Raw genomic sequence first — 60,948 nt, 5'->3', positions numbered from 1 at the left:
GCTACCTTACTGACGAGTAAGTGTGGGCGGAAACTAGGTACTGTCATTGCTACCACACATTTGAGTACGTCGTGGGCGGGTTTTGGTCACTATTCGTGCTGCCACGTTGTGTTTGTTCTGTACCTTGATTTGATATGTGGTTATCTTGGAGTTCTTTTGGTGGTTGTTTTTGGTTCCTTATGATGGTTCGTTAGGAGGGATGCTTATTATTGTTGTTTTCTGTTCCTTTGTCTAACCTTGGGTTCTGTGTGTAAGTTTGACTTGTCGTGTGGCCATGTCGTCACTTTTCTTTTGAGGGGTTGTCCTATCATGAGCACATGGGTGCGAATGACATGGGGTTGTACCTTGTCTTTCAGTTTTGGGATTGCTTTCATAGCATGTTGTGTGAGATACTCGGAGATGTACTCTGTAGTTATCATGGTTTCGCCTTTTTGTTTTGTTGGGGCTGGATTTCGGGGACGAAATCCCTCTAAGGTGGGAAGGTTGTAATAACCCGGTCATTTTTCTTCCTTTTTTTTTCTCAGATTTTTACGGATATTTTTTTTCCGTTGTCTTTTCCTTTTTGTGTTCGGTTTTTCATCACTTGATGTCGTCTCGAGTGCTCTGGAATGATTTTCGAGACTCTTTTCCTTGGATTGACAACCTCCTTTGGTGATTGTGTCATTTCCATATTTTATTTTTCTGAACACTATTCATATTTTGTCTTTTTCTCGTTTATCCTTTTTCCTGGAACAACCTCACTTTTTGTGCTCGGATTTGATTCCGGTTTTGCATGCATTCATGATATTTGATTTCCATGATAGTTGTATTTTTATTTTTCTAGAAAAGCAGGTTAATTGCTTACTTCTTTCATAAAGGGACATTAATGCATACTTTAGTGTAATTATCTTTAACTTGTGGGGTTTTAGTGTAATTAAATAAAGTAATTATTTTTCATCTTGGGGACTATTTTGCAATTAAATTTGGAAGATATTTTCAAAAAGGACCTTTTTGTAATTTTTGAAAAGTGTGACAAGTGTCCCACTCTCATTGGTCCACTTGTTAACATTTGTGTGAAAACACTTTAATGCATTAGATGATGACATTTGGAGGGTGAGGATTCACCCATTTGTTGGCCTAGGATTGGTGCACTTGTTGGCTTGGATGGTTGACAAGTGTAGGTGTGGGATTAAGCCTAGGAAGGAGGCATGGATTGGTGACAAGTGTAGGTTCACAATTTAGTCTTGCAAATATCTTTGGGCCACTTTGGGATTATGGTTTTAAAGGAGGGTTTTTTTGCAATTAACTACAGATGTGTGTGTTGACCATGGTGTAAGAGCACATAGTGAGTGGAGGATTTCTATTTCCTCCATTCACACTTAACCACATTATTTCATTCTCTTCCTTACAAGAAAACCTTAATCTCGATGGATGGAGCTTGAAGCCTTAGGCATTGACCTTAATCTTTGAGGCCCTTCCACTTACTTTAGACCATAAAGTTTGGAATACTTTTTGTTCCCCTCATCATCCTCTTCAAAACCCTTGAAGGATCCAGCCTAACTCCTAATTTTGCTTTGGTATCTAGAGATTCAATTCTCTAGTGAGGTATTGATCTATTATTTTGAAGTATTTTTATATCATTATTGAGTGTTTTACATGCATAGAAGAGTAGGACTTGTATTTTGCCCTTAAACTGTTTAAACTTGAAATTAATCTTGTCAAATTAAATATAGAATATGAAAATATACTCAATTATCTTTCATTTAGTTTTGGTTTCATGTAATTTGAATTTCAAATGAATTAGTTATGAATTTTTGAAGTTGCAAGCTAGTTGCTGGAAATTTAAAGCTTTTCCTTTTCGGTCTAGAAATGAATTTTTATATGGAGCTGTGGTGCTTCAATTGCCTTGAAATTTTTACTGGAACTTCCTCCATGGGTTTTACACTGCTAAATTTTTTTTCACGATTTTAAAGCATTTCTAAATTTTTTTAAAAATCCAAAACTATCTACTGTCCATGTTTTTATTGCAGCTGGAAAACATATTTTTAGATAATTTATTTCACTAACCTTTTGACATTTGATCATGGCTTAAATTTCCAGTTTTACACTCTCATATGTTTACTTCCAAAATAAATTAGGTTTGTCCAATTTGGATGTCAAATGAATTTTTCATGAATTTTCAAAGTTGGAAGCTACAGGCTGAAATGTGTTTTCTGGGCAGAATTTGTTTCAAAGTTGTGGGTCAAAACTGTTTCAATTGGGAAAATATTTTGTTAAACTAAATTTATATTATCAAATTACAGTGTTTAAGCTTTCATTGGGCTTTGGATTCATTCAATTTGGGTTAGAATTGAATTTTTTATGAATTTTACAAGTTGAAAGTAGCAAGCTGAAAAATCTGTTTTGGGGACCGAAAATTTGGGGCGATTTCATTTCGGTGGTAATTGGGATTTTCATTCCAATTGAGGTAGGGAATGTTCTAGGATTATTTGTGTGTTGTATTTTGTGTTTGCCATGATTATACAACATATATGTATGCCTTGTATCAAATTTAGAAAGTTAGTAATTTTTATTTATTTGTATAAGATTTAAAATTTATGATGATATGTAACTTTGATTTGAATTGTAACATGCTAGGAAATTATGCTTAGATATGTTAGTTAACATATATTAAATTTGGATCATTTGAGTAAGAATTATAACTTTTATTTAATATTTATCTTTAGTGAAAGTTTAATTCACATGGTTGTATCAAGCATTAAATCAAGTTGTAATGTGGTATTTAAATAGGTCTTGGCATGTTCTCTAATATAGATTAAATTGAGGGCATTTGGAATTGTTTAAAAATCTAGAGGAAATTAATTAATTAGCTTGATTAATTTTGTTTTAAGTGTTTTAATCACTTAACTTGTCATTTGATATTGTATATATGATGACCATGACATGTCTTTCAATATATATTAAATTGAGGTTATTTGGATTCACTCGGAATTTAGAGAATTTAACTATTTATGTTTAATTAAATTCTACTTTATTACTCCATGAATTTAATTGCATTTTGGAAGTTGTTTCTATATTTAAATCATGGATTTGGATTTGATGTATGTTCACTTGATTACTTTTAAGCATTGGATAACATAGTTGTTACTTTTATATTCATGAGAATTTGTTTTTCCTTATTGAATATATTGTTACTATGTGTAAGGAATTGCACACTTTGTATTTGACATCTTACATGCCATAGTAGTTGTGAATTTTGAGCATGTATTGTATAAGTTTCCAAAATTTGGATTGTGCTTGGTAAATAGTTGATATCTTGTATATACATGTTGATATATATACGTTGTTGCACAATTTGTTGATTTTGGAAACTTGGGGATGTCGTTGTTTGGCTACGGCTATGACTTGGTTCTAGTACGGGAGATTGTCCCTCTATATAGTCTAGTGCGCACATAGAGAGGTTACCCATGGGTTAGTAACCCTAAAGTAACTATGTTGTCGGTCTGATCCGGCGTGACGTCCGAGTATCCACTTTGTTTGATTTCGTATTTCATTTCAAGTTGATAACTAGATGATATCGTAACTTGTTGTTCCTTATTTGATTTCCTATTTTGAGCTTAAGATGTAGCTTTGTGAAAGCATGCTTCATGCTTTGTATTGGAAGTTCCATTGTTGGTTAAATTGCATCGATATCATAATTTGTGTTTTGATGTTCAAATGTAGTTTAGGAATGACCTTATAGATTCATTTTGAACATAGACGTTAGGTGGCATGACCCACACTTGTTGTTTTCGTATTTTGGATTTCAAGTTAAAGACTTTGAGAATCTATATCTTGTTGTCTTGTACAACATGTTTCCATGTTGTTTGAATTGCATGAACAATGTGATTATGATAGAAATGATCTAGGTAACTTAGGATGCTCCTTGAGTCTCATCTTGACATAGACGTTAGGTGGCATGAGCCCCTTTAACATGTTTCACAATAAGGTGATAAAATTGTAAAATACTAGGTCGATGCATGCTCATCTCCTACGAGTAGCTTTATGTTACTCACCCCTATGATACTGGGGCATATTTCAGGTACATGACTCTGGATTTGAAGATTCCATTGCTCTTTGGATGGCTTACAGTTTCTAAGTTTCTATTTTATGCAAGTGTTAGCATAAGATGCCTCTTTGTAGCCCTTTTTGTTTAAACTTGTATTCGTTGATTCGTATATGTAAAGTGTACGTAGGTGTACTATTTTCAATGTATTTAACATGTATGAGATGAGGCCAGAGGCCAATGACATGTATCTCGTTTTCTATGCACTTTTGTTTTCAAAGTTTATTATGAAAATATTGGAAAATGTTAAGTCATTACTTCATAACTTTCGCATCGGGTGTTGGAATTTCATATCTTTTTTGCCCGGACCAGAATCAGACGATTCTTGAGTCTAATTTTGTTCATTTTTCGTTGTCCTTCCAATGGTGTGCACGGTGGCACCCTTTTCAGTGAGAAATGACCATTTTGCCCTTACTTCATCTCTTTTCGGGTTAGGCATTCTTGTTTCATTTGCTTGGCTCATTTGAGTTCCGTAGCTTCATGGAGAGTCATTTTGGTGCCTTAGGGATGACGTACATCTCTTGAGGTCATTTGGCTTCTTTCGCTTCCGCATTTCGGGTCCGTTATCGGGTCAACTTCCGGTTCATCACTAACGCACCGGGTTGAAAAATTCGGGTCGTTACAGCCACTATTCACGAAACGTTTTGACATCGTATAAACTAAAATATTTTTTACCAAGCACGTTTTTTTCATTATTCACTACTTCAGTACACATCAAAAACAGAAATACCAAAACAAAATGCATACCAACTCGTCCCTAAGAGCATATGTAGCCTGCTCGTGGAACCTAATTTCCGCGAGCAAAATTGGCAACAATCATTATTCCTAGAACGTTAGCGTTTTGGACGCGACGCTCTATTTTTTTTTTAAAAAAATCTGGCAACAATCCCAAAAATGGGTTATTTTGAGCTTCTTTTATATTAAAAAAATTAAATAAAATTTATTAAATAAAAAATATATTATTTTAGGCATTGTTTCATAATGGATAATGTATTATTGGAAATTATTATATTAATCCTAACTTTTTTAATAATTTGTAAAGATATTATTCGATTGAAAAATATCCTATCATTTTTAATCTTAAAAATTATTACATAATAAAAACTGTAATAGTTAATATACCAGTTAGAAATATAACCGTCAGGGATATAACTGATGAAATTATAGACAATAGACAAAGGTTAAAAATGTAAATATCAAATTTTCTTTTGGAGAGTAAAAATTTGAAGAGCCAGATAGAATGCTTGTTTACTGTCATTTTTTTAAAATATTGAAGTGACGTTTGTGAAGAGTGAAAAATCCAGTGCGCATGCTCTATGTAAGTTGTAACTAAATAGGGGAAGACTATTTCTTGCACGTTTTGTATGTAGTTAAACGGCTCGCTATGTGGACACATTTGTATGGGTTGACTGTTGAGGTGACTTTTTCCGTCCTTATGTGGTGGACACGAAGTTTTAACCAATTTTTCATAGCAAATGGGCAAAAGTGTTTTCCTCATTTGAGCAACAAATAATGTGTGGCTGGCCTTCGAACTAATTGGCAAAAAAAACGTCTTATCTCTCTACGTCATGCAAAAGAATGCAAAAACAATGCCTCTCTCTCTCTCTCTCTCTCTCTCTCTCATCTTCTCCCAAACAAAATGCTCTCCCCAAGCTTCCCTCTATCCGCTCCCTTTTCTTCAACCATAACCACAAATCCAAACCCCAAAACCTTTAGTTTTCATGCTGAAACTCTACGAAAGCCGAGTAATATTTCACTTACATGCAGAGCTTCCACTTCATCTTCATCATCTTCGATCACAGACTTCGATCTCTATGATCTTCTGGGCATTGACAGCTCTTCCGATCAGTCGAAGATAAAGACGGCGTACAGAGCGCTGCAGAAGCGGTGCCACCCGGACATAGCTGGACCGGCAGGCCATGACATGGCTATCATACTCAACGATGCTTATGCCGTTCTCTCTGAACCCAATTCAAGATTGGCGTATGATAAGGTCAGTCCGTTACTAGTTTGATGTGTTATATGTGTGTGTGTTTGTGTGAATATAGTTTATTTACAAGCTCTGTATTTGAATGATTTGATGTTTTGGATACGTCATACATGTATCATTTGCATCAGTGGCCTCATATGATTATATGGAGATTTAATTAGTGGGTCTCCAAGTGATCTACAAATTATAATTGTTAATTAATATTAGATATCTTATGATAAAATTATATATATACACATTGATGTAGAACGAATTATCGAGGACTATGAGAATCGTTTATACTGTTTAAAGGTCAAACGGGCAGGGTAACAAAATTTTCGAAGCATTTTCAATGATCCCATTTCAAATTGCGTAGAACCATTTGCAATCAGAATAGGGCCTCACCAGCTTTTTAAGTGAAATTCTTTGTGTTTTTTTTTAATCGTTTGGGGCTTCATTTTGAATTTTTTTTTTTTAAAGGTTATAGGAAGCTAGCTGAACTTTTGGGGATGGTTGAATTTTGCTATTAATTTTTTTTTTTAGTGATTAGGTTTTATCTCCTATTTTTCGTAATTTTTAGAGAGTGCTTCGGGCTGTTTTCTGGATTTCTTATGCAGTTTTGCTGTTAATTATTATTATTATTTTTCCTATTATTATAAATACATGTATCGCAACCATATTTAGAGCATCACGTGTTTGCCACTTGCATTCAATTGATTTAGTTTTGTAATGTTATGGCCCGAATTTGGTGTCGGTTCACGTTGCGATCCGTCTATGACCCGACAATCCATGAAAATTTAATTTTTAACTGGGTCGTTGACCCTAATTAGTCTCTTGTACCCCGACGTACACTTTGGAGTGGCCTAAGTGAGAGACTCTAAAATTCATAGAGAAACACAGTGGAACTGAAAACTTGTAATTTTTGATTTTACACATAGTGAAAATTCTCGTCGTATCTCAACCGTGAATGTAAACTGCTGCCGAATTACGTATAAATATTTATATTCTTTGTTTGATGTGTTTACTTTTCTATCTTGATTCTTGAATCTCCTTTGTCACACACATGGACTTACTGTAAATAATTGTATGGTGAAGGAACACGCAAAAATGGCAGAATTACTAGGCTATACAGGCAAACCGATATATTCGGTGTGGTTTGGTTCGGAGAATGAAGAGAGAGCTGTTTTTGTGGATGAAGTCAAATGTGTTGGCTGCTTAAAATGTGCCTTATTTGCCGAAAAGACTTTTGCTGTTGAATCGGTTTACGGTAGAGCACGGGTGGTTGCTCAATGGGCTGATCCTGAAGATAAAATTCAAGAGGCCATTGAAACATGTCCAGTCGATTGCATCTCGTAAGAATCTCTCTCATTTCTTAGCATGACATGTATATATATACACATATATGTATAGGAGCACATTTAGATTGTTGGTTCGAGTTTCACTGAAGATGACTCGGATGAGACTTGGCTTTAAATGATTCGAGTGATTTGTGGATTAGAGTTCAAAGTGACCGGCAGATGAGTTGAATCTTTTCATTACTAAGAAAAATAAAAGAAAAAAAAAGTTATGCCAAGAAAATATTTTGAGTTTACAAATCAGATAAAAACAATTAAACAGAAAAGAAAACAAAGAAAGAAGAAGGGTAGGTTTATTTGCAATTCAACAAAATGGCAGTGTATTTATGGCTACTGAAAGTAACATGGTGGTTTTTGCTAATCATTTAGAATTTTTTTTTTTGGTGGACTGAATTTAGGGTTGTAGAGAGGTCCAACCTGGCAGCCTTGGAATTCCTAATGTCGAAGCAGCCACGTGGCAATGTCAGAGTTGGTGCAGGAAATGCTGTCGGTACACGTGTCTCTAATATATTTGTCGATGTGGAGAAATTTCAGTCTAGATTTCAAGATGTCATGGACAAAGGTTCCATAAAACAATCCAAGGTAATTTGATTGCTGAAGGTTTTATATAAAAAATATTGGCTGAAAACCTTCATTATCATCATTCTTGCCTTTTTCCTAACAGAATGGGATCGACCATATAAATTTTTTCTTTTTCTATTCAAATTTGTGTTTCTTCTGCTGTCAAATACCATTTTAACTGCGAAACATGTAACTTTAGGAATCAGACGACGGAAGAGAATCAAGAATTTCAGCTTTTCAAGCAATCAGAGCGATCTCAAATTGGTTGTACTGGCAATCACCCTCTTCTGCAGGAGGAGCTTCCACACAAACTCCCCAAAATCTGATACACATTGCCCGAAAATCCACTGAACCAGACATCAAAAAACTTCGTGATGCTGTGGCTGCTAGAAAACAAGCCAGGCAGAATGTGAAACGCATTTCTGGGATCTCATCAAGTTATCTGAATGAGGAGTACTGGACTCCATCGACTCTCATTCTTCCCGAGCCTACCAATGACAATGCTGGTTCTCGAGCTCATGCCTCAGAGTCTTCCCCTCCAAAGGAACCGAATCAAGCAAACAACAACAAAGAATTTATAGCACGGAAGAGAACCCCGAGCAGCCCCTTCACGTGGGCTGTTCCTATGGGGGCAGCCACAATCGCGGCAGTTTTAGCACGCCTGCAGATTGAAGAGGCAAGTACTGGTGGATTGGAAGAGCACATAGGCGGATCATTCGCGTTGGGCATTGTCAATAGCTCCTGGTTACCGGTCATTTTAGCAGGTGTTACTTGGTATCTCATTGGTATGTATACAGTAGAATTAGTAGAATCCATTCGAAGCAAGCTAGGAGAGCGCAAAGAATAGGGAAGACACTTCATATATAAAGATCAATGCATATACTGTAATATAAAGTCATTGTGCAAACATAAGATTTCATAAATTGAATTACGTAGCAGATTGAATATCAGCATATACAAGAACCATCCTTTTTTCTAAGTTCTGAAAACAAAAATGTGTTTGAATGACAATGGAAGCATGCAATCAAAGGATTTCTGGCGTAAGGGAACAAAACAGAGATTTAAATATGTCTAATAGAACCTGTTTATTTCTATATGGATGTATTGTTTTACTTGGTGTACTGTTAGTACATCTACAACATCTATCAATTGATCATCTAAGCTAAAGAACAACTTCTGATATGAAGACTGCATACATTTATCAGTTTCATATCATAAAAAAGCAATAATTTTTATAAACCTACAGAGCATTTATTTGTGAATTCCAGGTTGGTGGCTTCGAAAACTTACTGAAACTTGAAAGCAGCTTCCCCTCCCTCCAAAAAGAGAACAACATAACTTTTAATCCCAATTCTCTGGCATTATCACATTCAAACATAACCAACAACCTAATTTTTAATACAAAACTCGTCCCACTCCGACTAGAGTTAAAAATATATAAATCATTTTGCTCACAAGAATTACAGTAAACTTGTACGCAACATATAAATACTGCATGAAATTCCAATGGTTTCTAATGTTGAACAGATATGAGACAAGAGCAAAGTATGTCACCTAGTATAAGATATGCGCCAAATAATCAAGGATAGAGTTTCTCGGTTGCATCAGGCTCCCATTTTGTGATTCTACATATGTTTTCCAGTGTCAGAACCACCACTCACATCCATATATCCTGTGCAAAAGCATCCATAGATGTCACAAGTCAGGAATTTCAAAAATAATAATACTTAAAATTATTGAGACAATTATTATATTTCTCTATTTTGGGAGGGGGCCATGAATTACCAATAAGAATTGAACTTGAACATGAACATGAACACACACCCACCCCTACAAATATCTCCGTCACAGGTGCAATGACTCAACGTGGCCTTGGCTCACTAACTGAATGAAAAAACGTCATTAGATTCTCAGAGAGGAAATTAGACAGAGACCTAAAATTTGGCATATTTTTCCAGTGTTTATTGCTTTTGCTACTTGAAATTAGATAGAGAAAAACATAAACTTTTCATCTCAATTCTCTCATGCTCACAATAAACACTGGAAAAATATGCCAAATTTTAGGTCTCTGTCTAATTGAAATTAGATAGAGAAAAACATAAACTCTTCATCTCAATTCTCAATTCTCTCATGCTCACAGTTGGGGCGGAGTAAAAAAACAGATGCTCACACTTGTTAGGCTGGGTTTCTACCACAGAACCAAACAATGATTGCAAAAAGAAGCCAAATTCATATAAGCTAGTGGCCACATTGTAGTTGAGTAATCACCAAAATGATGCTATCAGAAGTCTGCATGTGTTTCAGTAGAAATACAATATAGAAGAAAGAGAAGAGAAATATATAAAAGGTTTGAATGAGATTTATAATATACAAAGGCTTGAATGATATCAATCACTCATTCGTAGTATTTATAGATAAAATAAGAGCACATGTTCATATTACAAGAAAAGAAATTAAATCAAATATATGCTAATATGGTAGGTCATTCCATAAATCGTGGCTATCATATATGCTAACAGTTTCGAAAATTGCTAGTCAATTGCCTAGTTCATCATAGTATTAAATAGCTGAACTTGTCAAAGTTCACGACATGCTCTAGTCCATGTGAGCTCCAACATGATTCTAGTTTTTATTTCTTCCTGCGTGCACAAGTACTGCAACTAATAAAGCATTGAGGAATCCTGGTATTCCATACAATTTTTACAATGAAATAAATGGAGTATGGAAAATGCATAAAATTGGATGCAATAAGAAATTCAGGCAACACCTGAGTACTCTTACAGCACAGATGAAACACCCTATTGGTGTTCAAGGAATTGATGCTGAAGCACCACATACAGTAATTCAGTTCAAAGCCAAAGATGTCGCAATCTGGATCTATTGGCCTGACAAGACCCAAAGTGAATAGATTCTTTTCCTGTAGATCAAGAAGTCTGTTATTGATAACCACATTGTAGGCAGAACATATCTAGATCTACAAACATATGTAGAATTTAATCAAACAAATAAAAGTAATTTAATAACTTATGCAAAGTAGAATTACATGTGCTTGTGTGGTTCATTAAGATATGAATTCACAAGAACAATGAATTATGTCCAAGGAATGTCAAAAACAATGAAAGGGTGGTACGCTAATAGATTCAACAACCTTCAAAAAGGTTGGAGCTTCAGCAGTTGGAGAATCCATTTGGAACTTGGAAACCAAGAAGGAAAAAGAAAAAATAAAATAAAATAAAATAAAATTAAAGGGCATTTCATTTCCCAACTTGTTTGGTTGCATTGTAAACCGTGTGGAAAAAAAAATACGCAAGAGAAAAACAAGATGGAAAAAATAACAACTTTTTGTTATTCTATGAAGTGTAGAACAAATACCTTAATGGAATTCAGGGTTTTCTGTGCAAATAAAAAGAGAAGAATGCAAAATGACCATGAATGTAACTCTAGATTTAAGATGACTTCCCCATCGAGTTTAATGCAGCCCGGTTCAGCTACGAAATAAAGGCTTCTATAGTCCTGAGCATTGTGCTCGAAGAAATCAGTAAGCCTGAAAGCGTCAGTTGGGAATCTTAATATGAATATATAATCTAAATAGTAGTGGCAATGAAAGGGGAGCAACCTTTACTAGTTCTCCTTGCCTACTATATATATATATATAAAAGGAAATTTAAAATTTTGTGGCCCTTTCAAATTGGAGGCGGTGGTCGCCTATGCCCAGGGCCGGCCCTGTTGTGTGTTTTGGTTTATATATGTGTGTATCCATATATTGCAGAATAGTAGAGGTAGAGTGATGCTTGGTAGGAGAGACGAGAGGAGGTGTCAGTGGTGGTTGTGTGGGTAGGTATTTGAGATGAAGTGATTATTTTGGACATTTTATGTTAGTTAGAATGAGTATGTTGGGTAATTTTAGTTTTTGAAAGAGTCAACTAATAAGTGAATTGATATTTAAGTCATTTTATTAATTGTTACGTTATTAAGGGGAAACTTTTACATTATTGGGTGTATTAAAAGAAGAAAACTTTAAGAAATTTCATTGTTAAAAAATAGGGCAATGAATGCCTTTATGATAAACTGAGGAGTGCCATTGACACAAGAAAGAAAGGGTCAATCTGTAATTCTCCATCCATCGGAAACATTATCTGATTGATAAAACAACCAAAACCCTTCATTTCTCTTTCCTTTTGCTTGAATTGCTTCCCAAACCTCCTACGCTACTCTTCACTTCCCCTTCTCCCCTCTGCACATCAGTCAATTCAATGGCTACCTCTTCTTCCTACGAGAAATTTGAAATCAGGAAACGAAACCCAGATCCCAAAACCTCTATCCTCTTAGTAATCGACATGCAGAACTACTTTTCCTCAATGGCTGAGCCCATCCTACCGGCCATCGGAACCACCATCGATCTCTGTCGCAACGCCTCCGTCCCCGTGATCTTCACGCGCCACTGCCACAAGTCCGCCGCCGACTACGGGATGCTGGGCGAGTGGTGGAACGACGACCTCGTCCTGGACGGCACCGTCGAGGCGGAGCTGATTCCGGAGGTGGGTCGGAGAGCCACTGGCGACGGCGAGGTGATGGAGAAGAACACATACAGCGCGTTCAGGGGCACGCGCCTCGAGGAGCGTCTGCGGGAGATGGGAATTGAGGAAGTGATCGTAAGTGGGGTGATGACGAACCTGTGCTGTGAGACGACGGCGAGGGAGGCGTTCGTAAGAGGGTTTAGGGTTTTCTTCTCCACGGACGCGACGGCCACGTCGTTGCCGGAGTTGCATGAGGCCACCTTGAAGAATATGGCTTATGGGTTCGCTTATTTGGTTGATTGCAAGAGGCTTCAAGAGGCCTTTTCCATGAAGAAATAGAGTCTCACTGTCATCTGGTTTGTTTTTTTGTTTTTAATTAATGTTTGAATGTTAAATTTTATGAAATTTGTGTATAGGGAATGTTTGAAATATGAATGAAAGGTTTGTTTAACATAGGGATTTGGGAACAAATGACAGAGATGGCAAATAGTAGGGACCTTTATGTTCAAGTTTTTTCTTGTGTGTTTTGGGTGTGCGATCAGTTAAACATACACAGGCAACAATCTAAGCGATATTTGTGTGCAAAAGATGCAGAAGAAGACTTTAGCAACAACCCTTTCAAGCAAAGAAGAAGCAGAAAACAGAAATCAACATAATGGAAAGCAAAAAACACTGGTGTTTCCATCATGGATCTTCCTTCCTTCATCATTGTGGCTATTCTTTCAAGGCTTCCAATCAGGACCCTCCTACAGTGCAGGTGTGTTTTCAATAATGTTCGGCTGGCAAGATCGGCCTTCATCAATATTGTGTTTCGTGTGCATAATGGTTTCTACTTGCTTGAACTTGGACATGACCATGACTATAACTACACTCACCAGCCTCACGGACCAATGTGGTTCAAAAACCCACTCAAACTTGGACATGACAGTAAGTACGCTCATCAACCAATGTGGCTCCCACATGCCAATGCGATTGAACCTCACAGACCAATGTGTTTTAGAATGACATTTTACATCCCTCACAGAGAGCTAGAATTAGTGGGTTCTTGTAATGGTTTGCTCTGTTTCTCTGATTACTACCAAACTATTGACCATGTTTACATAGTCAACCCAATTTTTGGAGAATATGTTGCCCTTCCAAAACCTGAGTATAAAGTTATTCGTGTGGCTTATGGGTTTGGATTTGGATGCAGTTCGGGTACAGGCCAGTATAAGGTCCTAATGATAATAAGTAAAACGGTTGAGGTTTGTACTCTTACATCTGGTACATGGAGAAAACTGGGAGATGCTCCATTCCAACTTTTGGTAAATCAGTGTGGGGTTTCTCTGAATGGGGCTGTTCATTGGATTGTCCTTTGTTCAGAATGTATATATTCTTTTGATATCGAGGATGAACAATTTCACCCAATTCCACTGCCTCCAAATTTTGAAAATGGAAAATGTTATGTCAGATTGGGAGTGTTAGGGAACTGTCTCTGTGTATATGACAATTCCTGGCATCATCTTGATATATGGTCATTGAAAGATTATGGAGTTGCTACGTCTTGAACTAAAGATTGCATTTTGAAAAACACAATTCCGTCTGGGCTGGATAATGGACCACTTTGCCTAATCACAATTTGGAAAGATGGAGAGATCTTGATGTCATGTCGGGGTACTCTGATTTCTTATAATCCAAAACAAAGGAATTTTACTCAACTCAGGGTTTATGGTATTGGATCAGGGTTCAAAGCAGTTACTTTTGTCTCTGAACTTTCATTCACTGAAGGATTTTCCACTGGCAGAATGTTTGAGGATTTTGAATGTCAATTCATACTAGTCTCGTACCACTTACAGTTCCACCAGTATGCTGTAATACTCCCTTGAATGCCTTATTAGTTATCATTTCTTTGCACTTATACCTGAATAAAATGTGTTTGATTATTATAAACTAGACTCCTCTTATAATGAAGTTTTAAATGTCAGATGTATATACAGGTTTTTTCTTGTTCTCAAAATGGTTTAATTTTTCTCTGTAAATTTTTTCTTTTTTCATTTTTTTGAAACTAAGGATTTCAAACTGGGTGAGAAACATTTTTTTTGTTATCCTGTAATTTTGTAACAACATGTTAATATTTAACTTTGCCTTAATAAGTTTATATTGAATTGACATTATTTTGTTGTGTAGACAAGTAATATGTACTTATGCTTATTATGAATTAGATTTTTCTTTGATTTAATTTTCTCATGATTTTGTCCAAGAAAATTTGTTGCTTGGGAAAATATCTTGTGACACATGCCTTGTTTCTTCTTTAAGTTCGACTCCTCACCATCAGTATGATTACTTAATGGGACAATATGTTGAGTTGCTATTAGGATTTTAGAATTGAGATGAATCCTTTATGTTTTTCTTATTATTTATAGATTAGTATATATTTACTTTTCAATACAACTGTTTAGAATAAGGGTGTTCAAGGTTTCACTACATGACTTTCTTACAGTTTTGTTGAATTGTATTGGTGGCTCTGTTACGAATTAGACTTGATTTGTATTCAATTTTATTTGCACTGACAAAATGATTGACTCTTCGCTTTTCATTAAATTTTGTCATTTTGTTTTTCAATTGGTAAATTAACTCACAAATGTCTCCCTTGGGCTAGAACCCTCAGCCCCACCTTTGGGAGGGGAACATACAACTTCATCCCTAGCTTTAAATCCATAACTCACACATTTTACTTTACATTCATAAGTTTATATTGAATTGCTCCTTAGCTATGCTTTACTGATTGACATTGCTTATACTGTAATTGAGTAAAATATATATATATATATATGCAAAAATTGAGGGAAATTGTGTGTGTGTGTGTGTGTGTGTGTGTATATATATATATATAAGAAGTGCGTACCCTAAGATATAGGCCAAGACAAAAGGCCCAAAACAAAGCAAAAGAGCTATAACCAACCGTCAAAGACAGCCAAATCCACAAGAAAATACAAGGCACCCATCCCCACATTTGAAATCATCTCCTTCCATATTCAATTGAGTAAAATGTATTTATGCTATTATATATAAAAGACATAAGAATAATATAGTGCATGCATTATATATTATCTAAATAGTATCTTTCTAAGAGTTTTTCTGGCAATCTTTTGATAAATTTCATAATTCATATTTCATACTAGTTATGTATAGAACATATATGGTTGATCATCTACATCCCTATAACGAGTTTAACATTAGCTAGTTACTCAACAAAGATTGGATCGGACGACTAGAGCACAGACTTAAGTGTTGGGAGAATTAGATCTTGTGAGGAGCAAATCTGATCATGGAGCGGACTGATGGCCTGGAAACTGGAGTGACGAGTTTGGCTACGGTCTGCATTTGGAGATGACTAGGGGTTCTAGGGTTTTGGAATGGTTAACTTGGGTGTTGTTTGGTAAAAGTGAAAATTAAGTATTAAAAATTTTAAAAGCTGAATTTTAAGTGCTGAAAATTTAAATCCTAATTACAAATTAAGATTTTTTTTTTTTTAATTGTAAATGTTCAGTCATAAGTGAAGTTTCAATCACTTAAAATTTTACCCTGTTTTAAGTGGTACCCTTGTTACATTATTAAACGTAATTAATTTTATGTTGAATCTATTCATAATTAGATACTGAATGGATTATCAAACGACACCTTAGTTGTGACCTATTTCCCTCACATATGGTGGATTTGATCTAATGAAACTAGGTCCAATAATATTTCCCATGAGGTTTGCATTTAAAAATCTCTGCGTTCATATACTTATCAAAAAAAAATTCTCTGCGTCCATATTGCTTTTTATTTTACTGCATTTCTATTGTGGATATATTATAATTTGCATGATGAGTTGGTTATTTTAATCATTATTTTGTTAAGTTAGTTAATTTTTGACTTGTCATTAATAAAGGTAATATTCAAAATTTTGTTAAGGTTAGTTAATCTAGCTAACTTGCTTTCCGCTTCAATACATCAGAGCTTAGGGTTATTGTCCTATTCTTTTCAAAACTATGATATCGTTCTCTTTTTGTAACAAAACGGAAAAATGCAACTTTTGCACTCTATATATTTTTCTCCTCGTCTTGTTAATTTTCATCTCTACTTCTTGTTTATTGTCTTTGTAGTACTACTATGAAACTTGCTAATTTTTGTATTTTAGTTTTTTTTTTTTTTTTTTTTCTTTCTTTCTTAGTTGGTAATTTTTTGTACTTTTGCGTCTTGATGAATTTGCTCCACAACTTATACTAGTTCTATTTTTGAATCATGACTAGCTTTCTTTACAACTATTGCGAGACTTTCCATCTTATCCTATGCTCTCATGATCTGATTGCACCAAGAAGGAATGAAGAAAATTAGTCACTGATACAGGGAAGCAAATTTCTGCGCAGTTGATCTTGGAAAGGAAGGATGTTCCTTAATGTCATGTTTAGTCTTGTTTTGTACCCTTCCTAGTTGTATCAATCCTTAATGTTATGCTTAGTCTTGTTTTGTACCCTTGCTAGTTGTATCAATCCGTATGTACGTTTGTGGATTCCTGAAGGGTCTTGTCACCCATATGTTTTTTCGTTTACTTTTAAATATCCCTCTTGACCAAAAATAGAAATTTCTATATTTATAGATAAGACACTATCTAGATGCATGGGTAGCAAAAAGGGTGAGAAATTTCTGTGCTTTTTCGTTTACTTTTAAATATCCCTCTTGACCAAGAAGTGTTGTTGTCTCAAGTGTGTTGTAATGCAGTGTGATTCTTAAGATTGTTATAATGCTTGCTTTAAATTGATTGTGTGGCTTTTTGAGACTAGCATGGGGTACTGCTATTTCCAGTTTTTAACTTTTTGTATATCTGTGTATATTATTGTTTGACAATATCACTTATTTATGTTTTGCCGTATGCCTTGGTGATTATGGAAAAAAGGGCAACATTGTTTGCGCAGATAATTTAACTATATTATGTTTGGGAGTGTCGAATTGGCGCTTTGGATTTGAAATTGGAAGAAATTTAGTTCAAATTTTATACTAAATTTCATACTGGTTTTTATAAATTGATTTTGGAACGTATGTTAGTTAGGCAAGACATTACACCCGGGTTATTCCCATCTTATAATCTGTAAGGCTGTAATTTCATCGATTTGAAGTGTATTTCCCACCACCCATTGAAGAGAAAAAAAAGAGTGTAGATTCTTTCGTTTTTTTAGTACTGAAAGCTAGTTTTAATCCTTAATCTTCTTACATCATGAGAAGAAAAAAAGACAATGGAAGAATGTTAGATATTTTTAATTGCAGTAAGGGAGGCTTCATTCTGAGAATATAGACTCTGCATGTGATCTTTAATGGCTTTATACCTTGGTCTTTGTTAATTAATTCAGTGATTTTTATTTATTTATTTATTATTCTTATCCTATGTGGCCGTGCACTTCCTCTGACACTTATTTTTCTATTTACATAGAATTCATAGAAGTGATGCATAGGTACAACATAACGACTTAATTGATTTCACATTTATTCAACTGAAGGTTTGACTTGATTCTCTTCTGTGCACTTGGCGTTGTCAAGCAACAATTAGGATAAAAGATCACTACAATTGAGGACCTGAATAGCATTGGACAGATGCATCCTTAAAAGCTTGGCAATGGCATTAGGGGCCTCATTGCCATGTCGAATGATATGGCTAATCTGCAACAGTCTTGGATGCATATGAGGAATCGCATTCGAAATGGACATGTGAATTTTTTTCAGAAACTGACCATAATACTACTTTACGAAAGCAATTGGCTTCAGCTTCAAGAGCACTAGATGCCTGAAATTGATGGACAATAATCGCTTTAACACTGCCTCCTATATGGTCTGTGAACACAGCGCCACCACCAGTAATCTTCCATTCCTTAAAAAACAAAGCATCCATATTGCATTTGATAAACCCCGATGGAGGAGAGTGCCAAAATGAAAATGATGGAATAGGGGATGTCGCTCTGATGAAGCTACGTGTCGTTTCATGATTGCATCCTTATCTACGTATCACCCTTTCATGGAAAATGAAAATGATGGAATAGGAGATGTCGCTCTGATGAAGCTACGTGTCGTTTCATGATTGCATCCTTATCTACGTATCACCCTTTCATGGAAAACGGCAACCCTTTCATTGGAATTGGCCATGGCGGCAACCTTTCCAACTGGAAATGGCCGATAGCTATGGTGTAAACATTACCTTCCAAATTTTATGTGTTTAATATTCTCTGAAGAATAATAAGGCATATAAAATTTTAAATAATGAGTGAGAATTTGGCATGATACTTCCATTGGGTGATGAATAGGACACCTAGAAATTTTTAGCTATTATCTAGGCCGGAAGTTATAATTTTGAGGGCTTAATACCTTTCATCCAATTTGTTGCCCTCCGGGTCTGAATGTTTATGAGGATAAATTAGTACATCATCTGGTCAAATACACATATGATTGGCCATCTTTTGCCCCCCAAACACCATTAGAAGTGGATTTCGGTCTGCTAGAAGGTTATTCCTCCATCGAGGTTTTTTTGGAGGGGATTGTCCTTCAAACGCCACTGGAAAGGCCATAGGTGGCATTGGTGGTGTGGTTGCAAATTGTTGAATGCTTACAAATGGAACATTTAGTTGGACATGAGATGGAGACTGCTGGACTATTGTTGGGGAAGGATACAACACCTGTGGTGAAAGTGGTTGAATCACTAATTTATATGAGCATATGAAGATGCAAGAAATTCACTCCTCTTTCTCTCTCTAGAATTCTTACACTTCAACCAAAAAATAAACTCTCAAAAAAAAAAAAAAAATTCTCTTATCCACTCATAATGGTCTATTTATAGACCATTGCAAATACTCTAACCAACTTATTACATAGGGCTCCTATTCAAGGGCTTTCTTCCTTTTGGGCCTGACTTTCCAATGGGCTTGGTCCTCTTCAGTGGATCCTCCAAGCTTGGCCCATTCCGTGGTGCTTTTGTATGGGCCATACTTCAATTGTTCACCCCGATCCCACGCCAGCGAGCCATAACCAGCCCATACCACTTATTGCATCCTCAACTGCCCCCATAATTACTCCCTATTGATTAGGGGGTAATTATTAGAGGCTGCTAATCATGACCTGACGGCTCGAGAAGATCGCATGGGAGAATGGACGGTTAGATTTGGGGGTCGGCGCTTCGAGATTCAAAAAACTACTCGCTTTCCTGACTCCTCGGCCCTCGGGCCCACCTTGTCTTTATAAGCCCCATAGATGTTCCATCGACTTTCTTTACCGTTTCCATCTCACTTTTTTGTTGCTTGAATCTTCTCCGGCGATTTCTTACAAAAGCTCCTCTTTCCAGCGACCTTGCAGTACTTTTTGACGTTCTTACTCTCTGAGGTTAGTTTTATTTGCCTTTTTCTTTCGGAAGACCTCTTTCTCTTCCTTAAATCCTCATTCATTCTCATCATGATTGTAGATCTAGATGTTCTTCACATGAGACTTCACCTTCCTGATGATATACAAATTAGAAATTGCCCTAGAGAGGTGAATATTAGAACCGGTGCCGGCCTTCTTCCCGGCGAGGTTCTGTTTTCACACCTTCATCTTAACCTCTTTAGGTTCCCTTTGCATCCCTTCTTTTGCTACGTTTTTAATAAACTGAAACTTTCCCCTTTACAAGTAAACCCAAATTTCCTTAGGATTTTAACTATCATGCTGCTTCTGATCCGTGACAGAGGTCTAGATCTGGACCTCGTAGATCTTCTCCTTTGTTACAAGGTTAGCAAAATCAGAACTGATGAACCATTTTACCACTTTTACCCCATCGAGAAGAGGTCCATCTGCACAGATAAGATCAAATCCGAGAAGGGTTGGAGGAAAAATATAATTGGGGTTAGGGGAGCCTGGTTTTCTCCAGTTGCAGAGGATTTCCCTATCCCGAGCGCCTTTAGAGAGTGCTCTGTCTCTTCTTATAAAAAATACAAAACCCATAAGAGTTACTGTCCTTGCGAGATTTGCATTCCTCGTTTTTGTACTTTCTTATGCCGTTCCTTAGGCATTCCTTATGATGATTTGAGCTACGGTGTGTGCAGGTATAGGGATAACTACCTGAAGCAGTACGTTTTGACCGACATTCCCTCCTGCTCGGACCTCCTCACTTCAGACAACCTTCTTGCTCTCTCAGCCTTCGGCAAGACAATGAGTCAACTTCAGATCCCTTCCTTTGGCGAGAGGAAAACTGCCCCCAAGCCCGTTGTTGCCCCTGCAACAACTTCTTCTCCAGCTTCAGTATCTTCCTCCGCCACCATTTCTGATACCACTCCTTCCATCGATCCGGTCGTGACGGCTATTGACCCGATCTCCAACACAACGACCGCTAGTCCGAACATGACCCCCTCTGTTAGCAACCTTCCCAGTTCTACTACTGCTTCCATACGGGAAAAGACAAGAGGAAAAAAACATTAGCCTGATAGTGCCCTCAGCCTCAATGATGTTCCCTTGTCACAGAGGGTTAGGCCTTCTAGGCCGAATGTGTCCGTATTACCTCTAGCCAGGCCTCCTCAGACTAGGCCCCCTACCCTTTCTGGGCATGCCTCTGCCTCAGGAATGACACCATGGAACCCTCGCTTCATTCGAACAGACGGATCGTCTGTCAAACCGAACGAGACCATGTTCAAGGATGGTCAGACCGCTATGGCATACTACAGGAGCATGTGAACTCCTAAGGATATTGAGGTAGCCAAGGGTCTATCTCAGAAGGAAGTGTTTAGCCGATTTCCCTTATCTGCCATGGAGGTAACTTCTGCCTCTTAGTCAATGAATCTTTATACAGTCTTTACACTTGATTTCTTCTAACCATCTGCTCGACTTAACCAGTTGTCATGTATATCTCTACAGACCCTGTACGGGATGATGGCTATGTAAAAGCAGGTTGAACTTGTGAACGCCAAGGTTCGCACACTCTCTGACAGCCTTGGTGCAGCTGAGGATGCGGCAAGTGGCATGGGCCGGATATGGGTCGCGGAAACAATATCGGGTCGAATGACTGAAGTAGGATCCATGCCAAACCACCCCGGAATAGGCCGAACGTGGGGGGTCTACCGAGGAAGGTCAAGCCCATTGCAAGACCCAGCCCAGAAGGAAGAGAGCTTTCGGATATAAGCCCAATATAATTAGTTAACTGCAAAAGAGGTCATGGCCTATAAATAGACTATGACGGGTAGAAAGTAAGAGGAGGCTAGAGAGAGAGAGAGAGAGAGAAAGAGAGATGAAACGGAATCTTGTATCTTCAAAGAGAAAGAGAGATGAAACAGAATCTTGTATCTTCAATTGGCGCCGTCTGTGGGAAACGAGGACGAAGATCAATTCGAGCCCGATCAGTACCATATTAGTTCAATCGAGTTTGTGAATATGCAGTGCGACTTCTGGAAGTTGAATCCAGATCAGTGAGATTGTAGTTTGTTCCGAGAGAATTCTTGTTTATTGTGGATTCTGAGGCATTTGCTTTGGAAGGACGCAATTGTGATTTACTCAGTTACAGTCGGATCTGACGAGTTTGAAGCTAGAAAAGTTCAGATCTAGCAAACAGCGATCACAATTCGGTAAAGTTAAGCCCAGATCTAGCGGAGTTTGCATCGGTAACGCTTAGATCTGTCTCGAAGTTCATAATTCATGCCTTTGCTTCGATCCGGAATCATGATAGGGGGTGACAACTCTAATACGGTTGAGAACGTCCAGTAAGTGAAACTTGATGGGTTGATGAACATGATCGAAGCTATCCGGAGAGAAAATGCAGATATAAGGAATGAAATACAGCGTCAAGAAGCTCCAGTAATTCCACGACCACTTCCGGTAGGAGAAGAATGTGCACGTACCGATGCAGCACATCACGGTGAAGAGGTTGAAAACAATCTAGTAGATCCTCACCGCGAGGAAATTCGGCGAGACGGTTTGCCGCCAAATCTTCGTCGTATGGATGATCGTGAAGGATCGATTCACATGGATCCACGGCGTGAGCAGATCAGGCGAAACGAAGCAATGACTTTTGATCCACATCAAGAAACGCTCAGCCGAGGTGAAGCAACAGAGTTGATTCGTCAGAAAACTATGCCTCCATGGCGCAAGGACTTCGTTGAGGATAGATCATTCGATCCGACCTATCAGCCTTCTATGACGACGTTTGACTATCACAACTCAGAGAGGAGATCAGTAGACCAGAGAGCAGTCGCGGGTTTCCAGAGGGAAAATGAAGCCCTCCGTTCAGCAGCTTGAACGGTGGATTCACCGTTCACCGATGAGATTCTGAATGCTCCGAGTCCGAGGAAATTTTCCATGCCCGTTTTTATTCTATTTGACGGAACGACTGATCCGATCGATCATGTGTATCACATCCAGCTGAAAATGGCTCTAAACACTGAGAATGATTCTTTGATGTGCAAGTGCTTCCCTACGAGTTTGGCCGGACTAGCTCTGAATTGGTTCAAGAACTTGCCGAGGGGTTCGGTGGACAGTTTCCGAAGCCTGTGCGATCGGTTCATAAGCCAATACTATGGAAACAAACGTCCAGCGAAAGATATTTCGAGCTTATTCACAATGAAGCAACACGCTGAAGAGCGCCTCCAGGCTTTCCTAACCAGGTTTAACCTTACCAAGAGCATGGTTATTGAATGTCACCCTTCAACGGCAGTTCAAGCATTCATTCTGGCTATGAATCGTGGCACCCCGTTCCACACAAGTTTGGTGGTTAACACGCCGAGGACTATGGATGAACTTAACGAAAGAGCCGATGGATTTGTGCGCTTGGAAGAAGAAGAGGCAGCAAACGCTCGGAAAACATCCGTTATATCCATGGAAGAAAAGACCAAAGCAAAGATCAGGCAAAAACAGGTCCAACCGCAACACTCCTCGTGGAAAACCGAGAAGAGGCCCAGATAGGAAGAACTGATTACTCCATTGAAAGTTACCCTAGCAAGACTGTACCAAGAAAATAAAGATAAGTTCCGATCTCCTTTACCAATCAGACAACCTCTCGAACAGAGGGATCGGTCTAAACACTGTGCATTTCATTCTGATTTTGGCCGCCAGACTAACGAATGCAGGAACCTAAGGAGGCAGGTGGAGATGCTGATAGCCAGAGGGGAGTTCGCAAGTTATATTCAAGGACCAGCGGTGGAGCAGAACCGGCCAATGGAGCATATGAAGAAGAATCAGAAGTCGAATTCTCACAACACCCAACCAGTTCGAGTAATTAATGCAATTCACGGTCGGCCAGAACCTGCTGAGGAATCAGATGAATTGCTTCGAACACGCCTTCGTCAGGCACGGATGAAGAGAAGGATAGGCAGTGTAAACACTCTGCACCAGCAGAGCGCATCAACGCAGATAAAGTTTGACGCAGCAGACTTGTTGCGTGTTCAGATCCCTCATGAGGACCCGCTGGTCGTAAGTTTGACAGTGGCCGAATGCTTGGTGCGCAGAGTTCTAATTGGCCCCGGAAGTAGTGCGAACATCATGCCAAGAGATACGTTCGATCGGCTCGAGATCAAACAGGATCAGCTGAAATGCACCGGGAATCCACTAGTAGGGTTTGATGGAAAGCGAGTGGAGCCCGTCGGCACGGTGGAGGTAGCGGTACATGCCGCCGAGAGGGTTTTGATGGAAACTTTTGTAGTTGTTGAAATTCATCCCTCTTACAATCTTCTGATGGGCAGAGGGTGGATCCACAGAGTTCGAGGTGTTCCTTCCACTCTGCATCTGATAATGAGATGCCTGGCACCAGACGGAACCAAAGTGATTGACATTCATGGAGACCAAGTTGCAGCTAAAGAATGTTACTCTGTAACGCTGAAACATGCCGGAAAGGGGAAAGCTCCCATTCGTTCAGTAAGTCCGAGATAGCAATTACAGGAGCCTCCCTCCAGGCAGAATGGAGAGGAGGAACCAGAGGGCTTGACTGAAGAACTCCTGCTTGATGTGCAGATCGATCAGTTCCGACCGGAACGAACAACCAGAGTAGGGGAACGACTCGTTGAGGAGGAAAAGCAGGAATTAGTTGATTTTTTGTCTCAGAACACAGATGTGTTCGCATGGAGTCACCTGGACATGCCCGGGATCGATCATTCGGTATCCTGTCATTCCTTGAACGTTAATCCCAATGCAAAACCTGTAAAGCAGAAGCAGCGACGGTTTACCCCCAAGCGCAACCGAATTATTGCCGAGGAAGTTGATAGGCTGCTTGATGCGGGGTTTGTAAGAGAAGTGCACTACCCTGACTGGTTATCAAATGTGGTCTTTGTGCAAAAGAAAAATGGGAAATGGCGCGTATGCATTGATTTTACCAATTTAAACAAAGCTTGTCCGAAGGATAGCTTCCCGCTGCCAAAGATTGATCAGATGGTGGATGCAACAACTGGATATGAACGCTTGACCTTTTTAGATGCTTATTCGGGTTATAATCAGATCCCCATGGACCGCGATGATGAAGAAAAAACTTATTTCGTTACTGAACGTGGGACGTATTGCTACAAAGTTATGCCGTTCGAACTGAAGAACGCCGGGGCAACTTACCAAAGACTTATTAGCAAGATTTTTAAGGAACAAATAGGGAAGACAGTGGAGGCTTACATTGATGATATGGTGGTCAAGAGTAAGAAGAAAGATGATCATGTGTAGCATCTTCGTGGCGTGTTTGATGTTTTGCGGCAATATGGAATGAAGCTCAATCCGGCCAAGTGCTCGTTTGGCGTAAGTTCAGGCCAATTCCTAGGGCACGTGGTTAATCTCAGAGGGATCGAGGCAAGCCTTGCCCAAGCAGATGCTCTGACCAAGAATGCCGAGCTGACGACAATCAAAGAGGTGCAAACACTTACGGGACGGATTGCTGCACTGAGCCGTTTCATTTCCAAATTATCAGATCGATGCAAACCATTTTTTGACACAATCCGGAGCCACGGCAGGCAGGTTTGGGGAGATGAACAACGCCTAACGTTAACTGCTTTGAAAAAATATATGCAGAACCTTCTGGTACTGTCAGCTCCAGAGTCAGGCGAAAAGCTATTTTTGTATCTCGGAGTATCCAGCATCGCGACAAGTGGCGTTCTGATCCGCTACGCAGAAGGAAAGCAATATCCAGTATTCTATGTTAGTAAAATAATGACTGAGGCCGAAAGACGTTATTCAAAGGCAGAGCGGGTGATACTCTCGCTAGTGTATGCGAAAAGAAAGCTCAGGCATTATTTTGAATCCCATCCTATTATCGTTTTAACCACTTTCCTTATCAGAATAATCTTGCACAAACCAGATCTCTCCGGAAGAATGACGAAGTGGGCCATAGAGTTAAGCTCATTTGATATCACATACGAACCTAGAACAGTAGTTAAAGGGCAGGCGGTGGCAGATTTTTTACTAGAATGTGATTCAGAAGACGTGGAGGAGGATCTTTGTAAGTGCTTATGGAAACTCTTCGTTGATGGATCCTCAAATCAGATGGGTGCAGGCATTGGGATCAAACTGCAGACGCCAGAAGGTACGGCCTTAAGCCAAGCGCTTCGGCTTGAATTCGCAGCCACGAACAATGAGGCAGAATATGAAGTGTTGCTGGCAGGAATAAAGCTTGCCAAAGAACTTAAGGTCAGGAATTTGAATGTTTTCAGTGACTCACAGTTAGTCGTTCGGCAGGTGAGGGGTGAGTATGAAACCAAGGATGAAACGATAGAAGCATATCGTTCTGCTGTTATGCGGGAGGCACAAAACTTTGAAAAAATTAAATTCATTCAAATTCCGAGGGAGTATAACGAAGATGCCGACAGACTAGCATGTAGCGCCTCGGGTTTTGGAGAAACATTGGCAAGGGTGGTTCCAGTGGGAATATTAAACCAGCCATCTATTTTTGAAGAACCTTCAGGCTCGGATCCTTGGCAAATGAATGTTATTCCATATGAGCCAAGTTGGATTGATCCGATCATAATTTACATCCGAGATGGTACTTTACCTAAACAAAGAAATGAGGCTAGGAAAATCAAAGCGAATGCTGCAAAGTACGCCGTAGTGCATAACCAGTTATACAGAAAATCCTTTTCCGGACCGTACTTAAAGTGCGTTACCCCCACAGAGGCTCGGCAAATATTACGAGCTATTCATGAAGGTGTATGCGGAAACCACTCAGGGGGGAGATCATTAGCACACAAAGCAATGGCTCAAGGGTACTTCTGGCCAAATATGTCGCGAGATTCGGAAGAATTGTCCAGAAGGTGCGATAAGTGCCAAAGGTTCGGACCACTGATTCACCAACCGCCTGAAGACTTGCATGTAATGGCCACACCATGGCCTTTCGCACAATGGGGGATGGATGTAGTTGGTCCTCTACCAACTGCGAGAGCTCAGAACAAGTATGTGCTACTGGCTACAGACTACTTTACTAAGTGGGTGGAAGCAGAGCGGTACCCGAGCATTACTCAAACTCATGTGAGACGATTCATTTAGAGTAATATTATTTGCCGGTTTGGTGTTCCGAGGTCAATCGTCATGGATAATGGTACCAACCTTGACAGTAAGCAAGTAAGAGAGCTGTTGGAGGAGTATGGAATTAATCAAAAGCTGGCAGCAGTAAGTCACCCACAGGCCAATGGACAAGCGAAAATTACAAACAGAACAATCTTTACTTGTATCAAGAAGAAACTAGAAGAAAGGAAAGGAAGGTGGTTAGATGAGCTGCCGAACGTCCTATGGGCCTACGGAATGACCCCTAGAAGACCGACCGGAGAAAGTCCATTCACCATGGCGTATGGAACCGAGGCAGTTATACTAGTCGAACACTTAGTTCCGACTGTTCGAAGCTTGGCATGGAACCGTGAGCATAATGACAATATGCTAAGGTTTAACCTCGATTTGCTGGAAGAAAAAAGAGACGCAGCAGCGGTGAGGCTCGCCTCTTACCAGCAGACGCTTGCGAACAGCCATAACAGGAAAGTAAAGCACAGAGACTTTAGGCCAGGTGACCTGGTTCTGAAAAAGAAGGTGGGGATAGTCAAAAAGATGATGCCACCATGGGAAGGCCCATACAGAATTGCAGAGGCCATAGGAAAAGGTGCATATACCTTAGAAACCATGGCCAGAAGGTTGGTTAACAAGCCTTGGAATGCTACTTCTCTAAAGAGGTATTATCAATAAAAAGTTGAGATTCAGTACTGAATTTGGTTTATTTTAAATTGAAAACAGTTGAATGTATGAGTTTCTGAGATTTATAAAGATTGCACTCCTCTTTAAAATCCTAAGCAAAGTAAGTGGCAGCTGGCACTATGAGCCGAACGCCAAACACTTGCTAAGAAAAATAAAAGGCCAAGTGGCAAGAGGCATTCCAGCCGAGCGCCAGGCACTTAAGCAAAGTAAGTGGTAGCTGGCACTATGAGCCGAACGCCAAACACTTGCTAAGAAAAATAAAAGGCCAAGTGGCAAGAGGCATTCCAGCCGAGCGCCAGGCACTTAAGCAAAGTAAGTGGTAGCTGACACTATGAGCCGAACGCTAAACACTTGCTAAGAAAAATAAAAGGCCAAGTGGCAAGAGGCATTCCAGCCGAGCGCCAGGCACTTAAGCAAAGTAAGTGGCAGCTGGCATTATGAGCTGAACGCCAAACACTTGCTAAGAAAAATAAAAGGCCAAGTGGCAAGAGGCATTCCAGCCGAGCGCCAGGCATTTAAGCAAAGTAAGTGGTAGCTGGCACTATGAGCCGAATGACAAACACTTGCTAAGAAAAATAAAATGCCAAGTGGCAAGTGGCATCCTAGCCGAATGCCAAACACTTGCAAAAAAAAAAAAAAAAAAAAAAAAAAAAAAAGAAGAAGAAGTTGACACAAAAAATTTGAGCAGGAGTCGGCCATCTCATTAATAAGCTTCAGAGAGATACAAAAAATGGGTGTAAAGATGGCACATATGCCAAAGTTAGTACATTTTTTTTTTAAAAAAAGAAGGTTTCTAACTAAGAGGCGTTCGCCTCGTCGGCCTCTTGTTGATGATGGGCTACCTCCTCATTATTGGTGGTGTCACCATCCTCACGAGGTGGAGAGTCGAGGTGAATGACAGAATCGTTCTGTTGAATCCTACCCTCAACAGCGTTGGAAGAATCATTCTGCTGAGGGTTATCTTCAGCAGTAACGACAGATGGAGTTAAAGTGGACACAGGAAGAATGTCCAAAGTCAGAGCGGCAGTAGGAGTAGGAGTGATCCGAGAAGACGCAATCTCCTGACATTCATCAAATATCCCTTCGGCAGCGGTGGAGTCCGGATCGATATAAACACCAGGAGGGTCAATATCCAGATCCTTATCAACATCATCAGGGGTAGAGCCAGTCTGACCCTCATCCGGGATGCGGTCGGCGTAACCTTCTCGGAACCCCTGAGCATATCTGAGGGCCCCAACTCTAGAGAATCGAGCATGCAGAGCTAGCATATTACCATTTACCCTGCTGATGGTATCGAGCAAAGCGTTGCGCTCGTCCAGGGCCCTCTTCTCAAAGGCCATCCGAGCGGATTGCTCGTCATTCAGAAGGCGAAACAGTTCTTCCTTCTCGGCCCTAAGGGATTCCCGTTCGGTCTGCCAGACACTCTTTTCAAGTTGGAGAGCATTCCTCTCATCTTGAAGAGAGTCAGTTTCCCTCCTCAGTGAATCCCTCTCTTTTTCAGTTTTACCAAGTTGAACCATCAACCCGGTCTTCTGAGCAGCTAAGTTATCGTTCTCCTTGTTCGCTACGCTAAGGCTGTCAGAAAGCGCGTGGACCTTGGCATTCACCTGCTCAACTTGCTTCTGCATAGCCATCATCCCGTACAAGGTCTGTAGAGATATACAGGACAACTGGTTAAGCCGAGTAGATGGTTAGAAGAAAATAAGTGGCAAGAGTATGTAAAGATTTATTAACTAAGGGGTAGAAGTTACCTCCATGGCGGACAAGGGGAATCGGCTCAACACCTCCCTCTGAGATAGACCTTTGGCTACCTCAATATCCTTGGGAGTCCATATACTCCTGTAGTAGGCCATTGCGGTCTGAGCATCTTTGAACATGGTCTCGGTCGGTTTCACAGACGATCCGTCTGTTCGGATGAAGCGAGGGCTCCATGGCGCCGTTCCAGAAGCGGAGGCATGCCCAGAAGGGGTGGGGGGCCTAGCTTGGGGAGGTCTCGCCAAGGATATCACGTTCGGCCCAGAGGGCCTAACCCTCTGAGACAAGGGAATGTCATCTATGTTGAGGGCACTGTCAGGTTGATGCCTCTTTCCTCTGGCCTTTTCCTGTGCGGCAGCAGCAGCAGTAGAACCAGGAGGATTGTTGACAGAGGGGGCAATGTTCGGACTGGCAGTGGCCGTGTTGGCGACCGGATCAGCAGCCGTCACGGATGGATCGGTGGAAGGAGTGGTATCAGAAAGGGTAGCGGAGGAGGATACTGAAGCCGGTGAGGAATTTGATGCAGGGGTGGTAACAGGCCTGGGGGCAGTTTTCTTCCTGCCGAAGGAAGGGATCTGGAGTTGGCTCATTGTCTTGCCGAGGACTGAGATATCGAGGAGATTATCTGAGGTGAGAAGGTCCGAGCAAGAAGGAACGTTGGTCAGAACGTACCGCTTCAGGTAGTTATCCCTATCCCTGCACACACTGTAGCTCAAGTCATCACAAGGAATGCCTAAGGAATGGCACAAGAAAGAACAAAAACTTGGAATGCAAATCTCGCAAGGATAGTCACTCTTATGGTTTTTATATTTCTTATAAAAAGAGACAGAGCACTCTCCGAAAGCGCTTGGGATAGGGAAATCCTCCGCAGCTGGAGAGAATCAGGCTCCCCTAACCCCAATAATGTTTTTCCTCCAACCCTTCTCAGATTTGATCTTATCCTTGCAGATAGACCTCTTCTCAATGGGGAAAAAGTGGTAAAACGGTTCATCAGTTCTGATCTTGCTGACCTTGTAACAGAGGAGGAGATCTACGAGGTCCAGATCCAGACCTCTGTTACGAATCAGGAGTAGCATAACGGATAAAATCCTAAGGAAATTGGGGTTTACTTGTAAAGGAGAAAGATTTAGCCTGTTAAAAACATAGCAAAAGAAAGGATGCAAAGGAAATCTAAGGAAATTGAGGTGGAGGAGTGAAAACAAGGCCTCGCCGGGAAGAAGGCCAACACCGGTCCTAATATTCACTTCCCGGGGGCAGTTTCTAATTTCCACATCGTCAAGAAGTTGAAGTTTCATGCGAAGAACGTCTAGATCTACTGTCATGATGAGAGTGGATGAGGATTCCGGGGAGAAAAAAGAAGTCTTCCAAAAGAAAAATACAAATGAGACTAACCTTAGAGAGTGAAAACGGCAGAGTATTGCAAAGCCACTGGAAGGAAGATCTTTCGCAAGAGATCGCCGGAGAGGATTCAGTCAGCAAAAGGAAAGATGGAGACGGTAAAGAGGATCGATGGAGAGTCAATGGAGCTTATAAAGACGAGATGAGCCCAAGAGCCGAGGAGTCAGGAAAGCGATGGGTTGTCTTTTTGAATCTTGAAGCGCCGACCCTTGGATCTAGCCGTCCATTCTACCACACGATCTCCTCGAGCCGTCAGGTCATCATTAGCAGCCTCTAATAATTACCCCCTAATCAATAAGGGGTAATTATGGGGGCAGTTGAGGATGCGGCAAGTGGCATGGGCCGGATATGGGTCGCGGAAACAATATCGGGTCGAATGATTGAAGTAGGATCCATGCCAAACCACCCCGGAATGGGCCGAACGTGGGGGGTCCACCGAGGAAGGTCAAGCCCATTACAAGACCTAGCCCAGAAGGAAGAGAGCTTTCAGATATAAGCCCAATATAATTAGTTAACTGTAAAAGAGGTCATGGCCTATAAATAGACCATGATGGGTAGAAAGTAAGAGGAGGCTAGAGAGAGAGAGAGAGAGAGAGAGAGAGAGAAAGAGAGATGAAACGGAATCTTGTATCTTCAGCAACGAACAAGGAGAATGATGTTTTGGCTGCTCAGAGGACCGGGTTAATGGTTCAGCTTGGCAAAGTTGAAAAAGAGAGGGATTCCCTGAGGAAGGAGACGGACTCTCTTCAGGATGAGAGGAATGCATTGCAGCTCGAGAAGAGCGTCTGGCATACCGAGCGAGAATCCCTTAAGGCTAAAAAGGAAGAACTGCTACGCCTTCTGAGTGATGAGCAATCCGCTGGGATGGCCTTTGAGAAAAGGGCTTTGGACGAGCGCAATGCTTTGCTCGACACTATTAGTAGGGTAAATGATGGTATGCTAGCTCTGCACGCTCGGTTTTCCAGAGTTGGGGCCCTCAGGTATGCTCAGGGGTTCCGAGAGGGTTATGCCGATCGTGTTCCGGGTGAGGGTCAGACTGGTTCTACCCCTGATGAGGTTGACAGGGAGCTGGAGATTGATCCTCCAGGTATTTATGCCGATCCAGACTCCACCGCTGTTGAGGGCATATTTGATGAGTGCCAAGAGATTGCCTCTTCCCGTATCACTCCTACTCCCTCTACTGCTCTGACTGTGGACGTTCTTCCTCTGTCCACCGTGACTCCATCTATTACTGCTGCTGAAGATAACCCTCGGCGGAATGATTCTTTCGACGCTACTGAGGATAGGACTCAGTAGAATGATTCTGTCATTCAGCTCGACTCTCCTCCCCGTGAAGATAGTAACGCCAATAATGATGAGGAGGCCGTTCAGCACCATCAAGAAGCTGATGGGGCAAACGCTTCTAGTTAGAACCTTTTTTGATGTATTGACCTTCCTTCTTTTGTATTTTTGCCATCTGTATACCTCATCATTTTTTGTAACTCTTAAACTTCATCATTAATGAAATGGCCGACTTTTGATCGAACTTTTACCATAAATCCCTTGATTTAATGATTCAATGCTATTTGATCTGGTTCTTCCCTGTATGTCAGTGGTTGGCTTTCAGCTAGTGTGTCACAGCAGAAGTTTTTTGTGCAAGTTTTCGGCTTTCGACTCATGGTGCTAATGGCTACTTACTTTGCTGAGCGGTTGGCACTTGGCTAAAATGCCACTTTCGACTTTCATTTTTTTTTTGGCAAGTTTTTGGCATTCGGCTTATAATGCCACCTGTCACTTACTTTGCTGAGTGGTTGGCGCTCGGCTAGAATGCCACTTGCCACTTTCACTCTTTTGTTTTTTGGCAAGTTTTTGGCATTCGGCTCATAGTGCCAGCTGCCACTTACTTTGCTGAGTGGTTGGCGCTCGGCTATAATGCCACTTGCCACTTTCACTCTTTTATTTATTTATTTTTTTTGGCAAGTTTTTGACGTTCGGCTCATAGTGCCAGCTGCCATTTACTTTGCTGAGTGGTTGGCGCTCAGCTAGAATGTCACTTGCCACTTTTACTCTTTTATTATTTTTTTTTGGCAAGTTTTTGGCGTTCGGCTCATAGTGCCAACTGCCACTTACTTTGCTGAGTGGTTGGTGCTTGGCTAGAATGCCACTTGCCACTTTCACTCTTTTATTTTTTATTTTTTTGGCAAGTTTTTGGCGTTCGGCTCATAGTGCCAGCTGTCACTTACTTTGCTGAGTAGTTGGCGCTCGGCTAGAATGTCACTTGCCACTTTCACTCTTTTATTATTTTTTTTGGCAAGTTTTTGGCATTCGACTCATAGTGCCAGCTGCCACTTTCTTTGCTGACTTTTAAACATTTAATTTTTTCATAAGAAGATATCTCTTTATAGATTTTAAAATTTCATTCATTCGTTCGTACACAATTTGAGAATGATCAATGACAAAATTGGAACTCGATTTTCTATTGATAATACCTTTTCACAGACCGAGCATTCCATGGCTTGTTGACCAGCCTTCCGGCTATGGTTTCTAAAGTGTAGGCTCCCTTCCCTAAGACTTCTGCAACTCTATATGGGCCTTGCCAAGGTGCCACCATTTTCTTAACCATTCCTACATTCTTCTTCAGAACTAGATCACTTTGTGCGAAGTCTCTGTGCTTTACCTTTTTGTTATGGCTATTCATAAGTGTCTGTTGGTAGGATGCAAGCTTTACTGCCGCTTCATCTCTTTTTTCTTCCAACATATCGAAGTTAAATCTCAACATACTGTCGTTATGCTCTCGGTTCCATGCCAAGCTTCGGACAGTAGGAACCAAGTGTTCGACCGGTATAACTGCCTCGGTACCATATGCCATGGCGAATGGGCTTTCTCCGGTCGGTCGTCTTGGGGTCGTTCTATAAGCCCACAAGACGTTCGGCAGTTCATCTAACCACTTTCTTTTCTTATCTTCAAGCTTCTTTTTGATACAAGCAAATATTGTTCTATTCGTGATTTCTGCTTGTCCATTAGCCTGGGGATGACTTACTGCCGCTAGCTTTTGATTAATTCCATATTCCTCCAATAACTCTCTTACTTGCTTGCTGTCAAGGTTGGTCCCATTATCTATGACGATTGACCTCGGAACACCAAACCGGCAAATAATATTACTCCAAATGAACCGTCTCATATGAGTTTGAGTTATGCTCGGGTACGGCTCTGCTTTCACCCACTTAGTAAAGTAATCTGTAACCAGCAGCACATACTTGTTCTGAGCTCTTGCAGTTGGCAGAGGACCAACCACATCCATCCCCCATTGTGCGAAAGGCCATGGTGTGGCCATTACGTGTAAGTCCTCAGGTGGTTGGTGGATCAATGGTCCGAACCTTTGGCACTTGTAGCACCTTCTGGATAATTCTTCTGCATCTCGCAACATGTTTGGCCAGAAGTACCCTTGTGTTATTACTTTATGCGCTAAAGACCTTCCTCCTGAATGGTTTCCACATACACCATCATGAATAGCTCGCAATATCTGTCGAGCCTCTGTGGGGGTGACGCACTTTAAGTATGGCCCGAAAAAAGATCTTCTGTACAACTGGTTATGCATTATGGCGTACTTTGCAGCATTCGATTTGATTTTCCTAGCCTCATCTCTTTGTTCAGGCAGAGTACCATCCCGGATGTAAGTTATGATCGGATCAATCCAACTTGGCTCATATGGAATAACATTCACTTGCCAAGGATCTAAGCTCGAAGGTTCTTCAAAAATAGATGGCTGGTTTAATATTCCTACTGGAACCACCCTTGCCAATGTTTCTCTAAAACCTGAGGCACTACATACTAACCGATCGGCATCCTCGTTATGCTCCCTTGGAATTTGAATGAATTCAATTTTTTCAAAGTTTTTGGCCTCCCGCATAACAACAGAATGATATGCCTCCATCGTTTCATCTTTGGTTTCATACTCGCCATTCACCTGTTGAACAATTAATTGCGAGTCACTAAAAACAGTCAAATTTCTGACCTTCAGCTCCTTGGCAAGCTTAAGTCCTGCCAGCAGTGCTTCATACTTCGCCTCATTGTTGGTAGCTCTGAATTCAAGCCAGAGCACTTCACTTAAGGACGTACCTTTTGGTGTCTGCAGTTTGATCCCAATGCCTGCACCCATCTGATTTGAGAATCCATCGACAAAGAGTTTCCATAAACAACCACGGAGGTCTTCCTCCATGTCCTCTGAATCACATTCCAGTAAAAAATCTGCCACCGCTTGCCCTTTGATTGGCGCTCTAGGTTCTTATGTGATATCAAATGAGCTTAACTCTATGGCCCACTTCGTCATCCTTCCTGAGAGGTCTGGTTTGTGCAGGGTTATTCTGATAGGGAAAGTGGTTAGAACGATGATAGGATGGGATTCAAAATAATGCTTGAGCTTTCTTTTTGCATGCACTAGCGAGAGTATCACCCACTCCACCTTTGAATAACGTCTTTCGGCCTCAGTCATTGTCTTGCTAACGTAGAACACTGGATATTGCTTGCCCTTTGCACAACAGATCAAAACACCACTTGTCGCGATGCTGGATTCTCCGAGATACAAAAATAACTTTTTGCCTGGTTCTGGAGCTGACAGGACAGGAAGGTTTTGCATATACTCTTTCAGAGCAGTTAATGCTAGGCGCTGTTCATCCCCCCAAACTTGCCTACCATGGCTTCGTATTGTGTCAAAAAATGGTTTGCAGCGATTTGATAATTTGGAAATGAACCGGCTCAGTGCAGCGATTCGTCCCGTAAGTGTTTGCACTTCTTTGACTGTCGTCGGCTCGGCATTCTTAGTCAGAGCTTCTACTTGGGTAGGGCTTGCCTCTATGCCTCTATGATTTACCACGTGCCCCAAGAATTAGCCAGAACTTACACCGAATGAGCACTTGGTTGGATTGAGCTTCATTCCATATTGTCTCAACACATCAAATACGTCTCGTAGATGTTTCAGATGGTCAACTTTCTTCTTGCTTTTTACCACCATGTCATCAATGTAAGCCTCCACGGTCTTTCCTATTTGGCCCTTAAAAATTTTGCTAATACGAAAGAAGTTTTCTCTTCATCAGCAGGGTCCATGGGGATTTGATTATAACCTGAATAAGCATCTAAAAAGGTCAAACGTTCATATCCAATAGTTGCATCCACCATTTGATCAATCTTTGGTAGCGAAAAGCTATCCTTCGGACAAGCTTTGTTTAAATTAATGAAATTAATGCACACTCGCCATTTCCCATTCTTCTTCTGCATAACAACAACATTTGACAACCAGTCAGGATAGTACACTTCTCTTATAAATCCCGCATCAAGTAGCCTGTCAACCTCCTCGGCTATAATATGGTTACGCTCTGGAGCAAACCTTCGCTGCTTCTGCTTTATAGGTCTTGCATTGGGATTTACGTTCAAGGAGTGACAGGATACGGAAAAATCGATTCCAGGCATGTCTAGGTGGCTCCACGCAAATACATCGGCGTTTTGAGAGAAGAAATCAACTAACTCCTATTTCTCCGCCACATCAAGTCGTTCCCCCACTCTAGTTGTTCGTTCTGGCTAGACTCGATCGATCTGTACATTGACCAAGGGTTCTTCGGTCATGTCCACTGGCTCCTCCTCCCCATTCTGCTTGGGGGAAGGTTCCTGTAATTGCTATCTCGGGCTTACCGAACGGATGGGTGCTTTCCCTTTTCCAGCATACTTCAGCGTTACTGAATAACACTCTTTAGCCGCAACCTGGTCTCCATGAATGTCGATCACCTTGGCTCCGTCTGGCCCCAGGTATCTCATTTCTTGATGCAAAGTGAAAGGAACACCTTGAACTCTGTGGATCCATCCTCTGCCCATCAGAAGGTTATAAGAGGGATGAATTTCGACAACCACAAAGGTTTCCATCAGAACCCTCTGGGCAGCATGTACCGCTACCTCCACCATATCGATGGGCTCCACTCATTTTCCATCAAACCCTAACAGAGGATTCCAGGTGGATTTGAGCCGATCCTGCTTGATCTCGAGCCGATCAAATGTATCCCTTGGCATGACGTTCGCACTACTTCCAGGATCAATCAGAACTCTGCGCACCAAACATTCGGCCACTGTCAAACTGACGACCAACGGGTCCTCATGAGGGATTTGAACACGCAATAGATCTGTTCTGTCAAACTTTATCTGTGTTGATGCGCTCTGTTGGTGTAGAGTGTTTACACTGCCTATCCTTCTCTTCATCCGTGCCTGGCGAAGGCGTGTTCGAGACAGTTTATCTGACTCCTCAGTAGGCTCAGGCCGACCGTGAATTACATTGATTATTAGGACTGGTTGTGTATTGTGAGAGTTCAACTTCTGATTCCTCTTCACGTGTTCCATTGGTCGGTTCTGTTCCACCGCCGGGCCTTGAATATAACTTGCGAACTCCCCTCTGGCTATCAGTATCTCTACCTGTCTCCTTAGGTTCCGGCATTCGTTAGTCTGATGGCCAAAGTCAGAATGAAATGCACAATGCTTAGACTGATCCCTCTGTTCGAGGGGTTGTCTGATTGGTAAAGGAGGTCGGAACTTATCTTTATTTTCTTGGTACAGCCTTGCTAAGGTAACTTTCAATGGAGTAACCAGCTCTTCCTCTCTGGGCCTCGTCTCAGATTTCCACGAGGAACGCTGTGGCTGAACCTGCTTTTGTCTGATCTTTGCTTTGGTTTTTTCCTCCGTGGATATGACGGATGTCTTCCGAGCGTTTGCTGCCTCTTCTTCTTCCAAGCGCACAAATCCATCAGCTCTTTCATTAAGTTTGTCCATAGTCTTCGGCGTGTTCACTACCAAGCTTGTGTGGAATGGAGTTCCATGAGTCATGGCCAGTATAAACGCTTGAACCACTGTAGAAGGGTGACATTCAATCACCATGCTCTTGGTAAGGTTAAACCTGGTTAGGAAAGCTTAGAGACGCTGATCGTTATGCTGCTTCATTATGAATAGGCTCGAAATGTCCTTCGCTGGATGCTTATTTCTATAATATTGGCTTATGAGCCGATCACACAAGCTTCGGACGCTATCCACTGAGCCCCTCGGTAGGTTCTTGAACCAATTGAGTGCTGGTCCAGCTAGACTCGTAGGAAAGCACTTGCACATCAAAGAGTCATTTATAGTGTTCAGAGCCATTTTCAACTGGATGTGATACACATGATCGATCAGATTGGTTGTTCCGTAGAACAGAATGAAAACGGGCATGGAAAATTTCCTCAGACTCGAGGTATTTAGGATCTCATCGGTGAACGATGAATCAACCGTTCGAGCTGCTGAACGGAGTGCTTCATTTTCTCTCTGGAACCCCATGGTTGCTCTCTGATCTACAGATCTCCTCTCTGAGCCGCGATAGTCGAATGTCGCCATGGAAGGACGATAAGTCGGATCGAATGATCTGTCCTCAACGAACTCTCTGTGCCATGGAGGCATAACTTTGTGACGATCAAACTCTATTGCTTCACCTCGGCTGAGCGTTTCTTGATGTGGATCAAAAGTCATGGCTTTGTTTCGCCTGATCTGCTCACGCCGTGGATCCACGTGAGTCGATCCTTCACGATTATCAATACGACGAGGATTTGGTGGCAAATCGTTTGGCCGGACTTCCTTGTGGTGAAGATCTGTTAGATTGTTCCTTACTTTCTCGCCGTGATGTGCCCCATCGGTACGTGCAACTTTTTCTCCTACCGGGAGCAGTCGCAGAATCACCGGAACTTCTTGACGCTGCATTTCAGTCCTTAGATCCGCATTCTCTCTTCGGAGAGCTTCGATCATGTTCATCAACTCATCAAGTTTCATCTGCTGGATGTTCTCTACCGTATTGGAGTTTTCGCCCCCTATCATGATTCCGGAGCGAAGCAAAGGCATGAATTACGAATTCTTAAACAGAACTGAGCGTAACCGATAAGAATTCCGTTAGATTTGGACTCAACTTCACCGAATCGTGGTCACCGTTTGCTAGATCTGAGCTTTTCTAGCTTTGAACTCACCGGATCCGACTGCAATTGAACAAATCACAGTTGCGTAATTCCGAAGCAAATGCCTCAGAATCAACAATAAGCAAGAATCTTCTCTAAACAAACTACAATCTCGCTGATTTGGATTCGACTTCCAGAAATCAAATTGTGTGTTCACGAATTTGATTAAACTAACATGATACTGACCAAGCATGAATCGATCTTCTTCGTCGTTTCCCATAGACGGCGCCAATTGAAGATGCAAGAAATTCACTCCTCTTTCTCTCTCTAGAATTCTTACACTTCAACCAAAAAATAAACTCTCAAAAAAAAAAAAATTCTCTTATCCACTCGTAATGGTCTATTTATAGACCATTGTAAATACTCTAACCAACTTATTACATAGGGCTCCTATTCAAGGGCTTTCTTCCTTTTGGGCCTGACTTTCCAATGGGCTTGGTCCTCTTCAGTGGATCCTCCAAGCTCGGCCCATTCCGTGGTGCTTTTGTATGGGCCATACTTCAATTGTTCGCCTCGATCCCACGCTAGCGAGCCATAACCGGCCCATACCACTTATTGCATCCTCAGCATACTTTTTCCCTCTACCTATTAAATGTTGGAAACGGGGCATACAATACAAAAAATTTAGATCAAATTTGGAGTAGGTTTTGCTAAGAATTTTTCTGCGAATCTATAGACGAACACGTTCTTCTCCGCAAGGAGATGAATGTGGTATATTTACTTTCTCAAATCTGTTTTCGGGTGAATGATAAATTAACTCCAAAGTAAGGTGTTTGATATGCCTAAATGGGTATGCAAAATGTGGGTAGTGCTTGTCCCACATGGACAAAATGATGAAACCAATTGAAGTTTAAACAAGCCAAGTTTGGGATTTGGGTTTGAGCCCAAGGGTACCCAAGTTTTTAAGAGAGGGAGGACCTAGGCAAGCTTGGGTCCAAACCATTTACCACACGCGCACGCTCAGTCCGGGTTTGGACTCGATTGTAAAGTCCGGTTATTTTTTTTATTATTAAACAGAAGTGGGCCTATGTTGAACTTAATTTAATTTTTAGCTGGGCTTATTTAAATTGGTTTTTCATGTGACTAGTCCGAACCAGTGCATCAAAGGGTTGCACCTGGTTCAAACCAGTGCTTCAGTTTGAATTTGAATTGAACTAGTTTTTCCAAAGGTTGCACCTGGTTCTATTTGAATGAACCATCATGTCCCATGGTTGCACCCACCCGAAAAGGCACCTCACTACCTATAAATATCCCCTTGGAATCATTTGCAAAACACACCAAAATTCAGAATACTTTTATTCTTCTGAATTTTCCTCTCTTCCTTTTTCTCTCTTCTTGTATACATAGAGCAATAGTGTGAGTTTTGAGTCCTATCTATAGGAGAGAGTACTACACCGAGCTGGTTCGCCTATTTCTTCGGTTTGCAATGCTACTACCGAAGGAAGAAAAGTCATTGTATCCTTGGAGATAGACGCCACTGAGTCTGTTACCTCGACTTATTATTAGGTTCATTTATTTTTGCATAATTTAACTTTATTATATATAACTATATTTTATAAAAACTTATATATATATATATATATATATATATATATATATATATATAGATTATTATTTTATAATAGTAATTATACATATATATATATATATATATATATCCATTATATTTTTACATTATATTTAAATACTAATACTATAGTATATGGATACTTAGACCATATTTGTACAACAATCTTAAGAAAGATTCTCTTTTTCTATAGTATTAATTATTTAAATATTATTGTTGTTATATTGCTGTAAATTGACTTGTGGTCTATATATTTCATATATATCAGATGAATGGCAAGTACAAGTACAATTATGCCTAATGTTCCTGTCAGCTATGGGGATAATCCTAAAAATTTTAATGGGGCGGAGATTAAAAGGTGACAGCAAAAAATGATGTTCTACTTTACTACTATGAATTTGAGTAAGTTCCTAACTGAGACTGCTCCAGTGCTATAAGTGTGTGAGACTGACAGTACAAAATTATGAGCTGTTGATGCATGGAAGCATGGAGCTTTCCTATGCAAGAACTACATCCTCAATGGATTGGACAACACTTTATATAATGTGTATGGTCCGATAAATACAGCTGAAGAGTTATGGGAGTCACTAGACAAGAAGTATAAAACAGAGGATGCTGGTTTGCAAAATTTCGTGGTCGAACGATTTCTGGACTTCAAAATGGTGGACTCCAAGACTATTATGAGCCAAGTGCAAGAGCTCCAGTTGATCCTACTTGAGATACATGTTGAGAAGATGGCTTTGAGTGAATCTTTTCAAGTGGCTTCAATCATTGAAAAATTGCTGCCTACTTGGAAAGATCTCAAAAATTATTTGAAGCATAAGCACAAGGAAATAGGGTTCGAAGACCTGATTGTCAGGCTGAGGATTGAAGAAGATAATCGCACATCTGAAAAGAAATTCGGGAATTCTTCAATGGTGGCAAAAACAAATGTAGTGGAAGCTGGCAGAAAAATAAGAAGAGGAAGCACTCTGGAGAAGGTCACAGCCAAGGAAACTACAAGAGGTTCAACGGGAAATGCTACATATGTGGAAAGCTAGGACACCGAGTTAAAGATTGTCGTAACTGCAAAGCATAACATAACTCCAAGAAAAGGACCACTAAGGTACACATTGCCGAGGGAGATAAATTGATAGCTGATGTGTCAGAGCTAAATCTTTCAGCTATAGTTTCTGAAATTAACCTTGTGAGCAACAATAGAGAATGGTGGGTGAACACATGTAGTATTTCTCATTTTTCCATTTTTTTTTGGTATTTTTCAATTTTTAGGGATTATTTTATTTATTTCCTTATTTTCTGTGTCGGACACCGTGAGGTATGCTGGGTGGGTTCCGAGAGTGATTTGGGGTATTTCTTTGAGTTTAGAACTCTTAGAAATATATTTTTAGTCATTTTGCCATTTTTTTTAATTTGTGGTCCAAGAGGTCCTGAGTGGGCCCCATGCCCGGATTTGCGTGTCCTGAAATTATTTTCTGGTCTCATTTGTGTATTTTATATATTATTTGATGTATTTATGAGGGTGTATTTGGAATTTTGCATAGTTGTGGCATTATGAAGGTTTAATGTGTACTTAGAGGCATTTTGGTCATTTACAAGGTCAACACCTTTTGACCACATGTGGGGGACAAGATTAAAGCCCCATTCTGCATAATTTCTTCTTGTATTTCGTACCACACCAGCATGTTCTTCTTCTTCCATCTTTCCCCATTGTTGGACACATAAAAGCTCATTTTTAGCACTTTTTAGTAGGAATTTGACCATGCTATAAAAGGGAAAATTGTTTCTTAGAAGGAGGGCTACCCTTTGATACAAGATTTGGACCCATTTTTTCAAGGCTGATTTTTGAAAATCCCATTGGAAGTGGGATTTTGGTTGTGCTTCTTGAGAGGATTTTGTTCCTCTTTCCTTCCTCATTTCATTGGTGGTTTTAGACTTTCATTTGGTGATTCCTGGTGGTCATTCTTGGGGCTATTTTGTGGGGTTCTAATTGGTTTGAGTTAGGGGTTTCTAAGGCCCATTTCTTTGGTTTTTGTTAATTTCTCTTAATGAAATTTTGTTAAAAAGCATACTTAATTGGTGTATCTATTTTATGGTAATTATGGGTACATGCATAAAATGTGATAATTGTGTTTTTTTGTGGTATATGAGTTGACATGTGAATGCTGAAAATGAAGTGGTGAAGAAGAACGCTTAGTACTAAATTGTTGTGTGCCTTATGTGATTAATTGCCATGACTATGAAGTAGAAAATGTGAAAATTTATGCGTCGAACTATCCTTCAAAGATATGAGCATGATGTAGATGAAATGTATGAAACTTTATATTGGTATAGTTATGTATCATTGAGATTCATGTAAGGACATTGGGCATGAATAGGAAGTTGGTTTTGGAAAAGAAAGAAAATTATTTTGAACATTTGAATTGTTTACGAAAACCCGGGAGCCTAGGAGTTGACTAGTGGTCTATGGTGTTAATGTGACCTATAGGGGACTAGGGAGAAGCCCTAGCGTTGTTGAGTTACCTAGGCCCGAAATGATGCCTTGGAGTTGTTTTGTGGTCAGGGATAGCTAGCTAGCCCTTCTCTCGTGACGCCATAGAGTTGCTATGGGTCGAGTTGCATTAACGGTTTGGAATGGTAAAATGAAAATGTTTTGGAAATAGGGAGTGACATTACATATCATTGCATTCCATTAGCACGACATGGCTTGCTTATGGCTTAGTAGTAGTTATTATATTTTTCCCGGAATGACATGATCCCGTACATCTTTATTCTATGTTTTGTTTGGATTCACGGGGTCATTAAGAGGTATGCCTCAGGCACCTCCTATTAAGCCGTTGTGCTCACTCCTTCTTTACTATTTGCAGGATACGGGAAGGAAGTGGCGAACGATGTTCCACCACAAGCTTAGACGGGATTAGAAGCCTATATTTTGATATCTTTTGTAATAGAACCTTGTTCATTTATAAAGCTTTAGTATGATTTGTATAATATTGTAACTAGTGGACTTGTGATTAAAACTACGCCTCTTGGATAGTATTTTAATGTAACTTCAGTTATTTTATAAAGGGCTATCAAACCATGTTGATGTATTTTGAATGAATAAGGTTCCTTTCGTATTAATGTCGTTAAGAATGATTTTGGGGCGTTATAACGTAATTACAGTGTATGTTAGGATAGGTTTTGATAGTTATAAGGTCCCAAGTGAGGCCTATATTCTTCCCTATGTTCTTATAGCAGTTTTACAGCAAGGGTACTTCACAGAGTCATTTCGGCTGACCGAAATGGCATTTCGGCAGACCAATATCTATTTTGTCAAAAAATTCAGTAGCCAACCTTGATTTGAGGACATAACCGACAAACCGGTAGGGTTATTTCGGACGACCGAAATGACCATTTCGGTTAACCGAAGTAACCATTTTGGACGACTGAATTCATCATTCCGATCGATCGGTTTATGCTTCTCGCTGGTACTTATTCCTTCTTCATTTATGATCATTTCCAACCTACTGAATGATGCAGTGGGGTACTAGGAGACTTGGAACGACGTATTAATAATGTATTGACATTGGATATGATGGTATTGCCCTTAGATGACCTCGGGTTCGGGTAAGGACCCGGCTAACGATTCGGACCCCTAGGTTTGGGTCGTTACAAATTTAGTATCAGAGTTTATGATTCGAAAACCATTAGGACGATGGGTAGAGGCCTACCTAAGGTTGTGGGGACATGAATTGCATTGTCTGCGTGCTTATGTGTTGAAGTACTCAGTTGTTCGAAAAGCATGCCTAATTGCTTACTTGCTTACGTGATTATGTCCGTATGTGCCTTTGTTGTTATGTTTATTGCATAGTCGTACATGCTAAGTGTTTATATGGTGTTATTTCATGTTGAGTCATTTGTGTGAGAACATCGTTCTCGAGCAAACTTTAGTGTCAACTTTTTGACTCTTTTTTTTGGTCTTATAACGTGCCATTGTGAAGGGATCCTAAGGAAAGTTCTACCTCCAATCCCATGGAGAGAGGTGAGGAGCAAGCTAAGAAAGATATGTTGTTGCGTGATTTGGTCCTGTTAAGAGGAGGACAAGCTAGGAAGAATGTTGAGCAGCCTACTCAAGTGAGTGAAGACCAAGTTAGGCAAACCCTAACTGCGGCATTTCAAGAGGTTCTTCGAGCTACAGTGGCATCTTCGTCACAAGTTGTACCACAATCGGCACCACCACCGGAAAAGAGTGAGTCGGAGAAAACTCTTGACTACATTGCTAGATTCGTGAAGTTGATGCCGACCTTGTTTGAGGGCGACTCGAATCCGCTTGTTGTGGATAGTTTTATGAACAGGGTGGAGAAGCACCTTAATATTACGGATTTGTCGTCGGATATATTGAAGATCGTATTGGCTACTTACAATTTCACCGGGATGTAGAGATTTGGCGAAAGTCCATTTCTCACACACACAATGTGAACACTATAACCTATGATGCATTCAAGAAGCTTTATTATGAGAAGTATTTCCCGGCACCTAAGACAAGAGAGTTGAAGAAAGAGTTTGCCGATCTCAAGCAAGGGACTATGACAGTTACAGAGTATGTGAACAAGCTAACATTCCTTTCGATATTTACATAGGAGATTGCTAACGATGAGGAAGAGAAGACATTAAAGTTTGTTAGTGGGCTTGATTTCACCATTAGTCCAGTTGTAGCCACCGTAGAGTTGACTGAGTATGTGAAAGCAATGAGGAAAGCATTAGTAGTGGAGACAGGGAGCAAGGAAAGAAAAGCTATTCGGGAGTCTTATAAACAGGGCAAGAGTATGGGTGCTACTTCCGAGAGTCAGTCAAGGAAGAGGTAGAGGAATAAATAGTCAGGATTTCAGGGGCAGCAGGCCGCTAGATCTGCACCTACCACCTTAGTGTTTACGGTGTCTTCTAGACCGAATGTGACTTGTTTTAGATGAGGGAAGTCAGGACACTACAAGTCCTAGTGCACTCAGATTCAGTTAGTGTCGAGGGGATACTTTGGGTGTGGCTAGTAAGGCCATGTGGTGAAGGATTGTCCACGACAGAGAAGTGGTTTAGGCAGGGGTAGAAGTTCACAGCAGAGACCGACACAGTCTGCCACAATTTAATTAGGGTTTCGACTACCATCACCACCTCAGCTAGCTCAACCAGCTATGGCATCTCATAGTTCCTGACCGAGCAGGGGAGCCCCGTCTAATGCGCCTACACAACAGTCAAGCTATCAGGCCGGTGGTTCTCAGGGGCAGAAGACTCAGGGCCGTGTTTATGCAATCACTCAGTCTGTTACTCTAGCCGAGCCATCATCCAGTCCATCAGTTGTTAGGGGTATGTTTCTTGTGTCCCATACTTAGGCTAGGGTGTTGTTTGATTCTCGTGCTTCGTATTCTTTCATTGCATCATCATTTGCACAGGCATTGAGATTAGTGGTCAGTCAGCTGGACATACCACTTTATGTGGACACGCCTATTGGGGGTTTAGCTACTCTAGATAGAGTTTGTCATGGTTGTACGATTACGATTGCAGGACGGGTATTTGAGTTCGATCTCATTCTTCTCGAGATAACGGGTTTTGACTTCATTCTTGGGATGGATTGGTTGTTGTCTTTTAGGGCGGTTATTGATTATTTTAGGGGTAGAGTGTCAGTTTACACCCCGGATGGGGATTGTCTATGTTTTGTGGGAGATCGGAGTGACTTATTCATTCCTCGTTCTATGATGTTAGAGGTTGGGATCGACATGAGTTCTTTTTGGCTAGTCTCTTAGCTGATGATGATGAGTTTTACGGGGTTGAGTATCCAACAGTTGTGCGTGATTTTTTTGATGTATTTCTGGAGGATTTGACGAAGTTGCCTCCGTATAGAGAGGTGGATTTTGCTATTGATTTAATGTCGAATACCACGCCAATTTCTATGGCACCATATCGTATGGCACCAATAGAACTAGAAGAGTTAAAAAAATAGCCTGATGACTTAAAGATGAAAGGTTTCATCCGACTGAGTGTGTCACCGTGAGGCGCACCGGTCTTATTTGTTAAGAAAAAAAGATGATTTTTTGAGGTTGTGTATTGCTTACCAGAGGTTGAATCATGCCACAATCAAGAACAAGATCCTTTTTCAAGAATAGATGATTTGTTTGACCAGTTGAGGGAGTTTGTTATTTTTCGAAGATTGACTTGAAGTCAGGCTATTATCAACTTCGGGTTAGGGATGAGGATATCCCAAAAATAGTTTTTCCGTATGTGGTATAGACATTATGAGTTCATTGTTATGCATTTCGGTTTGACTAATATATTGGTGGGATTCATGGACTTAATGAACAGTGTCTTCCACGATTATCTGGACCAGTTTGTGGTGGTTTTCATGGATGACATCTTTGTGTAGTCACGATCTCGGGAGGAGCACGAGATTCACTTGAGCACGATATTGCAGATTTTACAAGAGCACTGTTTGTACGCCAAATATGAGAAGTGTGAGTTTTGGTTGTCTCAGAAGGTGGAGTGTCAGTGAATCCTTCGAAGATAGAGGCATGTGATACCCCTCAGATCCGAGACACGGGTTGATCAGGCTTAGGCCCAAACCCCGAGGAAATATCAATCAATCAATATATTAACGAACACGGAATACAAAAGGAATTTAAGAAATAAACATTATAAGCTGAAAGAAACTAAAATAAAAATCCTTATAATATAATTGTTAAAAACCGATAAACCAAATCCTCCATAAATTTAGCAACTCGGGAATCCATCTAGTGGACCCCATATTAAAACTCCCAATAGAAACTTAAACAACTGAAATAGAATCTAAAGCTAAACATAGAAAGGATTCCTACGTAGTCGGAGGAATGAATGTCTGTACCTGCTCTATACGTCTAAGCTCTAACCCTGGAACTGACGAACACCTAAAAGATAAGAGAGTGGGTCAGGCCCACATGGAAGTCCTATTCTACTACGATCCATACAGTAATCCGATACGCAGATACATCCTACATAGCCCAACAATATCTAAAATAGTCTATATATGTATGTATAGTACACACTATAGGACGCTCGCTAGTTTAATAAGTTTGTCTCAGCCTGAGTAGAGATACCATGCAAATCGCACATAATGTGGTCATGTGTACCTAGACCTACCAGGGAATAACACCTACGTCCAGTTATCCATCCTAGGCGATATACGCACCCTAACCATGGTCCTGAGACTCAAGCTCATACCATGGCACCATATCCTAAATATTAAAAGTCTGTATACTCCTAATACAAAATATCATCCATCTGTATAGTGGTCTGATATATGTATAACAAATCCATCCTGAACCATAGTAGGTCATTCAATTATTTTATTGACATGACACAAGTAGGTGATAAGCGCTGAATACTGTATATTTAAGCGCCCTAAATTACTTTAACAAAGTCCATTAATTGATTATTTTATGTAGATTAACTCCATTTGCATGTTTTTGAGCATTTTCAGGTTAAAGTACAAAAAGGAAGCAAAAATGATGCCTTGTGGAATTTTGAACAAAAAGGGTGCCAATTCTGAATTTCTGGCAGCAGTAGAACTTGACTTTTGTCGCCATTTTCGACCTAGCAAACTCAAGAAATGGACTTCCATCATAACATGAAAGATTTAGAACTCTGAATCAGATTTCCAAATCTTCAAGCAGTTCATCATTCGGAGTTCGGAGCAGAGAGTTATGATCTTCTTAACAGAGGTGCGCATAACTGCCTGACAGCACTGAAGTACTGCCTTTCTCCCCATTGTCGACCAACCAGACCTGAGAATTGGGTCTTCATCAAAACATGAAGTTTTTAAAACATTGAATCAGCTCTCCAAATCTTTAAACAGATCATCATTCGGAGTTTGGGGCACAAAGTTATAGCCGTTTTACCAAAGTAGGTCAGTGCTGAGCAAGAAGAGCATGTTGCACATTACACTAATTTAGAGTGCTCGAGACCACCCTTCGAGTGCTCGAAATTCTGGCAGATTGCACTCGGAAATGGGTCAATTTCAGCCACTTGCACATTGGTTTCCTCAATGCCATCTTCCTTCTTTATGAAGTGGTTGGAGTTGTTCCTTGGAGGAGAGAGAGCCTTGACTTGAGCTTGATAAGAGAGAGGAAGAACCACACAATATCATCATCCTATATTCTAGCAAGATTAGAGAGAGAGAAGAGAGAAAGAAGGAAGTGTTCTTCAAGCAAAAAGAGGGGAGCTCGAAAATGGCTTGTTCATCCATGCTTCTTCCTTCTTCTAGCTCACTCATGGGTAACTAAACCTCATCTAGGGAGGTGATGAAGCCTCCCCTTTTGCTTATGTTCTAGATTAGGTTCTATTTTGGGGATTATGATGTATCATTTTTGGTCTTTTCATAATCTAGAGCATATTACTTCTTGTAATGAATTTTAATGTTTATAAATGATTGTTGTAAGTGATTTATCTTGTCTTAGATGGTTTCTTGTAGTAATCATAATGCTTGCTTCTTCATGGTGACAATGGAGATAGGATTATGAATAATTTTCAAGGCATGTTGATAGAGAAAATGGATAGTCCATTGCTTAGGAACTTCCTTTGATGGGTTATGCTAGTTTCCTACCTCATGTGCTTTATCATTTAATTACAAACTTGATAGTTCTTGCTTGAGTGAGTATGTTGAAGGCTACACTTTAGTTTAGGTAGCTCAAATGTATGAATTTTTGAGGGATTATTCTTGTTTAATGATTTAATGAACTTATCTAAGAGTATATGGTAATCTAGTATTGCTATATATTCCGTGACCATTTTATACATTGTACTTCCCCAATTTAGCCTTAATCTAGCATGTACTTAGGGTGTAGTGTGGATTCATCTCCCTAGTCTTTTCTACTTGTATCTCACTCCTTTAATTTCCTTGCAACTTATTGTTTTATGCACTTCTAATTTCCTAGTTTAGTGACTATCAAACAAACCCTTATTACCCCTTATCATTTTAAGAACAATTCTAGACTCTTAGGTTGCCATAGACTAGCGCAGTCCCAGTGGTTCGACTTACCCGACCAATAGCCCTATTTTACAATGATTCGTGCTATTGCGAAGGTTGATGTATAGTTGATCAACCGATCAATTTTTGGCGCCGTTGCCGGGGAATTGCATACGGTTTAGCGACCAAAGTTCTAGGGTTAAATTTAATTTGATTGTGCATATTGTGTTTTGTGCATATTTTTCGTGTGGTTTAACCATTTTCGTGTTGTAAGATTCTAGGGACTTGAAGCGCCGTGGGAATGCTAGCAAATTGTAAGTCTAGAGGACCCCAAGTAAGTCTCTTGACTTCTAGTTTCAACTTGTAGATACAGTACATGTGTTAATTTTAGAAGTAGTTAATTTAGTTGTGAAGCCCTTGTAGAGGCTATTATCTTGTTTAATTTTGTGTACAATCATCGGTCCTTATCGTGGCCATTTATTTTCTATCTTGATAATTGAGGAGAAAGGGAACATCATATGTGGAGTATTGATGATGAATTGTGTTGTTGAATATATGCTTTGTTGTTAATGTTTGGCCGTAGGTCATTCTCTCTACCCACACTTGACTCGCCTATTGATATAAATTCACTTGAAAGAACTCTTAGATGGAACCTTAGGGAACCCACTCTTACAAGGGATCTTGAAACTGAATTCAATACAATGGGGGATAACGTAGGAAATCCAGGGAATGAAAGGGCTGAAATTCCTAATGTAGAACCAATGACTCTTAGAGATCATTTCATCCCTACCACCTATGCTTCTCCTTCTTGCATAGTAATGCCAAACATCGATGCAGCTCAATATGAGATCAAATCAAGCACCATCCAAATGCTTCCATCATTTCATGGCTTTGATAATGAAGATCCATATAAGCATCTTGATGAGTTCCTTGAAATCTGTTCGACTATCCGGTTGAGAGGTTTTCCGGACAATGCACTCCATCTCCATCTTTTCCCATTCTCCCTAAAGGATAGGGCAAAATATTGGTTAAACTCCCTCGCTCCCAATTCCATTACTTCTTGGGCTCAATTGCAACAAGAATTCCTTAAGAAGTATTATCCGGTGAGTAAAACCAACCAAATGAGGCGTTCCATTCTAAGCTTTTCTCAAGTTGATGGAGAACAACTCCATGAGACTTGGGAAAGGCTACAAGATCTTCTTCGGAAATGTCCTTATCATTTGATCCCAAAATGGCAATTAGTGCAAGCTTTCTATGCCGGCTTGACCGAAACCCATAGATTCATGGTTGATTCTTCTTGTGGTGGGATGTTCATGTCCAAGAATACGGATGAGGCTTGGACCTTACTCGAGAATTTAAGCGAAAATTCACTTCAACATAATTCTCGTAGGGCTCCGACCTCAACCATTGCAAAGAACACCAACCCTTGTCAACCAAAATCAATAAGGGAGGAATCATCTCAAGTGGATGCCATCGCTCATAAATTCTACCAATTGATGGCACCACATCTTCCTCCTTCATTGTCTCAAAATTCGGCAAGTTCAGTTTGTGCTTCATGTACTAGTCCATTCCATCTCTCAGAAGATTGCCCCACACCGGAGCAATTTCCCAATCCCAACCAAGAGCAAGCTAATGCCATGTTCTCGCGGCCCAGGAACAATCCATATTCCAACACCTACAATCCGGGTTGGCGAGATCATCCGAATTTCTCGTGGCGGCAACAAGCCCCACAAAATTCCTAATTCCAAAACCAAGGGCGGCAAAATCAGCCCTCTTCTCAATATCAAGGTAGACCTTTCCAAGCCTCTTCAAGCTACCGTCCTCCTTACAATCCAAATGTCTCCAATCAACCTCCTGTGTGTCCAACTGACGAGATAGTAGCTGCAAACAAGCAAATGATGGAATCATTAAATAAGCAAATAATGGATGCCAACAAGCAACTCTTGACATCCTTGTAGCCTACTCTCCAAATGGTTCACTCTCATACTCAATCCATAGCTAATCTCGAAAATCAAGTGGGCCAAATAGCTAACTCGGTGAATCAATTGCTTCAAAAGGACAAGGGCAAGCTTCCCTCTCAACCTTTTGAAAATCCTAGAGGAATGCATGTGATTGATGAAACCCCTCCTCCGAGTGGGCCGACTCATGAACAAGTTCAAGCTATCACCACCCTTCGGAGTGGTAGAGTGGTTGACAACAAGGTTGATGGAGACACAAGTGAGAAAAACCCTCCTTTGAAAAATCCAAATCCAAGCTCTTCAAATCCAAATTCTTGTCCAAATACCATTCACGAAAATCCCACATATGTCACCCCAAATGTGGAAACTACTTATGAGCCAAAAGCTCCGTTTCCTCAACGTCTTCAAGAGTCGACACATTTTGGGAACAAGAATTGTAAAATTCAAGACATGTGGGAAGTTTTCAAGCAAGTGAAGATTAACTTGCCCCTCTTGGATGCTATCAAGCAAATCCCTCCCTATGCAAAATTTCTCAAAGATTTGTGCACTCAAAAGCGCACTTCTAAAAATCATTTGCCAAAAAAAGTGAGGTTGACTGAAAATGTTAGTGCTATCATTCAGCACAGCACTCCTCCGAAGTATAAGGATCCGGGTGCCCCCACAATCTCTTGCGTCATTGGTGACAGCAAAATCGAGAGGGCCCTCCTTGACTTAGGAGCTAGTGTGAATTTAATTCCATATTCAGTCTACCTACAACTTGGTTTGGGAGATCTTAAGCCGACTTCCGTGGTTTTGCAACTTGCCGATAGATCGGTCAAGCATCCACGAGGCATTCTTGAGGATGTTATCATCAAAGTGGACAAATTCTACTTCCCAGTAGACTTTGTGGTTCTTGATACGGAACCGGTCCATGACCCAAAAAAGCACATTCCCGTGATCCTTGGTAGGCCATTTTTAGCCACGGCTAATGCATCAATTAATTGCTGAACCGGGGTGATGGACATTGCTTTTGGAAACATGCAAGTCAAACTCCACATCTTTCATGCAACTCAACATCCCTCCAATGAGGATGATTGTTTTCTTGTGGATGTCATTGATGAAGTGGTCGAAGAATCTCTCCCTTTCATTCTAAGCAAAAATCCTCTTGAAACTTGCATGTCCCATTTTGACTTCTCAAACTTTGATGTTGATCAAGCCATTCAAGAAGTCAATTCCTTGCTTGATATTAATGCTATCATGGATGTACCTCCTTAGAAAATTCCAAAAGAACCACTTCCCCAACTTTCCACCACTCCTCCGGTCCCATCATTGCTATCTCCGCCACAACTTGAGCTTAAGCCGCTCCCGGCCCATCTCAAGTGTGTGTTCCTTGGTCCAAAACAAACCCTTCCGGTCATCATTGCCTCGGACCTTCAAAAAGACCAAGAGACCAACCTTTTAGCGGTGCTCCAAGAGTATAAAGAAGCTATTGGTTGGACAGTGGCAGATTTGAAAGGAATTGACCCCTCCATTTGTATGCACCGCATTCATATGGAGGATGACGCAAAGCCTACTAGAGAGGTCCAGCGCCGGTTAAATCCAAATATGAAGGAAGTGGTCATGAAAGAGGTGATCAAATTGCTAGATACGGGAATCATCTACCCTATCTCTGATAGCAAGTGGGTGAGCCCTACACAAGTTGTGCCCAAGAAATCCGGTCTCACCGTTGTTGAAAATTCAGCGGGTGAGCTCGTGCCACAACGGACTACCACCAGGTGGCGTGTGTGCATTGATTACCGGAAACTCAATTCGTCAACTAGGAAGGATCATTTTCCACTTCCATTCATAGATCAAATCCTAGAAAGGTTAGCTGGCCAAAGCTTCTATTGTTTTCTTGATGGTTATTCCGGCTATAACCAAGTGGCAATCGCCCCCCAAGATCAAGAGAAAACAACATTCACATGTCCCTTTGGTACTTTTGCCTATCGACGCATGCCTTTTGGTCTATGCAATGCGCCGACAACATTCCAAAGGTGCATGATGTCCATATTCTCCGATATGGTTAAAAAGTTCTTGGAAGTTTTCATGGACGATTTTTCCGTATTTGGCTCCTCCTTTGACTCGTGTCTCAAAAATTTATCTCTTGTGCTCCAAAGATGCAAAGAGACGAATCTCATTCTAAGTTGGGAGAAAAGCCACTTCATGGTCCAAGAAGGCATTGTTTTAGGACATGTCATTTCTAAACGGGGAATCGAGGTAGACAAGGCAAAAGTTGAGTTGATCTCTAATCTTCCTCCTCCGAATTCCGTCCATCAAATTCGTTCTTTTCTTGGCCATGCCGGATTCTATCGTCGCTTCATCAAAGATTTTAGCAAAATGTCACGGCCCTTGTGTAATCTCTTAGCCAAGGATGTTCCGTTCAATTTTGATGACGCTTGTATGGAAACTTTCATCAAACTTCGTACTCTCCTCTCATCCGCCCCAATCATGAAACCCCCTAATTGGTCTCTTCCCTTTGAGATCATGTGTGATGCATCCGACTATGCATTAGGGGCGGTTTTGGGCCAACGTGTGGATAAACTTCCGCATGTCATTTATTATGCTAGCAAAACTCTCTGCGATGCCCAATTAAACTACACCACCACTGAAAAAGAATTGCTAGCTGTGGTGTACGCCTTGGATAAATTTCGCTCTTATCTTTTTGGCTCCAAGGTCATCGTCTTTTCGGATCATGCCGCTCTTAGGCATTTGTTAGCGAAAAAAGAGACAAAACCCCGTTTAATTCGATGGATCCTCTTACTTCAAGAGTTTGACATTGAAATCCGGGACAAAAAAGGGACCGACAATGTTGTCGCCGATCATCTCTCTCGCTTACTTATTGAGAAATCTTCAGAATTCGCAGCCATCTGTGATTCCTTTCCGGATGAGCAACTTCTTCAAGTTTCACATTCTACTCTTCCATGGTTTGTGGATATTGTCAATTATCTTGGGGTTGGCAAAATTCCAGCTCATTGGTCCAAACAAGAGAGGGACCAGTTTTTCTCCCAAGTCAAGCATTTCTTTTGGGAAGGTCCAGAACTATTCAAGTATTGCCCGGACCAAATCATCCGGCGACGCATTCCTAAAACCGAGGCCATAAGCATTCTAAATTTTTGCCATACTCTTGCTTGTGGAGGCCATTTCAGTGCCAAAAAGACCGCTAACAAAGTTCTTTAAAGCGGATTCTTTTGGCCTACCTTATTTCGGGATGCATACAATTTTTGCAAATCGTGTGAACGATGTCAAAAACTTGGATCCATGTCCCGAAGAGACATGATGCCCCTCACCAACATTTTAATTGTTGAAATTTTTGATGTGTGGGGGATTGACTTCATGGGACCATTTCCATCTTCTTATGGCTATGAGTACATCCTTGTAGCGGTGGATTATGTGTCTAAATGGGTTGAAGCCGAGGCTACCAAAACTGATGATCATAAAGTCGTGATCCATTTCATTCAGTCTCACATCTTTAGTCATTTTGGTACGCCCCGAGCAATCATTAGTGATAGCGGATCTCATTTCCGAAATTGTTATCTAAAATCCGTCCTTGCTAAGTATTCCGTCATTCATAAGGTTGCTACACCTTACCACCCTCAAACGAGTGGTCAAGTAGAGATTTCTAACTGGGAGATTAAGCACATTTTGGAAAAAACGGTTAGACCGGACCGCAAAGATTGGTCATTAAGGCTAAACAATGCGCTTTGGACTTACCGGACAGCTTATAAGACACCCATTGGCATGTCACCATATCGACTTGTCTTTGGCAAAGCATGTCATCTCCCAGTAAAATTAGAGCACCGTGCTTATTGGGCCATAAAAAGGTTCAATTTTGATCTTAAACAAGCCGGCTCTAATCGTGCGTTGCAATTAAATGAACTTGAGGAATTACGTAATGACGCGTATGAAAGCGCAAAAATCTACAAGGCAAAGACTAAAGCTTTTCATGACAAACACATCGTCAAGAAGTCTTTTGCCCCCGGACAAAAGGTTTGGCTTTTCAATTCCCGCTTGAAACTCTTTCCCGGTAAACTCCGGTCAAGATGGGATGGTCCATACATTGTCACTACCGTCTTTCCTCATGGAGCAATCGAACTTCGTGATCCTACAAGTGGATCACTCTTCAAGGTAAATGGCCAACGGCTTAAGCCTTGCATTGACGGCACAATCCTAACCCGAAGAGTTGAGGAAGTCCTCTTGACGAATCCAATTTATGAGGATTAGTGCCTGCTCTAGCTTTGTCTAGCTATCGACATTAAATTTAGCAACTCAAGGGAAGCAATTCTTTCAATTTCCAAGCTTCCTTCTCTTTGAAATTGCTCGTGCCTTGCAAATTTTCTGGGAAACGGTTTAGAAAAGCCAAAAATTTGATTTTTCTTAGACCTTCTCAACTCTAATTTTCATTCCCGGAAGTCTCCATCGCTTTCTAGCAATTTCATTAGATTTTTCAAATGCGACTCATGTGCATATTTTCTCATTTTTAATGAAAAGTCTGAAAATTTTCTCAAAATTCTTCATGCATTTGAGATGATTAAAAAGTTGAAAAATTGCAAGGTTTCAAAACAAAACTTTCAAAATTTCCCATGCATTGGAATGGAATGAATTTGCAAGTTTAAAATTTTCTCCGGAAATTTCATTCATGCATTGTGTGATGTTGCAAAGGTTTGAAAATTTTCTTACATCCACCTATGCTTTGTGTGATGTTCTGAAAGTTGGCAATTTTTCCATGCATTAGAAATTGCAAAGTTTAAAAAAAAAAAAAAAAAAAAAAAAAGGGGGGGGGGGGGGGGGGATTTCATTCATTGAAGTATTTTATTTTATTTTATTTTATCTTACTTTATTTTGTTATTATTTTTATTTTTATGTTTATTTTATTTTATTTTATTTATTTATTTATTTATTATTATTTATATTTATTTTATCATGCATGCGTAAGAATGATCAATCTATAGGTTACAATGTTGCATGCATGCATGCCTGTATTGCATTCATGCATTCTTTCATGAGTTCATGCATTCAACTTTCATCACGTGATCCAACTTCAATATTGTATGGCACTACATTTGCATGCATAGAAACATTTTGAAACCGTGGCACAATCCATCAGCATCCTTGCATGCCTTCACAACTTGCTGCATTGCATGCATAGGTGTCCATGTTGCTTAAATCCTCATTTTTGGAGTGCACAAGCTCAGTCAATGTTGCTTAAATCCTCATGCAAGCTCCTTGCATTCAAATTGGCTGCAACTCACAGGCATTGCACCAGCCATGCCAATCCATGCAATTACCATCCATCCATGCAGGCTCATCCATGCACTCATCTACCATCCCTGCAAGTCCATCCTTACAAGCTTCAATCCATAGATGGATGGTTCCATGCACTCATCTTCCTTCCTTGCAAGCTCATCGATGGTTCCATGGTTTCAAGATTAAGCTCAAGCACAACCTCTTTTAAACCACAACATTCTGAGCCTACTGACCCACTTTCAAGCACTCAAACTCCAATTTGGAGTGCTCGAGCTTCCTTGCATTTTTCCTCGAACTCTCTGGCTTCATTTCGAGCAATCTAAGCTCCAATTTGGAGTGCTCGCGGTCCATGCATTAAACCACTGAACCTACTGCTCTCAATTCGAGCACTCGCAATACCATTTAGAGTGCTCGACATTGCTTACACCCAACACCCAACTCACTGCTCTCAGTTCGAGCACTCGCCGAGCCTATTTAGAGTGCTCAAACTCCACCATGCAAGCTCACAGCAACCAAACCAACTCCACGACCTGCTATCCAAAACCTCAACCCAAACCATCAACTTCCCTTCCCATGCAGCCCCTCCTGTATGCCCATCTTGCATGCAAACCCAACCCAACCCCTTGCATGCACCAATACACACCTCCTCTGCATCTCACAACCCACCCACTTCCTCACTTCATGCATGCCCATTAACCCTGCATGCCCATGCATGAAAACCCACGCAGCCAACCTCCACCACTCGGCCACCTCAAAACCTCTCCACCAACCCACCATGCCGAGTGCACCATGCATAGCCCACAAACCCCAACCTTCCACCCCTCACCACAACTCACCATGCAAACCCCACACAACACCATGCTCGAACACTCTTAACCAACTCTCCCTAACCCCACGACCTTGCACACACAGCACTCTCTCTCTCGGCTACCTCACCATACAAACCAACTATCCCTCCACTCTTGGCCATCACAACCCACAACCCATCCCCAAGACATGCATGCATGCAACTTCAGCATCAAACCAAACCATGCAAACCACAAACCCACACTCTGCCAACCATCAACCAACCCACTTCTCAACTCACCCATGCTTGCACCACCTCACCACACAAACCCCTCATTACCCATGCATGCTCACACCACCCAAACCTAACCCAACCCATGCAAACAACCTCCTCTCGGCCACCTTCACTTTTCTCTTCTCGGCATCCACCCTCAACCCAAACCACCTCACCTCTCAGCCACCATGCAGACCTGCATACATGCATGCAAGCCCCATGCATGCATGCACCTCCATCTTCACTCATCTCCCACCATCCAACACCATCTCTCTGCAACCCTCAACCAAACCCTCTCTGCCAAATTCTAGAGCACTCAAAGCCAAGCTTCGAGTGCTCGCCATTGCCCAAGCTCTCTCACCCAAGCCAACCGAGCCCATTGCCCCATTCTAGAGCACTCGAAGTCCACCTTCGAGTGCTCGAGTGCTCGCCATTGCCCAAGCTCTCTCACCCAAGCCAACCGAGCCCATTGCCCCATTCTAGAGCACTCGAAGTCCACCTTCGAGTGCTCGAACCAACCCCCCCCCCTCCTCTTTTAAAAACCAACTCCCCCCAACCACAACCAACCTCTCGGCACCCAACCTTCCCTTATCTCTCACAAATCACCCCCATCACTTCACCTCTCGGCTTCCCAACATCCCACCACCCTTCACACTCAACCAACTCCACACCATCATCCTCACCATCCCAACCTCACCCCCTCATGCACACCATCACCTCTCTCATTCACCAATCAACCCTCACCCCCAACCCAACCACCTCTCGGCCTTCCTCTTCCATCACCATGCAACCAACTTTCTCTCTCTACCCAAACCAATCAACCTCACCATCCTCTTCACCTCTAGGCAAATTCCACCCATCCCCACCACTTAATCCGGCGGCCATAGGGCCTGTGGATCTCCATTGTTAGGTGAGTTTCTTCCTTCTCTTCCTCTTTCACATTTTTGGTATAAATGGAGGATGGGCTTGCATGTAATGGAGATTTGTGATTGTTTGGGAGTAGTTATTGCAATTGCAGGGCCAAAAATTTTTGGGTTTCATCATCCATCCCACTCATTTTCACCTTCTCCTTTTTGTGGTGCACGCCAGGTGTTCGCTGAAAGTCCTCAACCAAGTCCACCTCTCTAAATGTCTTGTGCCGATCCTTTTCGCCCTCCTAGACCCTCTGCGGGTGCCCGTGCTGTCAATCGTGAGCGACCACGTGATCCTTGGGATCGCAAACAACTCAACTACGAGCTTTCTTTTCCGCTCACGGATGCCTTTGACATTCTACCCACAACTTCGTGGGCTGTAGCCGAATTGACTACCCGGCGTCTGCAGCACATTTGCGCACCCCTTGCCAGGGTTGCCTACCCCCGTGTAGTGCGCCTCTTCTACCAGAATCTCCAATGCCCTGAAGAGCCACCCATTTCTCTCACTACATCCATTGATGGCACCACCTATGATTTCACTATGACTGACATCATTCAGGTTTCTGGTTGCCCCATTGAGTGCCCCGATGACATTGTCAATCGTGAGAATCTCCCTTTATATGAGGAGCCGGATACATTAACTGTGGAGCAGATTGTCGCTGCCATTTGCAATGTTGACGATCCTAATAGGCCCCGGTCTTTTATCCGCAAAACCAATCTTCCGGAACGCCTCTGGTTCATTGACACTGTTTTCAAGCACAATGTCTGCCCTTTGGTGCATAGCACCGAGCGTAGGGGCCTCCTTTTGCAAGCCTTATATGCAATAGACCAAGGCCAATGGTTCTCCATCCCGGAGCTCATTTGGACCATATTTATGAAGTTTTAGCATGACGCTCATAATGCACGGGTTCCGCGAGTTGAAAATCAGAAATTGCCTTTGCCGTTTTTCATCACTCAGCTCCTTTAGCACAAGGGTTTCGTTGTTCCTCCCCATAAACCAAAAGGCGAAAAGATTAAAATTTTTACCAAGCGCCGGTGGATCAATGTTCTTAGCCATTTTAGTACCCCTCAGCCTGCTGCCCCCCTGTTCATCCAAGCTCCACCTCCTCCTTCTTCTGAGGATGCTTCCACTGCAGCAGCCGCTACAAGGGTAGAGCCTCCGGTCGACTCTTAGCAGGACCAGGCTTTCATCCGGGCTAGCATTGCCGGTATTCATGAGCGGATGGATCGTTTTGAGAATACTTTGTCCGCGTACACTCGGACTATGTGTGAGACTTCTTCCCGTGCCGAAGAAGATCGTCGTCTTGCTGCTGAAGACCACCGTGTCGCAGCTGAGGAACGTCGTTTGGCTTCCGCCGAACGGCGTAAGACTCAATCTCTCCTCCATTCTATCCTCGCTCGTTTACCCTCTGGCCCGTAGCTTATTGCGAGTGTTGGACCTTATCTTTTTGTTTCATATGTACATATTTCTCTTGTATCTTTTGTTTTCCTTTTGAACTTTTAGAATTTGCTATGTATAGGTTGCTCTAGTAGACATGATCTATGTACAACTCTTTTGTAATCATGTAAAAACTCTTTTTGAAATACAAATTCTCTCTTTTCTATTAATTTTATGTACATTATTTTTCTGTACTTATGCTTGTGCTATTAATGCTTTTTGTGGTTGTTTCTTTTTGTTCTTCGTGATGCTCTCCAGGTTGCGCAGTCTAATTCAAGTTTGGGGGTTTTGTTTCACCATGCCGTTTCCTCCCCCTGGGTATTTTTGTTCCTTTTTATACTCTGTCATTTTTGTCTCTAACTTACATCCATGTCCCACATTGAGGACACTATGTCGTTCAAGTTTGGGGGTGCATCAAAGCATTCTTGGCATAGTTTTGGTATCATATTTTTGAAAAGCAATGATAGTGTAACTTGGAACTTGTCGGAGACAAAACATATGTTTAATACCTTGTGTATAGAAGCAATTGAGAAATTTTTGAAAATAAAGAAATTTGAATTTGAAGTGATCATGCAAATACAATGTAGTCTGTATAAATGTCTCAATTAGATTCTTGCTGGATTTACACTCTTATAAGCTTCACAATGCACAGATGCACATTGGAAACTTAACTGTGAGGCATGCAACTTGATCAACCTTGACCTTGGCCTAGTTAATTTGATTTGATGAACCTGATAGATGAATATCTTTGGCATGATTTAAGAAGAAAAAAAAAAAAAAAAAAAAAAATGAGAAAGAAAGAAAAAAAAATGACCAGTTGACGTTCGTAGCCTTTCCAACTCGAGCTATTAAGCCCTAGGAGTGTCTCTACACTTAGCACCCTAAAGCCGTCTGGTTTGGGAGTTGTTGGCCTAACGCTTGCTACAAGGGTTGGTTAGAAAGCTTAAGGGACTTAAACATTGCACGGTCATTCAAAAAAATAAACTGGTAATAAACATGGT

General features: G+C 41.0%; 3 protein-coding genes and 1 long non-coding RNA gene across 4 annotated transcripts; all 4 read left to right on the top strand.

Moving 5' to 3' along the window:
• Positions 1 to 1,371: 1,371 nt before the first annotated feature.
• LOC132302236 (uncharacterized) lies at positions 1,372 to 4,288 on the top strand. The gene is made up of 2 exons (XR_009480784.1): positions 1,372 to 1,584; positions 4,061 to 4,288. It is a non-coding gene; the product is annotated as an uncharacterized LOC132302236 (long non-coding RNA).
• A 1,394-nt stretch (positions 4,289 to 5,682) lies between these two features.
• Positions 5,683 to 8,948, top strand: LOC132303287 (chaperone protein dnaJ C76, chloroplastic). Its single transcript, XM_059800496.1, has 4 exons — positions 5,683 to 6,077; positions 7,149 to 7,405; positions 7,807 to 7,990; positions 8,169 to 8,948. Exons 1-4 carry the CDS (start codon positions 5,724 to 5,726, stop codon positions 8,814 to 8,816), a joined length of 1,443 nt encoding a protein of 480 aa, XP_059656479.1. The 5' UTR covers positions 5,683 to 5,723; the 3' UTR covers positions 8,817 to 8,948.
• A 3,077-nt stretch (positions 8,949 to 12,025) lies between these two features.
• On the top strand, positions 12,026 to 12,941 carry LOC132303285 (nicotinamidase 2-like). The gene has a single exon (XM_059800495.1). It carries the CDS (start codon positions 12,223 to 12,225, stop codon positions 12,823 to 12,825), a length of 603 nt encoding a protein of 200 aa, XP_059656478.1. The 5' UTR covers positions 12,026 to 12,222; the 3' UTR covers positions 12,826 to 12,941.
• Positions 12,942 to 13,172: 231 nt separating this feature from the next.
• Positions 13,173 to 14,033, top strand: LOC132304993 (F-box protein At3g07870-like). Its single transcript, XM_059802684.1, has one exon. It carries the CDS (start codon positions 13,173 to 13,175, stop codon positions 14,031 to 14,033), a length of 861 nt encoding a protein of 286 aa, XP_059658667.1.
• The last annotated feature ends 46,915 nt before the right edge of the window (positions 14,034 to 60,948 follow it).

This window comes from Cornus florida, unplaced genomic scaffold (assembly GCF_030987335.1).
Source record: "Cornus florida cultivar Cherokee Brave unplaced genomic scaffold, ASM3098733v1 CherokeeBrave_3.0.0_Hap2_Chr04, whole genome shotgun sequence".
NCBI lineage: Eukaryota > Viridiplantae > Streptophyta > Magnoliopsida > Cornales > Cornaceae > Cornus > Cornus florida.
Note: the sequence above shows the minus strand (reverse complement) of the source record. Positions and strands in the feature narration are given on the sequence as shown.

Coding starts and splice junctions, on each gene's coding strand:
- LOC132303287 (XM_059800496.1), top strand. CDS start 5,724: ATGCTCTCCCCAAGCTTCCCTCTATCCGCTCCCTTTTCTTCAACCATA. Junction 6,078..7,148: donor CAAGATTGGCGTATGATAAG/GTCAGTCCGTTA, acceptor TGTATGGTGAAG/GAACACGCAAAAATGGCAGA. Junction 7,991..8,168: donor GTTCCATAAAACAATCCAAG/GTAATTTGATTG, acceptor ATGTAACTTTAG/GAATCAGACGACGGAAGAGA.
- LOC132303285 (XM_059800495.1), top strand. CDS start 12,223: ATGGCTACCTCTTCTTCCTACGAGAAATTTGAAATCAGGAAACGAAAC.
- LOC132304993 (XM_059802684.1), top strand. CDS start 13,173: ATGGATCTTCCTTCCTTCATCATTGTGGCTATTCTTTCAAGGCTTCCA.